The sequence below is a fragment of the Neltuma alba genome, unplaced genomic scaffold (assembly GCF_004799145.2).
Source record: "Neltuma alba isolate B1F8T4 unplaced genomic scaffold, ASM479914v2 tig00012836_pilon, whole genome shotgun sequence".
In the NCBI taxonomy this organism is placed as follows: Eukaryota; Viridiplantae; Streptophyta; class Magnoliopsida; order Fabales; family Fabaceae; genus Neltuma; species Neltuma alba.
The window spans coordinates 539,913-602,732 of NW_021637225.1; the positions used below are offsets into that span (position 1 = coordinate 539,913).

General features: G+C 37.3%; 3 protein-coding genes, 1 long non-coding RNA gene and 1 pseudogene across 10 annotated transcripts; 2 read left to right on the forward strand and 3 right to left on the reverse strand.

The window, feature by feature from the left end:
• Window positions 1-1,266: 1,266 nt before the first annotated feature.
• Window positions 1,267-5,705, reverse strand: LOC114731484 (NAC domain-containing protein 37). Of its 3 annotated transcripts, none has more exons than XM_028918665.1 (4): window positions 5,599-5,705; window positions 3,443-3,623; window positions 2,990-3,261; window positions 1,267-2,045 (listed from the first exon to the last, which is right to left on the reverse strand). In XM_028918665.1, the coding sequence occupies exons 2-4, from the start codon at window positions 3,606-3,608 to the stop codon at window positions 1,455-1,457; spliced, it is 1,029 nt and encodes a 342-aa protein (XP_028774498.1). In that variant the 5' UTR covers window positions 3,609-3,623; window positions 5,599-5,705; the 3' UTR covers window positions 1,267-1,454. The 3 variants fall into 3 exon arrangements, with proteins under 3 accessions (XP_028774498.1, XP_028774496.1, XP_028774497.1); XM_028918663.1 differs by having other exon boundaries at window positions 3,443-3,629; XM_028918664.1 differs by lacking the exon at window positions 5,599-5,705 and adding an exon at window positions 4,775-5,168 and having other exon boundaries at window positions 3,443-3,629.
• Window positions 5,706-12,277: 6,572 nt separating this feature from the next.
• Window positions 12,278-14,756, forward strand: LOC114731562 (uncharacterized). Its single transcript, XR_003738926.1, has 3 exons — window positions 12,278-12,625; window positions 12,759-12,859; window positions 12,970-14,756. It is a non-coding gene; the product is annotated as an uncharacterized LOC114731562 (long non-coding RNA).
• Window positions 14,757-18,104: 3,348 nt separating this feature from the next.
• On the reverse strand, window positions 18,105-22,449 carry LOC114731472 (probable LRR receptor-like serine/threonine-protein kinase At4g36180). The gene is given in 4 exon segments (XM_028918648.1): window positions 18,105-21,116; window positions 21,119-21,240; window positions 21,242-21,629; window positions 21,632-22,449. Coding segments are annotated over 4 exon segments (3,336 nt in total). The 5' UTR covers window positions 22,269-22,449; the 3' UTR covers window positions 18,105-18,927.
• Window positions 22,450-29,655: 7,206 nt separating this feature from the next.
• Window positions 29,656-36,953, reverse strand: LOC114731546 (kinesin-like protein KIN-7J). Of its 5 annotated transcripts, none has more exons than XM_028918750.1 (14): window positions 36,679-36,953; window positions 35,252-35,654; window positions 34,916-35,005; window positions 34,735-34,835; window positions 34,541-34,654; window positions 34,377-34,458; window positions 34,155-34,222; window positions 33,998-34,063; window positions 33,772-33,896; window positions 32,770-33,106; window positions 31,970-32,074; window positions 30,807-31,886; window positions 30,282-30,589; window positions 29,656-30,189 (listed from the first exon to the last, which is right to left on the reverse strand). In XM_028918750.1, the coding sequence occupies exons 2-14, from the start codon at window positions 35,442-35,444 to the stop codon at window positions 29,865-29,867; spliced, it is 2,994 nt and encodes a 997-aa protein (XP_028774583.1). In that variant the 5' UTR covers window positions 35,445-35,654; window positions 36,679-36,953; the 3' UTR covers window positions 29,656-29,864. The 5 variants fall into 5 exon arrangements, with proteins under 5 accessions (XP_028774583.1, XP_028774582.1, XP_028774586.1 ...); XM_028918749.1 differs by having other exon boundaries at window positions 36,619-36,953; XM_028918753.1 differs by having other exon boundaries at window positions 29,656-30,186; window positions 36,619-36,951.
• Window positions 36,954-54,055: 17,102 nt separating this feature from the next.
• On the forward strand, window positions 54,056-56,795 carry LOC114731483 (B-box zinc finger protein 18-like; annotated as a pseudogene).
• The last annotated feature ends 6,025 nt before the right edge of the window (window positions 56,796-62,820 follow it).

The window sequence follows — 62,820 nt, forward strand, 5'->3', positions numbered from 1 at the left end:
TGGCTTGAGTGCTCATAATGTTCATCTTATAATGAGTAGTTATCCATTTTTAACGTTTGAAAAGATTAACTGAATACTCACTATTAGTTCTTTATGGGGACAAAAGGCCACAAAACTTCTCACACAATCATTTATCTTAAAGTCATTCTAAAGATCAGTATGACTGCGAGATAGTTTCAATTGTGCTCTAAATATCAATATGCCGGTGAATTAATCAACTAGCAACAAGATGTTTAAAAATTTTAAAGTAATCTGTTGACACTTGTCCTATATTAACTGGGGCTGTCCATCCCTCCCAAATACGGGATAATGCTGCCGGGATAAATAATTAAATAAATTATTGCATGCGTTGTTGGGAGCAGCATATATATATTATATGCTTATTGACCATGGCATGCAATGGAATTTCTTCTCAAAGAAAATTCAAAATACGTTATGCGCGTGTATCAGTGGCTACTTATTCTGACCACCTGTCGTTCATCCTCAGTTGCATGTACTGGGGAGGATTTGACTAAGGTAGTCTCGTTGTAGATCGAAGAGGGTGAAATTACTTTATATAATTACTTGCACTTATTAGAGGCTACTAATTACAAATTAGATATGATATATGTTTTGGCCTATCAAACTAGTTACAGCGCCAATTACATAATTTGATGTCTCAAGCTCTCAATTAAACACTAAAATTACGTAAATAAATTAGATAGAAACATCTTTTTCCAAGAGATTTTTTATACCTTGTTTTGGCCACAAAAATGGTATTGATCCTCTCTTGTAAGAATCATACTCCATCTTGGCTATCAATATATAGAAGGGAGTTCGTTATCTGCTTCCGTTACGCGTACGTTCACCCATCTATTTAACTCCATGAATGACATTCCGAATATTCACCTTAATATGGTATATATAGTAACCTCCAACAAAATTATTGCATATCATACTTATGTTTAGTACTGTACTTCACACGCATGAATGCATATATGTGCATGACACAGAAACTTAGGGCATTTATATAAATTGTAAACCCTATAAAAAACCGTTCATCATGTTAGGAATATGATAAAGGAGACAACAACTTAGTAGAGTTTCACGACATCAAGAAAAGAGCACATGCTACTTCTTGTGCCCAGAAACAGTACAGATGATATGGCATAACTCGAAGAGCACGATGGATTATTCTCTCTACTGCCATATTATCGCATCTCAACTCGTAGGCATGAGAGAGTCCTATATGCTATATTCTGCCAGAGTGCTCCTTTTGCGATACAATTTAAATATGAGAAACTATATCTAGATTCTAGAGTCGCCTTGGGGGCATGCACCTCATCAATTCAAAGGAGAATATTTCCACAAAAATATATGTCTCACGCACTCACATCAAATTAATTAACATTTTTATATAGTTACTACGTGCGTCCCAATAAGAACCTCTCCTTCTCTTCCCCTTCTTTAATTGTTCATTTCTCAAACACGCATATCCCAATGTCACAGTCTGAGCTTCCATTTAAAAATGGGCTGAACTTGTTGCCTTCATCGCTACTACTCTGCAATAAGAGCAATGCCTCGTGGGTTTCAAAGCCTGACATTCCATGATTATCACTACTCTCGTGCCTCTCTTGATCTTGACTCAATTGAGAAGCCACAAATTTGTCAAGAGCCCTCCAATCAGTCACCCTTTGGGTCGTGTTTTCGTTGTTGTTGACCAGCCTGTTCTGGTCGTCTTCTTCGTTCTTGTTATGATTGTTGTCACTATTGTGTGATATGAAAGACACCAGTGCTGAGCTTGGCCTCTTCATTAGTGGCAGAGATGGACTTTCTAGCTGAGGAAGCTGTACGAACTGATCTGAGTGCATGAAGTTCAAGTTATTATCTGCTTCTGTCTCCTTCTTACACAGGAAACTTGGAGCTAAGAAACTCTGGGCCTGCCTTGATGCGTAGTCGACTCCACTTGTCTCCTCATAAAAGTAACCTGAATCCCATCCTTCTATTGTCTTCGTTTGCCCATTGTTTTTCTTTTTGAATGCTCTGCATACCACCCATCCTTCTTCCTGCACATACTCAGCCACAATAATTAGAACCAAGTTAAGAAAAAAAAATTCATTTTTTGTTTGTTTTGATGCTTGGGCATATTCTTATCTCTCGAGGATTTTCATCATGTTTGACCAGGAGAAGTAATAGTAGGATGTAGTCAAAAGCAGCACCCAAAAAATTAATCCACTAATAAGAGTTTAAAAAAGAAAGATAACATCGTTTTAAGTTTATATAATTTTTTTTTAATTAAGAACACTTTAATAAGGACTAAAGTTCTAAATGTTTCAAATCGACGTGGAGAGAGATACAGCACTTGACAAAGGTCAAAGATCCGTTAATAACTGTCGAAAAAGGGAAGCCAACATGACGATTAATTTACTTGTATAGATGTTTACGTATGGGAAGAAAGTCTACAAAAGAGAAATTATGGAAAGGAGCTAAAGCAAACCAATTATTCTGATGTTGAAAGTTGAAAGTAAACGACTTTTGACTTAATGTTGGTGAAAGTTATGCTGTGAGAAAACATGGTGTACGTACCCTTGGTGAATATTCAGACCTTGGTGGCCTATGAAGAATAAAGAAAAAAGTTGTTGTCATAAGCTCTAAAGTAAACTTTGAAGAGTTGGCCCAAAAAAAAAAGTAAGTTTTGAAGAGACCTATCAAACTGCATTTGCATCGAGTGGAACAGTAAGGTCCTGCCAATAATTTTCTAGCACTCGAGACTAGTTGGACGTGTTAACACAAAACTATACAAGATAATTCATCGCCTCCAAAAATAGTTATTATTGTACGTACTTCACCAAAAACTAGAGCTGTATATATGCCAAGAGTCTGAGATTTAATTTTTATAACGTTATCAGCATTTCACAACCCACTCATGTACAGGAACTTAAACCAAAAAAGAAAAAGAATAAATCAAAGCGAAATATTAATAGAAAGAGCTTATGTACGTAGCACTTGCCTGAGGGGGTGCATTTTCATCAGATTCGAGCCTATACTCATGCATGATCCAGTCAGTTTTCTGTCCGTTAGGGGCTCTTCCTTTGTAGAAAACAAGGGTCTTCCTCATTCCGATGAGCTTGGTCTTGTCGTACACTGCCTTATCTCTTCCAGTCGCCTTCCAGAACCCCGCCACGGTTGCTCTGTTCGTCCTCGTCCCCGTCGGATACTTCTTATCTTTGTGGCTGAAGAAATACCATTCGTTCTGTTCCTCATACCCGATCCTGCATCTGTCTGTCACACCACAATTGAACTCCATGTATTAGGGGAAGAAAGAATCAGCGTACTAACTACAAGGGATCTGGATAATATGTATAAAAGCAAACCCTAATGAGTAAATAAGATGAATTAACTCGACCAATCTTTCACCATCTAGTTTGAAGTATATTCAAATGATGAAGTGAGGTGTGTGTACCTTGCAGATCCCATGGCTCAATGCGATATAGATCGATCTCTCTGATAACGTCAAGATCTATCTTCTGGGAGGCGACTTTCTTCCTCAGATAATAACCAACAAGCTCTTCATCTGTTGGGTGGAACCGAAAGCCCGGTGGGACACATGACTCCATCGGTTCCATCATACCCAAAGTACCAAACTGCTACTGCATCAAATTCACCACCTCCATTAATATAACCTCCACCTACACTTTACTTGACTACTTTCATCATCATGTTTAAATTCTAAACAGCCAAAACCCTTATGTGGGCATCACACAGGTGAACCCACGTTAACAGTGAAGTGAATTCCATAAAGCGAAAAAGGCAAAAACTATTATATATTCTTACTGTATCAAATTTTTTTGGAAAAGACGTGACTAAAAATTTTCATAAGACTTATCCCCTCGTATATTTATTAATTTGAGATCCGATAGTAAAGAACATGTGCTAAAGTTTTCTTAAAAAGGCATAGAAACCCTCATCACAATCAAGTTGCAAAATAGAAAAGGAAATTAGAGAAAAATGAAGAAAAAAAATAGGGGCTTTTGGCGAAAAGGTGACGAGTGTTATCAGAGATAATGATAAACTCATTTGGTGGTGAGCAACACTCACCAAATTGAATTCCTCAAATGAAATAAAAATGAGCGCGTGTTATAAAACAAAACCCATAATTTCAGAAACAATGATTTTTGCCGGGGTTAAAAGTTAGAGAGAGATGGAAAGGGAGAGAGAACCAAATCATGAGAGTTTGGTTTTGTTCAAAAAACCAGGAGAGAGAGAAGGATCGGGTCAGAGTTTAGTTTAAGCCTAAGTGTGTCGTGGAGGAAAACTGTAGGAAATTATAAACGGAAACTAGAGGCTTGTGCTATAATGATGCTGTCTTGTGTTCATGAATGGTGGGAATGATTCATCAAGAACGGGGTTCTCACTCCCCATTCCAATTCTATAAACAATTAATATTCCCCAAATTATTATTAGTTACACATGTTAAGTGAATAATGAAACCACAAAAGAAGTAGGACAGAGACAAAAGACGATAAACAAAACAAGAACAGTTTTTTGTAGACCATAACAATTGTTGCGAGTAGGAAAAGAAAGTAAAGAATGGAATGTTAATATCAGAAGGGAATGAAAGAAATAAAACTGGAGTTATAGGAAGAAGAGATGAGGAAAGAGAAGGAGTGGTGACGTTATCACAGAATGGCACGCGTTGGTTGAAAGACAAAAGAAAAAGTGGGGGATCAATTGCAGGAAGGCCTGCCATGGAAAAAGGATAATAAAAAGGAGAAAAAGGAGAAGGGACACGCACAAGTGCTGAGATGAGAGTGAGGCATTGGGCAGCCTGTGTGTCTTGGGGGGCTCTCTGACTCTTTTGTCTCTTTGTCGAGAATTTCAATGGCAGTTTTCTGACCTCTTTCCCTGATGGACTATGAGATCAAGCTCATACCCAAAATTCACGACTTTTATGGGAGTGCTCCATATATTCCCAGTTTCAGTTTCTCTCCATTTTTGTCTTCCACACACCCATATAATTAGGTGAATTGAATTCGATAAGGAAAAGAAAATGGAGGTTCTGGGGACAAGCATAAACAAGGAGACGAAGGAAAAGACATGTAGAATTTCCATACACAAGTGAGTCTGAGACCTGCGCAGTTCAAATTATTGGAAAAAGAAGATAATATGATCTGGTGAATAAAGCTAACACGATTCATATGCAAGACTTGTCCGTCCAGCTGCTACTAATTAATTCCAGTCAATTAGACGTATAATTCTATGCATTCTGATGTTGATGTCTTTAATGGACTTTGGGGGATGACTTAATAGACGTGTATGTGCATTTATTCTCCGGAAGGAAATGTGCAAACTAAAACACCGCAATGAATTTCTAAATTTTGAAGAAAAACCCTTCTTAAATGGGATTCGACAGAAATCAAGCTCATATCATTATGTGTTGGGGATGGGGAAAGGAGAACGATGCTGTGCAGGCCAAGTGTGGCAAAGGAGAGAGGAAGAGAGCAAAGACATGTAAAAGAATACGTAAATTAATCAGTAAGCAGAAGAGAAGAGTGCCAAGCTAGCAGTTGGCGATGCTAGGAGTGTGGCATGCAAATTAAGAAGAAGAAATGGGCTCACCTGCGTAAGAAGACTAGGACAAGTGCAATGAAGAAGAAGAAGACAAAAATGAGAGGAATAAGTCAAGTTAAAAAGAAGAAGCTGAGAGGATGAAGGCAGAAGGAAAGAGAAGAGAGGGATATGGAAAAGAAACATTCCGTTACAAGTGAGAATTGGGAAGAATATATATATATATATATATAAAATTAAAAGGGGAAGGGAGGAAGGACCGCGGAATTGCGCATGGCTTGAAGGTTGTCCCCTAGCATCTGACGTCATTGCCTACCTTCCCACCCCATCCTCCGTATTTTTTTAAGATGTGGGTCCCATGTAGGTCCCGTCTGTCCTCTTTATCACTTACGAATAATTTTTTTCAAAAATTTGGTAAGATGAGATATTTCTTCTTGGATTTTAGTGGCGAACATTTTTAATTAACTTTTTTTTTGGCCAAAACATTTTTAATTAACCAGAAGACTCGTTTTAATCTGGAGAATTCAATTTTTAAAAAAACCGTACTACCTCCTAGATAAAAGGTTAGTTCTGATTCTAATCAAATATAATATATCAATTGATTTCGTCTCATAATATAAATTTATGCTTGACAATGTGTGTGATTAGAAATTATATTTTAGCTATGAAACTAATATATATTTATTACAAATAAATAATTTAATTAATTGTTTTAATATCTGTAAATTAATTATGCAGCTCTTATATTAAAAAACTGGATAAATAATAAATAAGACAGCAACATATTTGTTTTTAACTAGCATGAGTAAATGGTGTGTTAACTTGCTTAATTCACCGGATGATATCTTTATATTACTGACTAAATTAAAAAAAGCATGGTCTTAACCGACAGGCGTTGGTTTATAAGTTGAAAGAGTTTTTATCGTTTAAAAACAAAATTTTAAAACAAGCCCGCATCCGTCACAGAATAATAACAAGTAGTCAACTTAAACAATTTTTAAATGTCTAAAAAATCAATTAATCAAGTCTTATATTTAGGATTAAATAAAGTATGTGTTTGTGTGTTACATATAGACACATCATATGGTGAATTAATTTTTGAGTAAAGGATAATAATTGTTCTTAAATTTTATTACAATTATACAAATGTTTTCCATTTTTTAAGATCTATTGAACACGATTAAATTTAATTGTTGAGTGCAATTCCCCAGTTAATCATTGTCTCATATTTTCTTGCAGCCGGAGGGAATTATCCGGTAAGAAGCGCTGATCAATTTTTTTTTAGAAGAAAATTTGGTTGACAGCAATGGTTTAAAAATTTTACTACTCAGAGGAATCTAATGCAACTCATCTTCGAGGAGTACAACTCTTCTGTAACTATATGCAATCTATTTTTAAGCAGGTACAAAAGTGAGGAACATTAAATTTATGTAATTTGATAAGAAAAGGTGCTTTTGTTGGCCAAAAACAAAAAAAGTGTTATTTTTTCCATCTTTGCAGGGCATATATAGCTCGGGAAAGAAGAGAGACATATAATAAAATTGAACTGTTTGGGATGCACGTGGGGAAATAGAGTTGATATATAGCTTATTTCCGGACAGACAAATAAATATGGGCGACGGGTTATGAGCAATGTGCCTTCCTGTAAGTGATGTGCTCATTTCATTTACTCTGGTGACACCAATATAATGATGTGCTCAATTTGTTGGTGATCAGTTGTGAGCATTTTGTCGTTTCAATCTGCCTGGTGTTGGCCTCCTAATATTCGCAGGATGAATGGAGAAACACCTGAAAATAGATATATAAATAAATGCAAGTGATTTATTTAAACTCATAGGATTAGTTGGAGATTTATGAATGGCTGATTAAAGTGCGAGCAGTGTATTTGGTGAAATGATGATGAAGGGGTCAAGTACAAAAGAAGAGAAGAGAAAACGTAAAGTGAGAAGAAGCACAGCAACGTGCTACTGAGGGGTTGGTGAACATGTTGCCCTACTTTACTTCCAAGACAAACAATATAATATATATCCTCTAATTTATTCATTCTCAAAAATTAATTGTAATAATAACTGGGGAAAAAAAAAAAAACATATCCACTGCTGCAATATCTCCCTCACGCCCCCCTTCCCTCCACGTTGTATTCAATCTCGTACTTGGCTCTGATTAAAAGCCAAGCGCCCCCTCCCCCCACCACCCAAAAGAACAAACCAACTCCATTAATTTGGGATTCAAATCCAAACGGCTGATCTCTTCTATCACTCCAGAATTAGAAAAAAATTTAGATAAATGATGCAGGCTGAGGTGATTTGTGAAGGGATAGGGCCATTTGGGCCAATATGTGTGGAAGTGCAGCAAAAGAATATCTGTGATATTCATGTCCGCCTCCAGCCTTTAGTAAGTAACGCCTCTGATCTCCGGGGTTGAGGGGGTACGGTGTGGGGCGGGAATTGATAGCTTGCAAGGTAATTAAATTGTAATAATTACCCCCCTTTTTCATTCTATATTATTATTACCGTGATATTAGCCTTCTAGAGACCTGCGAGGCTTAATTAATTAATATATAGAAAGCGACGAATTCCAAACAGCTAGTATTGCAATGGCTATTAATTATATACGTCGTCTTCCATCTGGTCCACCAACGCCATCTTCAACAACATCCCACATCTCTTGGGCTATTATCATGTTCCGCCAAGCCAAACCCCCCTTTGTTTTGTCTTTTATTTCTCCCCGCCCTGTTTTATAACTAATCACCCACTTTATTTTCGTTAATTCCTCCTTCTCTCTTCATTGTTGGTGCGTGCTCTGGGCTTCTCATTTTGGTGAAACCATATCCCTATTGTTCATTGATCGATCGTCAATAAATCTCCCTTCTTCTTTCTTGACATCACGTACAAAAAATGCACGTAATGTAAATCTTAATTATTGGAAAATTTAAGCCAGCACATATTTGATCAGTTGCAATATATATATTTAGACGCAAAAAGCGAAGAGTTGCTCATCTGAATTGTGTGTGTGTGTATCTTTCAATCCAAATGTTAAAAATAATTCCATGTCACATATCCTAGGCGATCACTTTTTCAATTACAAGCGCATAGTTATTTCTTAATTATATAGAGAGGATCACTTAATGAGGGAAACAGAGGAAATGGGAGGGGAAGGGAAATTTTAATGAGCTCAATTAACAAAATTAGAGAAGTGAGATTAAAAACTTTAAGTTAATTTAATTTGCACTTTTATCTTGTATTTTTTATCAAAATTTTATAACCTCATTTTCCTAATTTTTTAAATGGAATTCATTAAAAAAATTTCTACCGTCCTTGCCCTTCCAATTTTCTCACATCAAACATATGGGTAATTATTCGAATAGTGTGTGCGTAAAGGGGTGAGGATTAAATTAGGGAATACGTAGGTGGCTTAGTTATATTGGTGACGACGCATATAGGCAATGCAGGCGTCGTCAGGGAGAGGCAAGGCGCGCGCACATACAAGGCCTTTGTGTTTGTGGCTCTATGTGTACTACTTAATTAGATACTTAATTAATTAATTACAGCCACTTTTACCCAAAATCATTACTCATTATTACTAATTTTGGAATCATAATTCGTGCTGCACGTGTCTTTCTTCCTCCCATTTGCTTTACGCATTATTTTGCCTTTTATCCATCTTACTCTCTTTTTTGTTTTGCCTATCTTCTGCAAATGCCAACCCCACCATTAATTACCCGCTCTCCTTTACCCCTCACTTAGCTTCCTCCGCACTCTCCAGTGTTTTATGTTATGAAGCTTCCACGTTTTACATGAAAATAGTTGTAGATAAAATGTGCTTTGTGTGCTTATTTAAAGTTTGAGATAAATTAGTGCAAACCATACAACTCTGTGTGACGCTCATATATATATATATATATATATATATATATTATATTATTTATTTTCGTAAATTTAGATGATGATTGTTAATTCATTTGTACTTTTTTACCCAAGCCGTCAGGTCTTGTTGTAAGAAGTTTAAGAAATAGATAGATATATTTTGAACTGATATTCCTTCCTTTGGGAAGGGAAAAAAGGTTCTACAGATAGTAAATAAATCTGCAAATGAAATTGATGAAAACGGCATAGTAGACGTCGTCTTTCGTATTTGGCGTAGTTATCCATTCTGAATCTGGAGAACCAGTTTTTTTATATATATATATATATATAGAACATAAATCGTTGATTAATGGAGAAGGATAAAGCATTAAGCGCGACAATGATGTGGACAGGCGTAGTCCACGTAGGACGGCGGTGGTGGTCGGCAATCATGCGGCGGACCGCATCATTGAGCTCACGCGACCCCGTCGTAGACCCCACCAAACACTTCCGGGTGGTCTGGCGGTGGTGACTGACAAAGAACTCAGCCTCTAACTAGTCTCGTTGGCTTTCTCCCACTCCTTGTTCATATTTTTAATATTTTAACGTTGTGTAATTGTTGCTGACACTTTGCAAGCGTGGTATAGCTAGAGAGTACTTTAGACAATTGTGAGTACTTCAGAGTTTCTTACCCGCGGTTTTCCCACGCTGTAGAAATAATAATATAATTGAAAATCAATGGGCAACTAAGTATTGAGAGGAAAAACTTTAAATGGGAATTGATATTAATCAGTAGCGATCCGAGTCTCGCACTGTCAGCGAAATAGGAAATACGCTAACGGGCCAAATACAGAGATAGAAAAAATAAAGAACATGCGGAGGGTCAGAGCTGATCAAGAAAATTAGAACTTGGGGGACAGCTTGACAAAATAGCAGGGATTGGTCTAGCGTAGAGTTCTATGTTGACCGTTGAATAATGCTTGATACATGATGATGGATAGTTAGTTAGGAAGGCTTCTGTGTGTGTGAATATATATATATATATATATATATATAAACGAGCTAAGGTTATTTTATGGTCTTGGGTTTGGTTTAGTAAGAAGCACTAATAATAAGAGGTAAAGATTAGGATTGAAATTAAGAAAAACCATTAAAAAATATTTAATAGGACTAATTTCTTATTATATTAGATTAGATAAATACATGTAGATGGGATTGAGGAATACCACCTCCTCTCATAGTATTTTCAAATCCTACTTAGCTATATGGGTTTGTCCAATCCCAACCAACAAGTAATTCTTCATACTAGATACTCTTTTAATAAGTTTTTTTAATTTTAATTTCAATTTTTAACCATCATTTTCAATGTTTTGTATCAAACGAGATTTTCCATTGATTTCATGAGACATATTTCCCGCTTGGACCATTTTTTTCATCCCACATTATGAGTCTCACAAGTGAAGCATGTGGGTAGCGGCTCCAATTCATGGTATGTAGATTAGCTTATTTCAAATGATTTTGTGCTACTCAGATTAATTTGTTAAAGGAGCTTTATTTTATAAAGTGTACAATAGTCATTTGTTTTTTATTTGATTCTACCGTTCAAAGGTTCTAAAACGTTATTATTATTAATTATTTTACAGCCCCTTGATTGGTATATTAGCTTTGGGCCTCAAAAATTACATTTTCAGTGCAAATAATAATAATAATATTTAAGTTATAGAATAAGTTTTAAAAAAGGAAAAAATAAATAAAGAAACACAGGCTGGGTGTGATCTGCTATTAGAAATAATCCTTGCTGGGTCCTTGAAGGATATTAGTTAACCGGCTTTGGCACTGACACTGCTCCGAACCTGACCTCATTCCCTCCTACTATTTTGTTTCTCTAAGGCTGCTTGTGGAATTTAATTTAGAGTTGACGGTGGTTGGTAAGGAGAAATCACAATGAAATCTCTGCTTCATAATGAAAAGGAATATGAAAGGGCAAAAAAAGAATGTTACGGGGTTTGCCAGAAGAGTCTTCAACTTCACTCCCTGTTTGTGCTTTTCTACTTAGGTGTGAACGGCAAGCTTCTTTGAAGGGGGACATCAACCATGATTGCACCACTTATAGGTGCTAATTCAGTTCCAAACATTTCCCTGAAACACCAATTTAATATGCATGCTTGCTTGCTTTCTAGAGCCCAGCCCTAACACCTCACTCAGTCCTATATGATTAACACCCCAGTTCTTAGACCCTGATCGAATTCCTCTCCCTCTTTTTCTAGAACTTTGGGAGTGAAATTATAAGTTTTAATCAACCAGCAATTTCTCATTCTATGAGGCCATGATTGTTCATTATGTTCTCTTCAAGAGTGGATATTCCTGTGTCTAATTTCCTATTCCCAGCAGGTTCCAAAAATGCTTTTATCAAATTGAGACCCCTATTGCCCTTAGTAATTAGGGTTCCTCTGCCCGTCTACTGTGGTTGTATAACGAGAAATGACACAGAAAATAGTGATGTGCTGCGATAGACCGACCCTTCGCCAGGCAAAAGGAATACTCAATCACCCCGGGCACGCACATCACATGTTCGACCAAATGTCACTCTTTGTTTGGTTTGTTCTCGGCAACATTAGTTAGGTATAACACAACAGAGAACTACACAAAAATTGGTTCCTCTTTTCTTTTCGGAATCTCATTTCCATCATTAGATTAAATAATAGATTGTTCAAATTTAATATTTTAAAAAATAGATATCCATCTTTTTTTTCTAATTTATGTAATATTATAATAATAGTTTTATAAAGTATAAAATCTGAACATTCATTATTTGATCAAACGATAAAAAATTCTAAAAAAAAAAAGAACCAGGAATCTGAGAGTATCTACTTCCTAAAAATTGATAGTGATAGGTAAGTAATTCACTTGAACACGAACTCCGGAGGCATGGAGTTGAAGATGGGCCAGTGATTAAGAAAGAATGAATGGGGAATAGCGTGATGGCCACAGGCGAGCCGACGGGTCCTGCTTCGGAAATGATGGTGGAATTTGATTGATTAGGCTTTGCCTCTGCCCCGTGTTTGACAAGAGTTTCCCAAGGTTTCAGTGGAGGGTCCATCTCAAATTGATCACAACGCGCTAGGAATTGACTAGTTAGATCTCTGGTTGCACTGATGTGTATGACTGTGGGTTCTAGATGCGATCTTTTGCAATTAATAAGGGAATTTTCTTTGGGTTGTTCTGTCAAAAAGGTATGATTCTCGCCGTATTACCTTTTCCTTTCTTTCTTTATGAACATTTTATGCGTTTATTGAGCTTTGTTACGGATCTCTGAAAAAGACTGATCGGTTATAATTAAAGAAAACACATGGACAACTTCCTTAGGTAAATACCGCAAGGGCAAAAGAGGATGCTTTCTTCAGACGACATGATGCTCCAGAATGAATGCAGAGTGCCGACGAAAGCTGAATAAGAGCGTGAGAATAGTACGTACTCACTTTTCTCACCTATCAATGCTTGCTTCTCCGGTTGCTATTTGCTTGTACAGCCATGCTTTTGTTGTTGCTGTTTTGCCATAAAGGACTCATTTTAACAGGCCAGGCCACGTGGACAACTCACAGAGAAGTAATGTCAAAGTCTGGAGAATAATTACACTTCCATATCAAAGTGGCAGTGCATCGGCTTATCATTACGTCGGTGATGTTTAACAGGACTTCTTTCACACATCCTTCGGGCCCATGCCCCCTATCACATCTGAGACGAACATGTGGACATTATTCTTCTTTTTTTTTTCCCGGCCTTTAATTTGTTGCGAAATTTGCACCCAGAACAACATTTAAAAAAAAGTTAAGAACCCACAATCAACCAGACTGTGAGAAGAATGAGTGGGTTCAGCAGCTATGAACTACTTTATTTACGGCTTCCTCTAAGCTGCCCTTGCTCTAGTTTTCCCCTGTTTGTAAGTTCTTAATCGTTTGGTTGCTCTGAAAAACCATTGGAAATGATATTTTTTTGCTCAGTTCAAGTTAATTACAAAGGAATATAATGGAGGAATACTTTGGTAAAAGACATCATGTAATTGTGGGGGATATCATTCTTGCTTGTGGATCAATTTACGCAGGAATTTATAACCTTTTCGAATTACTGAACTTTTTCAACGCTTCATCGCCTAACTTGTAAACTTTTATCTAGTCAAACTACCAGCCTTTTTACATTTCAACACGTTTGTTTTCTTTTTCCACGAAAACTTGCTAACTTGTCATCAATTGATATTAATATGTGAACAAACAAATACGTAGGATATGATTGCAGTTGGTTAATTTATGCTTCTTGAGTTTGATTTTGTAGCTCATTTGTCATGATCCAACAGGGAATGAAGGAAATAGAATACCTTTTTCGGCGGCAAAAGAAAATTAAATACTCTTTTGCTTAGACTTGGCCTCTCCTTTCCAAAACTTGTAGATTCCTCTCTCTGTTTTTTCCCCAAAGGGTTCGGACACATATTCTCCCTTTTGATCTAGAGCCTTCTTAAATTGTTCGGCCAATTTAGGTGTGGGTGCAGAGATATCATGAGGCCAGAACCAGTGATTAAATCGGCTTTACTTGTGGTCTTGCCGGGATTTCTGCTCAGGCGTGGCCATTGATGCTATTGTAGGAGATGCTGATGTTAGGTATCTCTCTCTCTACACTTATGATTTTCTTCTTATACGCATTGTTATAGTTACAAAGTTGTGTCTATCCAGTTGATTGAAGTTGATGCAAATTTAGATTCTAGGCAGACTGACATCAGTGCAATTTTAAGTATGAATATAATAAAAACGAATTTAATCTGAATGCAACTTTCCACGATGCTACATGTTTCTCCGAGTACGATGTAAATGAGAATGAAGTCATTCAAAGGAGTGGGAGAGCTATAGTGGTTGGTCAGGTTTGGCTTTCTAATGCCACGAGAAAGCGGTTCCTGACTTTTCTTACGTAGATTAACTGTTTATGCCAAATTTCCTATTGTATTTAGTGTAATCAGCAGTTGCCTTTGCCAATTGGTCATGCGATCGTATTGTGGTAACCTACGAGTACTTGCACGAATTTGCTAGTGTATACGGACTTAACCAAGTTGGATATTTGTCTGCGGCTTCAATACGCTTGAAGTTTCGAGGTGATTTCTTACGCAGATTTACTATTGTATTTAGTTGTTTTGATTGGTTGAGTTGAAACTTGAAAGTTCTTGAGTGTTAGCTTGGGCAATACTTTTGGGCAGAGGAAGCTGATGATCAATAGTATAACAGGGCTGAAGGAATGTGTGCGTCTATATATACTTCCTTAGCATACATCATGAGAATTTTATTCGATTAAGTTTCCAAAAAAACGACGGGTCGTAGAGCCTGTGGATTGTGGATAGTTAGAACTTAGAACATTGATCACTCTTTTGTTTTAGTCCACCTGCAGAAGGATTATTGGACTGCTCTGGGCGCTGACTATGCCCCTCCCCCTACTGGCTATATAATGCAATCGCAAGCAATGTTTTATAAGAATTTTTTCTCACAAAAAAAAAAGGAAAGAAAGAGGGCCCCCTTGATTATGGCCTTATCATGAAGGAGATATAGAAGAGCATTAAAAAACGAGTGGTATCGATATCTTTAATTTGGAGATTTGATACGGATATTTCAAAAGTTAGTATCAAAAGAAGTTGGCAGAGCACTATTATAATTTATTGAAATCCTAAATTGGGCTTTGGGCGTCATAAATTTGACCTTGTGTGAGCAAAATTAAAGTTTAACAGCGAAAGCAATTTATGTTGAAATGATTCTCATTATCTTTGTTGGCCAATCAAGAGCTGATTACCATAAAAATGTACCGCAGTTTTGTGAAGCACATGTACTGATCTTATTAGCCGAAGCTAAATCTAGTTGGGGGCGAGCTAGTCATGGAATTAAAGCCTGTGAAACTGTAGTTCTGCCTCTTGCCGTATTGAAATTGTCAATTTGGAGTCCAAACAAGATTAGAGCTCTATCATTCTAATAAGACAAAAGTGGCTAATCTGATATGGCGTTATCCCCTTTCACAGCCTTCACATTAGATGGGAGATGCGATCTCCCTTCAGCTCCCCTGCTCCCCACAAGAGCCTTGCTGCTGCTCCGTAGTCTCTTTCAATAAAGTTTCTTTTCTTTTTTTTTTTTTAAAGGTTTCACGTGCTCATAGTTTAATTAATCCTGATAATTCCTGCCGTTACTCGAAAACGGAAGACTCACAATTGCTTCCTTAGCAGGTTCTTGGATGTTGTTGTCAGAATTCCCCAAGATTTACTTTAACGCACTGTTTGGCTGGAGGTTTTTGAACGAGCGGGAAGAAAAGGGAAGAGGAGAAGATGGTTAAACATGTTTAATTCAAAAATGAAGAAGAGAGGGGAAAGAAAAAATTTTGTTTTTCAGTACTCATCTTCTCTCCTCTTGCTCCCTCTAAATTTGAAATCTTTTTAAAGGGAAAAGAAATTTATATATTATTTTGACTAAATTATCTTTACTAATTATTTCATATTATCAGTTTGCTCTTTCTCACTGAATTTTTTTTTTTTTTACCTCCTCCTCTTTCTTTCTCAGAGCCCCGCTACGCTACTTCTTCTGACATCGTAGCCACACCTCTAGCTATAATATTTTTTCATAATATGATGTAACAAGTATGTATTTTTTATGATATGTGTATATCTTACCTTTATACACGCATATATTACGTTATAATTATAAAATTAATGAGACGTAATGTTGAAATTTCTATCTTATTTTATTTTTTAGTTTTATCATATTTTTTTGAAGCATAAGATTTTAAAAAGCCTATTGAAATTAATCAAATGATATGTTATAATTAACAAAATCATTATTTAAAATGGATATAATTTTTTCCTTGTACGTACGTGCAATGACTGGTTTTTTGAGATTGATGAATTAGAAAACAATAATTCTGAAATAAATATTATAATAAACAATAAAAAATTTAAATAAAAAGATAAGGATATGTTTATTACTTTATAATTAGCTCTCTTTTCCCTTCTTTTCTAAACCAAATAAGAAACATTCCTTCTTATCCCTTTCCTTTCAACCAAACAAAATCATAGCCCTCCTTCCCTCCCCCCTCCCCTCCCCTCTTCTTTTTAATTAACCTTTCTTCCCTTTCCTTCTACTGAACCAAACAAGGCCTAAGTTTATCTTCAACTGGGCTCCTCGTCTAAAGGCTATAGACTAAATCTCTATATCTTCGAAGATTTAGCAATTCATGCAGGAAATAAACAATAGAAACAGTTTTGAAATCCCAAAATATGTTTTTCGAAGTGCAAAAGAAAAGATAAACTCATTCCCTGTCGATCTCTTCTTCTTTGTTTTTTTTTTTTTTTGGGTACAACCTTGCCGATCTCATCTTGATCTGTCTTCTTTCTTAGCTCTCTCTTATACATTTCATGTCAGAAAAGCTCCAAGAATGGCTCCGTTGTGCTCCCTTCTAGTCCAAAGTCAAATTCCACCCCGCCCCCCGCCCCCAAAAAATACCAAAAAAAGATGTTATCCTGTGGTCAAGTTTCAAAATTCCTTTTCTTTTTCTTCTGTAAGTAAATATGAGAGAAAATATCTAATATATATAATATTTATAAATTATAACCTCAGAATTATACATATTTAGGTATGTAAAACATACTTATCAACAATAAGTATATTTTTTACAAGCCCTAAATCCATTTGTAAAATAATTTTGTTTGAAAAGTGCCAGTAAATAGACCAAGATTTTATTTTTTATTAGATAATTTTCTTATAATTGCTGCTTATTGTCTTCTTCTTCCTTTTTCCCCTTATTCTGATATAGCCATTATGGGCCGTTGAGAATACGAGTCGCTGAGCCCAATCTAATGAGATGGAGGTTCTTATCCTATGAACCTCTTTGAATATATTCGCCACTTTTTAACATCAGATCTCACTTTTGATGAACATCAGATCTTTTCTTTAACAAGGTTTCTTAGCTTTCTTCTCTGGTTCTTAGTCAATGAAAATGTCAATACGTTTGACAGCTTAGTTGTTCCAGTTCCCAGTTAAAAACATGGCAATCCAAACGATTGCTCCCGTCTCTCCGAAAAATGACAAAAGAAGAATCGCACCCCTGATAAATAGAAACACAGATCTTCAAATTTTAAAACTAAAGAGCGCCAACTTTTCCGAGCTTGTCGCAAATAATTAAATGTCAGGAAGTTGGACTTGTGAGGCATCGTATGTCTTAGCTGTTTTTTTCCTCACATATTTCGTTTGACCACCAAGCATAAGATCCAAAATGGAGTCTCTCTTTCTCATCTTAAACGACAAAAATGATGGGAACCCCGTTGGACTGACTTCTGGCGAATTAAAAAACACCAGTATACGAATTTGCACATGCCTCAAACGATTATAAAATCGGGAAGGATGCTTAACGGTCACTGCACGATTTTTATCGGGTTCTATGCTTACTCTTCACTGCCAACCATCTTGTATCTGATTCCAATAAAACCCCACTGTTCCTTTGCGATTGTTTTTATGCTGCAAGTGGGGAATCTTGTTACCGTTGCCTCCACATATGAAATGGGCAGCACGAGAGATATAAAGCAGAAATTCCCCAGAATGGAACAGGAAACTTCTTAACCCCGGGTAAAAACAGAGAGACATAAATAAAGGAAACTGGGGCGCAAAATAACAAGGTTACCCCGAGATGAAGCACGCCTCAAAAGCTAAAACTGATTGGTTTCATGACAGAACAAACAATTGATAGAATCCAATACGAATAACCATTAATGCGGATAAAGCCCCACCCAAAATAAAAGATCACAGGGCTGTTGAGGCCGTGGGCCTAATCAATCATCTACCCTGCTCTCTACTGAAAGCCTGACGCTTTCCCACTCCTTGCTGCAGATATAGTGGGGCCTGAATTTTTGTGAACTTTTGTCTTCTTGTTTATTCTCTCTCTCCCTGCTCTTCACTTTCCCGTTGCCTCCGATCAAAAAACTAAGGCAGCAGAGAAAGCCACGTGGCTCCTGAAGGGACTGTGGAAGGCGAGGCACCCGATGCCCTGCCCTGGGAAACAGGGTGTACGTCGAGCTCCAGCCCCACAACGTTAACGGCCATATATGTGTATTTGGCATTTTGGCCTGAACCTGCGTTAAAACCACATGATGATGTCAGGATATCAGTCGATCACAGTTCCTTCGGGTACCTCTACTTTTGGCGGGAAATGCCAGATGGGCCCATGCGCGCCCTTCCATCTTGTAAACCGGATTGTCAAAATAGTTGACTGTGGGAGTGAAGATGGATGAGAGCATCACTTTATTTTACTTTTTGTGGTCCCACCTTGCCAACTTCGAGTCCGGCATCAGTTCCAAACAGCAAATTGAGCAAAAGTGCTTTTTAAAAAATGACAGAAAAATTGTTTGAAATCTTGGACAGAAATAGTTCCAGCTAAGCAAATCGGAGCTACAACAATTTTTATAATTAAAAAAGGATTAAAACCCAAAAAGATGTCAAACTTGACCGGGAAAAACGTCCCCTTTTGGTCACGCCGGCGAAGGTTGAGAGGTGGGATCGGCGGAGGATGGGATGTCGGGTCCGACGCGGCAGCCTTCAAGCATGAACACGATGTCAGACATGGTTGGCCGATCGAGAGGGTCGGGTGCTGTGCAGAGCAAGCCTACTTTCACACCGAGCAAGAACTCTTCCCACTCGGACGATTCTGGATCAAGCTCAAGCAATCCTGGCTCCAACAACTCCGTGATTTGACCCCTTTGCAGCTGTTTCTTTACCCATTTCACTATATCTTCATCCTGCGTGAACATCACCGGTCGCTTTCCTGTAAGAAGCTCGAGCAACACTATGCCAAAGCTGTACACATCAGACTCTTTTGTGGCTTCCCCTGTTACTGCAGCTTCAGGTGATACGTAACCCAATGTGCCAACTGAGGTCGAGGTGGAGGGTTCGCCAGGGGTGGCTACTGTAAGACGGTCGAGCCCAAAATCTGACAAATGGGCTTCAAAATCAGCATCGAACAGGACACTCTGTGGTTTCACGTCCCCATGAACCAGTGAGGACTGGTGTAGGAAAGCTAAGCCACGAGCAATCCCAAGCGCAATGAGGTGGCGCATTGGCCAATTCAGAACATGACCATCCTGATGAGAAGCTTCTTGAAGGAGGGTTGCAAGGTTTCCATTGGGCATGTAGTCATAGACCAGTAGCCTCATGTCTGGTGGCCCGGCATAGTAACCTCTAAGAACGGTTAAATTTCGGTGCCTCACTTTCCCTAGTGATTCTGCTTCTTTCCTGAACATATTTTCGTCCAGCGATCCATCTTGGAGTCTGCGAATTGAAAGCACCATTCCGTCGTTGTAGCAGGCCTTGAATACCAATCCATACCTTGTTCTGCTCAGCACATTTTCTTCGTCAAACTGCCTGGTTGCTTCAATGGTTTCAGCAAGTGTAATTTTAGTATTAAACATGACCAGCTTTGGTCCCCCATTATCAGTGCTGCCTCGACCTCCACTCGCTCCAGAACTCGCCCTAGCAGGACTCCTTTTTTTCTCCCCAGACGCCCGTTCCTTAAGCCTTTTACGCCACCGCAAAAGGCTGTATATGTAGAAGCAGCAACACAGCAATAGTAAGCAAGCTCCAGCAACAATTACGACAATCAACACAATCAACCTCTTCCTGTCCCTACTAACTACATTTTCACACTTCCTATTCAGCGGCTTCCCACATAAGTTCTGATTATCCGCAAATGCAGAGGCATTGTTGAACCGAGCGCCCAAGGTTGGCGGTATCTCACCTTCCAGGTTATTTCCCGAGACATTGAAGGACACTAAATTAGGCATCATGGAAATATTACTCGATATTTCCCCACTCAAGTTGTTAGCAGAGAGATCCAGCATTGCCAGGTTTGATAACTCGGACAGTGACTCCGGTATAGTGCCTGAAAGACGGTTGTGATCCGCCAGCAGAGCATTTAAGGATGAACATTTGGAGATATCGCCGGGTATATCTCCACTTAAATTGTTTCTACTCAAATCAAGCTCTCTCAAATGCGCGAGTCGAGTGAGATCAGTTGGAATATGACCTGTCAAAGAATTTGAACCAAGCTCAAGAATCTCCATATCGGAGCAGTTTCCTATCTCCGGAGGAATTATTCCTGTAATGTGATTGTCAGACAAAGAAAGAGCAACCAGTGATCGAAGAAAGCCATAATTTTGAGGAATATGCCCCGAAAACGAATTAGAGCTCAGGTTCACATATCGCAGACTCATCAAACTGCTAAACCCTTCAGGAACGTCCCCAGATAATCTGTTCTCCTGCAAAGCAATAACTTGCAGATTTGGCAATCCTGAAAGCTCAAATGGTAACTCTCCAGAAAGATTTTGTTTACTCAAGTCAAGCGTAGTTAGCCTGAAAAGATTCCCCAAACTAGCAGGGATTTTTCCAGAAAAGCCGTTGCCACTCAGATTGAGAACCATTAATCGACTCAGGTTCCCAATACTTGGAGATATTTGACCCGTAAACTTATTTCCGCTAAGATTAAGACTTGAAATATTGCTCAATCCCATGACTTGCTCAGGTACGGTTCCATTCAAGTTATTACCTCCCATACTCAGGGTTTCCAGCGCCGAAAGGTTACCAAAACTCTCCGGAACTGAACCAGAGAAAAGATTCCCTCCAAGGGACAGCACCTTCAGACCTGACATATAACCAAAAAACGAAGCAGAAAAGCACATTTCTTGATCTCTTCTGGAATCATCCCAGTAAATGAATTGTTGGCCATCCTTAACTCCTCCACTTTGGCGAGGCTTCCAATTTCTGACGGAATCTGGCCAGAAAATGCATCTCGAAACATCAAGCATCGTTAACGTGGACATATTCGTTATCCACAAGGGAAACGTGCCATGTATGCTATTGTGCTGTATATCCAAGACCTGAAGAACACTGAAACACGTTGATGCCTGCGGCTCGACAATATCCGTGAAACCATTAAATGCTAACTGAACGATTCGAAGAGACGGCGTGTAGACCGAAATGTTGCAGAACATGGAAGCCGGGATCGATCCGGTAAGATTATTATGAGAGAGAGATATCACCTGAAGCCTCGGAAGAGCTGCAATGGCCGCCGGAATCACTCCTCCAAGTATATTTCCTTCTACGCTCAGATGCACGAGGGAAGAGCAGTTAGCGAGTGCCGAAGGCAAAGTTCCTCCCAAAAGATTGTGATCAAGCCAAGGTATTCGAGCTGCTGAAGCTGGCCAAAGCTCGCCGGAATCGCTCCCGAGAACTGGTTGTAGGACAGGTTGATTAGCTGGAGCTGAGAAAGGTTGGCAACAGCACTTGGAATCTCGCCAGAAAAGGAGTTCGACGAGAGGTCGACGTACTTCAGGCTCAACGGGAGGTCGCCGGGGACTCTGCCGGAGAGGTGGTTTTGCGCGACATTAAGAATCTGAAGGCCGGTCAGGTTTCGGATCTCCGGCGGGAGAGTGCCAGAGAATGAGTTGTACTGTAGAAACACGGCGCGCAGGAAGGCACATTTACCAAGCGACGAGGGAATGGTCCCGTTGAAGGAGTTAGAGCGAAGGCTCAGCTTCCGCAACATACGCAAGTCGGAAAGACGGTCAGTAAGCCGGCCGCTGAGTTGAAGCCGAGGCAGACGCAACTCCGTGACCCTGTTGCTGTAACAAGCGACTCCGCGCCAATCGCAAGGAGCTGCCGGCGTGGAAGGATCCCAACCGTTGAGAGCGCCGAGAGGATCCTGAAGGTTGAGCTTGAAGGACGTCAGGGCCGCGATCTCAGCAATGGCGACGCTGCTTCGAGCGGCGCAGGTTAGGAACGGTGCGCAGAGCACCAGTAGAAAGAGAAGAGGAGGCATGACCACGAAGGATAGCGATAGTTTGAAGCAGAAGAGGGAAAATGTTATATAACGCAGCGAGCGTTTTTTTAAACAGCGACCACCCTTGGTCGTACAACACTGTTATTAGTCTCTCCCTCTCTCTCTGAAGTGGCATGCATTTATGCATAGAACTCACTGGGGCAAAAAATAATACGTTTCCGTTGAACAATAATAAATGCACACGAATTTCAGAACGTGGAGGGGCAGCGCAGATTAGCAGAATGTGCGTATTTTGCCAGATTCAGCAAACAAGGATCCATATTCTCTGTCGCCGCAAGCTCGCTTTGATGAGTAAAATTTGGGTTGGACGGGACTGTGTTTGTATGTGACTTGTTTACTGTTATTATTATTGTGTTTTGGCGATCAGGTTTTGCCCTGTTTTCGAAACAAACGGCACTGTTGGATGCCATGGGGATGGTGGGACCCTTCTGGGGCCTACTCACTTTTAAGCCTCATATGATGCTATATGCCTCGAATCATTGAGCCCTGTGGCTGCAAGCATGTCCTCCTTGCATGGTTCATTTTCAATTCATCTAACATTATAATATGAGTGATAGTGATTAGGGAACAGTGATTGCGTCTGCCAAAACCCCATCCACCTGGGGGATGTATACCCAATGCACATCTCTGTGAACGAGTGCCTTGCCCTCTTGTGAATGTTTCCTTATCTTTGTTTGTTCTCTGGCTTTCTCGATGGCGTCTTGGATTGAAATTGTCAATTGTGGCGTGGTCTCGGTCTACTTTTTTTTGCCGGGGCTATTCAAGATTTGGACAAGATGGCTAATGATTGAAATTGAAAGGGATAGGTAGGCTTTTTTATGCTGGGACGGCTTGAGTCTACATTTTGTAGTTGGGCTCTTTATACTTTAACCTTGATCCATTTTTGACGGGGTGTTCCATGTGCTTTGCTTTCAAAGCATGGTTCATTCCCCTTCACACCTCAATGGTCAATCCTATCATATGAGGCTGAAAGCATAAAGATCCAAGTTTTCACTGTTGCGTTCTTCTGGCTTTTTGAATAAATACACTTATAGGCATGGAGTTATGTGTAGGCAAGTACATGGGGGGAAAAAGGGTTAAGTCAGCAAGAAGGGAGCAAATTGGATTAAGGTCAATCATGAAGGAGGGTATGGACCACAAATCAGATACTCAGCCTCTTTCCTTTGTGGGAATTTTTGACAAATGCAAAAGGGAAGGCAACCCATATGCCCCGAAATCCATCCCATGTTTTACGGGCATGCTTTTTGGTTTTGGATTTTGCATTACAACCAATTTACCCTCTCCCAATCAAATTATGAGAAACCCTTTCCATCTCTGTCCTCTTTATACTCAAATTTTCTTCGTATAATGTCATTTGCCTTTCACATTATTTACCAAGCGTTTTTTCTACCAATTTATAATGTTGCTATCGTCAAAATATTTTTAGTTTCACAACTTTCTTTTCAATTAATCCTAATTACCTTGTGCTTATTAACATGCCATGATATTTCAACGAGAAAATATTTATAATGCTGTTCTTTATATCTCTCCATTTTTGTTTATAAAATAATATGATTGACAGAGTATTGAATTGGAAACATGAATTCATATTTATCGCACTTCAACTAAGAAATTCAATGGCTATAAATTCAAAATCTTAATTGTCATTGAAATTGATTCTTTATATCTCTCTATCTTTCCGCTTTCGTTGATAAAATAATACGATTGGCGGAGTGTTGAATTGGAAACATTAATTCATATTTATCACACCTCAACCAAGAAACTCAATGGCCATAAATTCAAAATCTTAATTGCCATTGAAATTGACCAATTTAACGATAACTTCATGGGCTGTCATTTTATGGAGAGTAAGTATACGGTAACTACGAATAAATTAACTACAACTGAGGGAAAATTTGATGCTGGACAAAGGAAAATGAAAGAAAGAAATCATATGAATAGTGAGACGCGTTATTCAAATTTCGTTACGCAATAAACTCGAGAGGAATATGTCAAGAACAATAAAATGGGGGACAACTAAAAAGTGGGGCTGGCCCTTGGGTTGAGAGCATAAGTGACCAGTGGAGATGATGATGTGAGAGACGCCATAGCTGAAGCAGAAAAACTTTCTTGTTCCAAATCAAGAATGCTAATTATACTGTAATAGCATTACCAATACGAGAATGTTGTTGGTAATGAATCTATACGTAGAGTAGTGCAATTAAGACATGAGTTTGACACTAATCTGAACAAGTTTACAAAGCACAACTCACTGGTTTGCGTCTCTTTCATTGTAATAAATAGAGTGTGGAGGAGGTGGGGTCTTCATTTTCAGCTTTTTAAGGTCCGCTTTTGATTAAAACACAGACCCTTTTTTCTGCAGTCCGATGAATAAATGATAAAAGCAGCCTCTCCCACACAAAAATCCCATATTGAAAATCCTTTGCTTCACCTTCCTGCATATTACTGCGTGACATTCGACCAGGAACATTTTAGGACTTACTTAAAATAGTGGTAGAAACTTTCAAAGACAAATTTTGAAGTGTAATTTATCAAATATAAAGTAAATATGTGACACAAATTTTGTCTCAATTTAGGTAAAAGTTTTTCGCTTAGAAAAAACAGATCCAAACAAGCCCCTAATCCATGCATCTGTGTTTCCCTCACAGGATCATCTTGCCTATTTCCATTATCATTGACCAAGTTCCTGTTCAACAATATCAATGCTCTCATTTAATTTACACAGTTTTGCTTTGCCTCTTTGGCCCAAAATGCTAATGCCAGTAATTTACGTAGATTCATTGAATATGAAGTATTGAAACATCCGTTATTTTACCTCTTTATGTACACATTTGAAAACATTATGATTTAGACAAATCATGAATTAAGTCCGTGTATTAAAATCTTGTATTTTGACTCTCAAGTTACTATTTATTTAATAATTATATATTTTCAGTCTAATTTTAAAAATTCATAACTAAATGTTCAACTCTTCATTTAAAAATCTTTTAATCTTCTATAGAAAAAAAAATACTTACATCATGCTTCTTAGTTTTAGAAATATTTCATTTTATAGTTTAGTCCTTAAAAAAAGCATCTATCATTCTAAAAAAATTTTAAGATTTCTGTCCAAAAGAAAAAAGATTTACTCATTTAGACCATTTCTTATGCTTCTGGCCCAAAACTCTGGAAGTTATAAGCATTGTATTTTTTTTTTGGCCGAACATTGAATATATTATATTAAGTGCTTGCGATTTGTTTGACTGGAGGATTTCCTTGAAGACAATGAACATCAGCGGTCCAGCTTGTCCTTAATTTATTGCTGATTCGGCGCATGAAATGGATTCAAATAGATGCGATGCGCGCGATCACAAAATTAGTTGGTAAGTATAACAGATTTAATGGTAATAGTAATCCTAGATCTCCGCTCTCGTAAAAATTAAAGGGAAAATCTACAAAGTAGACACAATGTAGTTAAAAGAGATAGTGAAATTTTTGTCTTTGTATCAGCTATTTAGTTCCTCAAGTTTACGTTTGATAAATTAAGTTTCTAAATTTTTATGCATAATCATTGGATCAACAATTTTTTTTTCTTTTTCCTTTTTCTTTGCAATACAAGAAGAGGTTGGCTTTTTTTGGTCAAAGTGGTTGACTAGTGTTACATATGAGTAGGGTTGGGTAGGACAAGCCCCATACTCGAAAGATAAACAGGCCACGTTTTGCAGCTCGCTATCCAACCATGTCCGATAAAAATTCTAACCATTGTGGGCTAGGTAAAGACGAGCTAACAGGGAGAGCTTTTCCTACCTAATTTAGTAACACCTTGCCAATATTATATGTGAAAAAATTCAATTATAATTAATAAACTCATAAAAATTATAACTATTTCGAAAGATCAAATATAAAAATATAAATTTAAAAACAGCAAGTTGTCCTTAATTGATCTTTTTCTATTTCCCCTAACCTCATTTATTTAAAAAAAAAAAAAAGCTACGACGTTCTTTTCTTTACTTCTATGTAACCATAAACATCAAATATACGTTAAGAGGATCGGAAGTAAATGCTAATATTGTGGGAGGGATAACACGAAAAAATAAATGCATAAATTCAACACATGGGTAATCATCATTAGTTTCAACTATACGACTTTATTACCATGCTCCGAGACAAGAATTTATCATGAATGACTCAGTCACTCATATATATAAGGTTTATGTAGTCTTGTCCTTTAGCTTTCAAAATCTCATGGGAGGTAAAAAAAAAATATTTAATATTAAAATATTTAATAACTAAACTAATTCTATAATTCAATTCTTTAATTTATTTATATAGTTAGCGTGTTTTTATAATCATGTGAAAGTAGTGGTTGACATCCTTAAGTTAGTATTTTTTTGGCTAGCACCTTAAGTTAATGTTTTTAATGTTTTTAAACTATATGTGAGTTTAGGATTATATATTTTCAAATCGCAAGGACTAATTACGTATGGTTATGAAATTTTATGATCTTAATTAATAAAAATTAAATTTCAGTGATCAAACGATAATTGAGGTAAACTCAGGAGACTAGGAGTTTCATCATCCCTGATAAAAATGAGAAAATATGCGTAGAAGAATTGACAGAAGAACAAAAAGGAAATAGCAAAAAAACTTCCTCTAGGCCCCCTTTTCTTTTTCTTATTCCCGTAATTATGCACCGCATCCCTTCAATTCCCTACTTTTTCCCCTGCTAAGCATAGAGTGCCACGTGTCTCATTTGATGAACCCGCTCTAATGGCTGAGGTGTCATTAGACTCATCACATAGCCTTCTCTTTGAAATTTACCTTCTTGTCCTCGAGGGTCAAAAGTATGAAGACTGGCCCGAGACAACCTCACTAAATCTTCGCAATGTCGAATGTTGAACATCATCAAATTTGGCCGAGCTCACTGCAAAAGCCTTCATCGCCGTACACACGTGAGGTGAGGATTTGCACATGTTCTTATGTTCCTCAATTCCAAAGGCAAAAACTGATATCACTGTATACTAACAGTACTTAAATATGCTGATATCACTCAAACTAATACTTCATATAAGAGAGTTAATTAATTTAAATAAATTAAAAAACTTATTAAGCTAGTCATTTGAAATAAATATGCATTGTCTTTTTTAAAACACTCTCGCTAATAATATCTATTAGTTAGAACTACTATTTTATAGAATTTTAACATATGCACTGACTTCAAGCATTACTTTAAAAAAAATAGATAAAAGAGAGAAAAAATAAATTAAGATTTTATATTTAGAATCAAACTGAATGTCAAGCTAACTCTTATATTAAATACCGGAGATACTGAGTAATTCCACCACAAGTCATGAAGAAATTTCAGTATATCCAGGATTAAGCGTTGCGCTCTTTGATTCACCTTCTAAAGATTTAGGCTAATACACCAGTAACAATTTGACAAACCAGAGAAAGCTAAGCTGTCAACAACGTGATTTGAGCAGTCGACCAACGCATCATATGGGTGGAAATAGAAGGATCAAGACCAAGTTCTGAAGCAGGTTCTTCAATGAAAATAGCTGTGTTTTAATCTGCCTCAAAAAAATCATATGCACTGCCACAGTGTTGTTCGAATTCAAGAGTGTCAAGATGTTAAATATTTAATTCAGGTGCACAAATCACCTCAACTTAGCAAGACAATAAAATCATATAATTGCGAGACTTAGAACTCTATTGTTGAGCTCGAAAGGGGAGTCCTGCGCCAAATTCAACCTTCATTGACAGATCATAGTTTGGATATGAGACCTGGGACACACTTGTAAATTGCAACTGGATCACGCCCGTATGACACATATCAATCATTTAATTCTACAATTTCATCCGAGTCTTCTGGTCAGATACATACCCAGAAAGGTACTTATTCCGAGAAAGATTAAAAAAAGGGAAGAAAAAGGATGTAAGAACAAGAAAAGGAGGTGGCCTTGCAAAGAATTACGAAGCCCGAGAGGGTAAATCACGGGATGAAACAACTTTATTAACGAGACAACACATGCTTTTGTGAGGAGTTGCTGAAAAGAACACAGTGCAACAGAAAGAGAGCGGGAGACGAGAAGCGTAATGTATTTATACAAGTCCTCTTGAGGAAATACTGTGTGCAACAGCTAATCACATTTCTGAATAGCATAGATTGGTTCATCAACAAAACACAATATGAAACAAGAGGCCTCACTGCTTCTCATCATCATGCCAAGCTCGAGATGGAACAAAACGTGGATGGATAGCTTTCAGATGTGCAACCAGAGTTCATTTTCTACAAACGTTTTGGAAGTATTACAAGGGTCATGGACTTTCAAATTGCTAATGTTTTAAAGCTGAAAAAAGAATGGAATTCAAAGGATATGACTGAAGTTCAGAAGAAGATTTGGATGATGGGAACAGTTCTTTTGCCAAATCCTCCAATGTTTGGGTTAGAAAAAGAAAGAAAGAAAGAAAAGCCTAAATCAGGCCGACAACATTGCAACATTTAGTCGGTGGCAGGAAAAAATATGCTATATTTTTTATCCTTACAAGAAAAGGAAAGTTTATTGAAAAAATCGGAACAAATCCCTATCAGAACTATCAGGACTATTGCGAACTTAATACCCGCTCAAAAGCTCGTCCCAAATATTTCAATGACAGGTGAAAGAGTTTTCACAGGGGGGATCCATTTTTCTTTTTCTACAAAGAGACAAAAGTCTAATATATCATGTAAATTGGACTTTTTGTCGCCTAAAACTCCAGTCTCATTAATTTGAGAAGATAATTATCAATATAAAATACAAAATGTATAGGAAGCCGACCTTGCAAATGCACAGGCTATTATATTACTAATAAATAACAGTTCTCTATCTATCATGCATGCTTATAACAAAAACAATGTTTATCATGAGTTATGGCGAGACTGTTAGAAGATAGACTGCGCCTCGATTAGAATAAGCCTAGCTACAAATAATATACTACCTCATGTCCTAATTATAAGACTTTATTTATAATCTACATACAAGATCTTATAAATAAGACCGGAGGTAATATTAAGATGCTATTGTCAGGATAACCATCGGAGATGGACAGTTAATAGGAAAACCGCCATAGTTTTTTCTCTGCAGTTCACATGTGGTAAATCATAAAGCTAGACATGAGCTCATATTCAACTTCACTTTTTCACACTTTGAATTCATTACTCTAGACGTTCAGGGGGCACTAAGATTGCCCAAGATCTGAGGCATAATTTTTGTGTTCTTGATCATCACCACCTTTATTGTGAAGGTGGTAAATGATGAAAGATCACTCATTAGCTTCGTAAAGTTTATCGTAACTTTGTTTCTTCATTTTTGAATGAAGTATTCAGTTCCCATTAAAAAGAAAAGACGTTCAGGGGAAAAGATAATCATGACGTGAATATGCACATTAGTAGTAACAAGCAGAATCTGACAGTCACCAGCAATCAGATTCACAAACAGAAAATACATATTAGGAGGCTTACACAAGTGAGGGAAAAAGAAATGAATTATCTATGTTAAATGAAGCCGTAGAAATCAATACTCCTGTATTGAGGTCGTTTCTATATGAGGATCATATTCACAAGATATGCTTAATGCTGAATGTCCATCCAAACGATCTTCGAGTAGGACGACGAGGAGCAAAGTTGAGTCCGAACATTTCCTTGAAAGCTTGTTTGGGTTCCACAGAACCAAGCAGCTTAGCAACAACGGCGGCACTGTCTGCAATGTGGTCCATGTCTTTTGTGTCAGTCCACAAACGGTGAGCCAATTGCAAGGCCCTGTTTTTTGAACTCAAACGGATACCCCACTTTAGATATAGGTTCTCTCTTTCAGATTTAGATAGCCGCCTTTGCATTTGCCTGCTCAACATCTGCCGTTCCCTCCGAAGATTTCTCACGCTGCTTGCGAAGCAAATGCATCGTAAGATTAGTTCATTTGGCAAGATATTAAAACTTGTTTAACAAAACATACTAACAACTTGATGAAAAGCTACCTTGAAGAGAGTATTTGTCCATCTTTCACGGTCAGATCACCTTGGGTTTGCTTGAGATAGGAAAGCCTCCTCAGTTCCACCTCCATGTAGATAGAATCTGAGGAATCACCTTTGAATAGAAGGAAAAAGTAAGTTCTGTGAACCAATGAAACATTACAAGCGTCCCAGAGCTCAATGATCTCTCTTTGGAACCTCTTAAATTCTGTAGGCCAGTTTGAAGGACTTTCTCCATCAGATTGCATTGGGTCCAAGCCGACATCCTTGAAACTCTTGGCAGATATGGGGGTCTCTAATCCCGTCTCTGGAACCTGTTACGCAAAGTAGCCCATAATATCAAATCGCTGGTTAAATTTCTAAAACGGATCGAGCTTTGCAACTCAACTAATATGGGAAACGGAAAATCTGATTTGGTGTATATATCCTAGTTAAACAGATTTAGAGCATGGCAAAAAGTTATCAGTTAGTTTCAATAAGTCACATTTAGCCAAATATAATCAAAATGAAGGAAAATGAAAAGAAGCGTACCTTGTGATCGATGGAATGATTTACGTTTACGAGATCTTCCTTCTTATGTTCGATTGGTTGATTTGTGGTTTTAAGATCTTCATTTTCCTCGTGATCGATCGGTTGGTTTACGCTTACAAGATCTTCCTTTTCCTTATGATCGATCGATTGATTTACGCTTACAAGATCTTCCTCTTCCTTTCTCTCAGGAAAGGAAGCTTTATTTGCTTCACTTTCCATGTCAATGGAGGTTTCGATATTCGGTACTTCATCAACAGAACCATTCTCATCAGAATTCCTGGAATCATTCCCTGACTGCGTCTCAGCAGTGGCATAATAGTCAAGAGCACAAACCTTCTGCTGAAAGCCGCCTGGACTTGCTGTGAATTCATTTTCAATCCCAATCGAGGTCTTGCTCTCAATTATTTCTTCCTTGTCAAACCAATATGAAGATGAATTCATCATGAGGCTCGCTTTACAGCTTCTACTTCTATGCAGCTTCAAGCCTCTAGAGCTATATGTTTCTGACTGGCAAGGAGATGTTTGCCCCATAGGGCGGACGACAAAATCTTGGTGGAAGATGTTCGATTCTTTGTCTTCCTTTATCCTAGAGGAAACTAAATCCATCTTTCCTCCATTGTCAACTATTGTCAATCCTGAGTTACTCGTATTGGCACCTGGAGAGGACGCATTAGAGTGAATGTATGGATTTGGGCTTGAATCTGCTATGGTTGAGGGTGTAACTTTGTTAGTAGTTATGTCTTCTGACTCAATGCATCTAACTTCCTTCCAGTGTCCCTCTAAATTTTCATCATTTTCTTGTTCAATATGACTCGGACTTAATTCAATATCTACAGCATCCAAATCTGTAAAGGACGGTCGTGGGGAATGATTTGCGCCGGGAAGGTTCTTTTCGAAGTCAGGAAGTTGGAACAAGTTCTCATCAGAACTAACACTGTGCCCATCCGAATATTGAGATGCATTGAAAGATCTGACGCTCTCCATACAGTTAAGACTTGATAAATTAGGTTTCCCTCTATGATTTTCCAAGTCCCATGAACCTCGTACCCGTAATTTGGGATATTGAGGGTCTGGACTTTCCTGGAAAATAAGTAGTATGATTTAGATTAAAAGGGTATATAAGTTAGCTTTAAAAACTTTCAATGCTTTAGGTAAGGAATTACCAATTCTATCGAGGACAGGTCGTCCTCTGCCGCTTGAAGCATATCTTTAATCTGAGACTGAGCAAGATCCCGTTGTATAGTTAGCTCTGCCACCTCTTTCTTTAACTGCATGTGCGGAGGAAACATGAAACAAAGTTCATAGGTACAGCCGGGAAAATAAGAGCTGTGCCCATCACACATAAATAGTAAAAACAATACAATGTCATCGCTCCTCACGAATTGCACATAACTCATGCTTGGATTACACGTTACTGAGTTTTTAATATCATAGAAAGCAAAGAAAGGTAATCTTTCATTTTCACTCATGATCCCGCTAGGTTCCTGATCAGCTCAAAAATTGTCAAAGATGGTACACATGTAAACATGAGGGGACACGGATAATTTAAAATTACTCCACTCTATGTTATCTCTCAGTCTCTCTTATCTTACTGGACAGCATTTCCACTCTTATTCTCGAGTAGTATCAAAAAAGATGCATTTTTATTCCTTTTTTTGTGTTTCTTCACAGCTCACCCTGTTTCTGTACTCGTCGTAAGACTATTCTCAAATGTTGACACCAATAAATACCTCGAATGTATGATTAAACCACCCAGTGCTCTTCGCCATTCTATGTACTACTGTAAGCAATACAATATAACTTGTTGAGGAATAACATAACACGTGTCATGCAATATTTATATTTCTTCGGTTTATTAGAAACTTCAGCATTTAGCCTGGAATGTCAAAGACAGAGAACAGAACAGGTTCTAATACTGGAGCATAAAGAAATGAATTCTGTGTCTAAAATTTTTAATAATAACCTTTTCGATTTGAAGATCTTTTTCTCTCAACAATGCAGTAGATTCATATGCGCGGCCGGCTGATCCTGAATTTCTCAACTCACTCTCTAGTCTAGCCAATTCTCTTTGCAGTTGCTTAACCAACGCTTTATCAGACACCACCACGTTGACCTGTGCGTTAGTCGACACTTCTTTGGCACAACTTGCAAATAAAAGGGTATTTCTCGTTTGTTCAACATGGCTCCGAGCAGGGCTCATGGTGCAGATGATTGCAGTCCTAGCATTGCCCCCTAAGGAGGACTGCAGAATGCGGGTTAGCTTTGAATCTCTGAAAGGAACATGTCCATTTCTCCCCTTGCTGCAAATAAGTTCATTATTTTTAGATAAAGTTCAAAGATTCATAATATTTCACATATTAATAATGATATTTAAGTTTTGCGGCCCAAAAAGAATCCAATAAATTCTGGAAATACACTAGTCCCAGGCAGTCACCTGCTTCATGTCCCAAAATACTGTAGTATTTAGCCCCGCTTTGTTATGACTAAAGTTGAATGCATCAAAATGTGATAGAATGAAACATGGAGTCCCGAGCTCTGCAGTTTGGGGCTTGAAAGAAAATAAAAAAAAGGACAACTTCATGCTTCTGGTGAATTTACAGTTCCTTTATTTGCTATTGTTTGAATTCCTGGCAATTTGTGCCTAAGGGCTTAAAAAAAAAAAAATCTTAAAATTGACCATTTAACCCGATGCATCCTGTTGCACTTGTATTTCCGTGAACTGTCACTGGAAAAGTCAATGGATAGAGCTGGAGGGAAATGAACTTTATCCATCTCCTATTTATTTAGCAGAGACAGGTGGCGAGGGCTGCTCTTAGAATGGTCAGTAAAACTGAAATTATTATGTCAGGGAGTGATTATTGAAAGATGCACCACAAGTCATTATGGGTAGAACATCTATTTCATGTGGGCTAGAGAGCCAAGGGCTAAGAGATTAATAACATTGAAACAATTTGCAGAAGCCAACCTGAGTTTGCGGATAACAGTTCCAAGGGTGAGCAAACTACGATTTATGTGGCAACCCTCCTTCAACCTTGCTCCAGCAGATAATGTCTGGGATGCACGCTCGCTCCCTGCTAGATCGATAAAATTCTGCAACAAGAAAATAATGATAATCTAAATTTCTCATTCGTGCAGTTCTATATATTAACGCACTTATTATTTTTCCTTTGATCAGAGTATATTAGTCATACCACAGAAGCCGCAAGAGAGCTTGATTTGTCATTTCCTAAAAACTCACGTGCAGAACTTTCAATGGTCTGAAAAACCACATTATTTAGGAAAATGTTTAGGTGTTAAACAACATATCTAAAAGCTCATAACTTGCAACAAAAATTGGAAAAAGTATACCAGTCTGAGAATTTGATGTGATCTGGAACTTGCTTGATTCAAGGACGTCTCCCCTATTTGCCTTTGAGCTGCAAAATTCAGTCAACTGTAGAGTCATTACGTTGTCAAACTCTAAGCCTCTAGCACGATAAGTTTTTCTTTCAAGAGACAAAAAGAAGAAAATCACAAATAAAGAAAATCCAAATAACACATTGAAGCATAAATCAGTCAGGCATTCCTCACTTTCACAGAAAGAAATAAGTTCACTAAAATGGTTCCAGTCCCTCAAGGTTTCCTCTGTGAGTCTCTCAACAACAGTCCCTCTCTGTTAAATGGAGGCACTGTTAGTTAAAATTACATCATGTATTAGTCCATTTGAAACAAGGGGGGAAAGGAAGGGATATTACCTCTGGATCATCAAGTAATCTGAGTGGAGTACTATCCAAACTAAGGAGGTCCCTTACAGATTCATTATAGATCTCGATTGCAGAGAACTTTAAGACAAATTCTCGTTCCTCATGCTGTAAAATTATAAATACTCTAATCAACACGACTCTGAGAAAGGCAAGTTAATGTTACGATGTTTAGAGATGTCATTTACCTTTTCTATGTAATTATAAATATCTGCTACAGTATACTCGGTTATGCCGCTCATGGTGTATGTCTTTCCGCTGCTTGTTTGTCCATATGCAAAAATGCTTGCTGACATAGGAAGAAAGTTTTAATATGCTAGTCCAGGAAAGTTCTGAAGAGGAAACGCCAGATAAAAGATAGATACTCACAGTTGATGCCACTGACAACTGAAAGAGCAACTTCTTTAGCTGCTTCTTCGTACACCTGCCTTGTGGAGCAGTCGGTTCCAAATACTCTATCTACAGCCAAATGAAAGCAAGGCAGAACAGATGAGAGAAGCAAATTTTCATCTCAGTCATTCGTCTGGTAAATAGAAGTGAGGAATGTTTATACTCAGATTTGGTCAAATGTTAACAATCATCTGAGCAATTACGCGCGCGCGCGCGCGCTGTCCTTCTGTCCACACGCACGGGCGCGCGCGAGAGATGTCCTTGACCCACTTTCACAAAACAAAACTACCATATTAAAATGCAAGAGTTTCCTACCGAATGTATACGCCGTTGGGTACAGAGACCGGTCGGAAGCTGAAATGTTGTTCCTGTGTATGACCGTCGTGTTACTGATGCATTCCCAATCTGACACATCATTTTTGGCGCGCTCCTTGTCATTCAGAGGCCGAATACGAACTGAAACAAAGATTGTCTCCTCTCCACCGGTCACTGCCTCCTCCCCACCCATCGAACCCAGTTCCGAGCTTTTCTCAGCTTATTAACTCCAGTTTCAGCAATGAAATTGAGATCGCTTATCACAGGTCCCGAATCCAGCGTATCATTTGTCTTCTACTTTTTCTCTTCACCTGCCACAACGCTTCGTTCGACATTTCTACTTGTCTCATAAAGCAAGTATGGAACACGGAGGCCACTCAAACCTTCAGCTGCCAATCATTGTCTGTAGCAACAAATCCATCAAAGGTTAGAGCTTAATTCGACCATAAACACGCGGAAACAAATAATATTATATGCCATTTTAGATTCACAAATGCCAGAGGAAAATGTAATTACTTGAACAATATCACAATATTTTACTAATTTTGACACCTAACTGCGGTGCTTTCTGTACTCTAGCCGAAATTTTGGAATTTTGTACTTTTGATGGATGGTCCCCAGCCCAAGAAACAGACTGTCAAATTCTTCTTCACATGGAATCTGGAAACTTATAGCTGATGAAATAAATTCACCTATGGCTTCAGCGAAAAAACAAATACGGGGACAATGACTTGGGACCGGGGAGACAAATTTTCGAGCGAACATTCTCGTCTAACTTTATGTGCAAAGATATGCAGGGGAGAGTCTGAATTCTGAAAACGGTTTGTCAGAAAATTGAATGGATGTGATTATATTATCGAAAATCCGTTCATTTTTTGCTGTTTAATTAAGCCTGATAACGATATCCACACACAACTTAACAGTTAACGCGATATTCCATAAATAGGATACGTACCAGAAAGAGAAGGAAATAAAAATAAAAACTTAACAGAAATACACTTGAAATATATGCAAAGCGTTCCAAAAACCAAGTCAAAATAGTAAAAGATAATATTCAAAACAGATTCTCATAACAGGATGAACATTCTTACAAAAAATCTTACGTTCTAAAATGAGGTTCAAATTTAAAATTTGAGACTCTAAATAATGACCGAAATTCACAATGACAACAAGAACCTCATTCCAAATCTTCACTCTTACAGAATCAAACACGCTGGACGAGTAAAACAACAGCCAAAAAACAACAGCGATTGTTGGCAAGAATTTGGCGCATTGCCGAGGAGAAACAACAGAGACGATCGAGGTCAACATCCACAATGAGAAACGGTAAGGAACAAAACGCGCCGAAAATTGAAACATTCATTCACCTCGTGGTGAAAATGCAATCTCAAATCCAAAACCAGATCGTCATGAGAAGTGAATCTGACCTCCAGATCGATAAGAACAAATCGAGAATCGTGGAGCTTCTGCCAAGGGCGAAGAGCAGAAGAAGAAGAGGAGGAAGAAGAAAAACAAGGCAAAAAATACAAGAGAAAAGCGGGAATGCTGCTTCGCTGTGTTTGTTGGTCGCCTTTCCGTGTGAGCGGGCGCGCGTTGTCAACGGGTTGAGGCTTGAGGCTTGAGGCGAGTTTTGAGCTGTGGCTTTTGAAATGTGCTGGATGTGAGCAGACGAGAGGAGAGGTTATGGCGTCTCCTTCTTTGTTAGTTGCATTTCTTCCACTGCTGCGTACATATTTTTAGGCTCGAAAACAAAACTTACCGCGCAAAAGCAGACTCTTATAAAGTTACTAACCCGATCCCGAAATGACCGATCTGCCCACCCCTTATGCCTAATTTGCATGGGCACCCCATTTCTTTGAATATCTTCCCTGCCCCTGACGTGTAAACATTAACTCCAACCTCCACCTTACCGGATAGTGTGGTGGTAAAATATCAATAGTTAGTTGGCGCTATTATAATTTTAGGTAGTAAATGTTTGAAAGCAAACCAAATTCCTTGAATGTTGATAAATTGAATTGAGACTATTGCAGATAAAATTAAAAATAAGCGTTAGTTTGGCTTTGAATTATTGAGGCAGTTTTTACATTATCCTGGATCAAAATTTCCCCAAATGATAATCTCAATTTATTACCGTATTATTAACCTGGAGTGAACGAAAAGAAATGAGTTAGAAATATCAAAGTCAAGCTGGATCTATTCATTAAGTTTGCCGTCAACATTCGAAATGAAACATAATTAATATTCGGGAGTGCGATATGAAAACCATTTGAATATTGCCGAAAAAGGTAAAATTAAACTAAATAAATTTATGAAGATGTCAATTTGAGATAAATTCAAAAATTAAGGCGCTGCTTGAAAAAACCTGCATGTGGGTGACTGCCATAATTCATAAAGTGGCCGCTGCGAGTTGATAAGGGTCGTCTGAAATACTTTACAGTGGAAGTTGGAAAAATAATTGAAAAATTCGTCAAAAGTCCTTCTATAAAAAAATTAATTATGCAAAAATAGCTAACGAGGCAAATCACTGAGCAAGTACGACTTGTCCTAAACGAATAACGTAATTTTTTTTTCAATTGTGTGCTGTATACTTTCAACTATGTGTATATGTTTTTTTATCTCAAATATAATTGAAAATAGGTTGCCAGGAAAATTTGGAGTATCTTTGCACAGTTAATTTTCTTTTATCACGGAAATTTGACTCAGTGTCCATAAGAAAACTCATTCATATTTCTATATGTATCTTTTGTTGTTTTTCAGGTTTATCGTTCTAAGGCACGAGACAAGGTTTCTGGACCACCATTGAAAAACAGTGAGGAATAGGTGTGGCAAAGGAAAAGTATGAGGGGAGGGGGGCCTTTTGACCAAAAGAAGCAAAGGAAAAGGGCATGTGCATGTGAGCTGGTATATTGAAGCTCAACCACATTCGTCCTTTGCCTGGCCATACATGTGTCCATGAAATCCATCTTCACATATATAATACTACCTTCTGTCCTAATTATAAGACTTTGTTTGTATACTACAAATTACAAACGAGGTTTTATAATTAGGACCAGAGATAGTATCAAGCCTCTTACATAAAACTTGCATGCCTTCTTTTGGACCTTTCCGTGGCTCCCTAATAAATCCATGCACACCTCCATGTGCATGTGCAACTTCTCTCTTGACACTCCTTTTCTTTCTCTTTATTTTTTGGGATTATTCAATTGAATACATATATATATATATATATATATGCTTACAGCCGACAGCGAATTTTATGAAAATAGGAATATATATTGTGGCGTGTTTAACAACCAACACATGTACACATGTCCTTAACAAGTGAGTGTTGAGTTGAAAACGATAAACAATTAATACATAGCCATTAGATTTTAATTATTTTAATAATGAAGGTACATGTATCTTAACGTAAGATATAGATATGCAATCTCATGATGTGCCGCGAGAAGCCAGTATGTTTCGAAACAAGTCACAAGAGTGTCAACACACGACAAAGGCTGTGAACGAGAGATGTCACCTATGCTTCATCATTGAAATCCAACTAGCTATCTACATATTATTCTCACTATCAACATTGCCAATCATTGCGTCAATAAATAAAAACTGATTCACTTAATAAGAAATCGGCTCATAGTTCACAAAGTTATATAAATTTCACTTTGATATGAGATGATCTTGTTGGTAGTTCGTAGGTAATCTATAAATAATACTGTTCTGGTCCTTAATATAAGGCCTATTTAACTGATTTGATTTGATTAAAGAAGTTAGGTAAGCTAGTTAATTATAAGAAATATGACATGTTTTTCCTAAAACACTATAATCATCTTTTTTAATATCCACCTCCTCACTTACTTGATTATAGTTGAAAAATTATTCATATGGATAATTTAAAAAAATTAATAAATATGAGAAATAAGTATTATATTTAGGACCAAAATTAACTTAACAATTATATCCTATATTAATGACCGGAGGAGTACAACTTAATTTAATTGCATCGCATAGCTAATACTTCTTAAAGGATATAAAATGCGGGTGGGAGAGATTTAAACACCACGATATTCACATGGAAGTTAGGTTTGACATACACTTTAAATGCATTTGATATGTTAGAGATGACGTAAAATAATAAAAGTAACAGGCTGTGTTAGTGGTGCGAATGAATGGAAGCATTCCGTATATATATTTATTCTTCTAGGAATATATAAATATGTTACACTACTGCATTATACAGCAAGAGAAATATTTAACGTTAATATTATGTGGGTTTAAATGAGGGGAAACAGTGGGATGGATATCATTGGGCATGTGGAGGAAAATAATGTATCAGCTAAACTAAAGATTAAGATTGAACATCATTTTCAGATATGGGAATTCACTACAAAAAAATATGTTAATTCTAGCGGTTACGGTGTTACATTTCTAGCGGTTCTAACCGCAACAAATAACATTTGTAACGGTTAACGAAACCGCTAGAAAAACAGGTGTTAGAAAAAATTTCTAGCGGTTATCTCAACCGCTACACATCATGGTCAAAACGATAGAACATTTCTAGCGGTTAGGAACCGCTAGAAATTATCTGAAGGAGACACATTCCTAGCGGTTACAAAACCGCTAGAAACCTGTTAAACGGGAATTAAATAATTTCAGTAGCGCGCGAAAATTACTAGCGGTTATAGAACCGCTAGAAATGTTTGGGAAATTAAATTTTCACACCAATTGAATTTTTAGAATGGCGGGAAAATTTTCTAGCGGTTCTTAACCGCTAGAAAGTTTGGCGCGAAATTTAAATTTGACGAAATATTTCTAGCGGTTCTGAACCGCTAGAAATGTTTACCGTGCCAGAAAAAAAAATTTATGGTTTTTCATATTATAATTTTAAAAACCATTAAATAAATTATTTTGAAGAATTTTTGTTAATTTGTATAATTAGTTATATGTTACATTTTATATATTCAAATTTTGTAATAAAAAATATGTAATTAAATTATGAATGTGTTAAAAGAAGTGAATTTAATCTAACGAGATAATTTAATTGAATATTTAATAAGATAGTTGAATTGAAGATGATATATTTTGGAATATTGAACCTATAGTATTAAGTTGATGAGTATTTGAATCAGTTGAGGAGGGCATGACAAATGTGGAGAAGAAAAATCTGAAAGGAAAGGAAAAATAAATATGTTAGTAAATTTTAAATAAAAACAAATAAAAGATACAATGAATTATAAAATAAAATTCACTTACCATAGAGTAAAGAGAAAAAAACCACAATATGAGATAGTAAGAAAAAAAGAGAGAATTATGAAGAAGAATAGGAGAGGAAGAAAAGAGATGGAGTAAATGAATGTAGAGAAGATATGGTATTTATAGAGATCAGCGACACATTTGTAGCGGTGTTTTTGTAGCGTTTTATAACATTTGTAGCTGTTATTCATTTTCTAGCGTATATAAAAGCGCTAGTAATTAGTAGCGGTTACATATGTAGCGGTTATTAACCGCTAGAAATTTAGTATTTTTTATTTTTAAAATCTGAACGAATTTTAATTTACAGGTATGTATTTTGTAGCGGTTCATAACCGCTACAAATTTTTTCACGATATTGTAATTTGTAGCGGTTATTAACCGCTACAAATTACAATTTCGTGTAATTTGTAGCGGTTAATAACCGCTACAAATTACAATATCGTGAAAAAATTTGTAGCGGTTATGAACCGCTACAAATGAAAATTTTTTTATTTTTAAAAAAATTTTACGAATTTTAATTTATACATATGTATTTATGGACGAAAAATTTGTTAAATAATTTATTTTGGATGCTGCTACTCTCCATCATCATCCGGCCTGAAAGGACATATTTTAAAAAAATTTGTTAAATTTATGTTGTATTTGGAAAAAATTAGTAATTAGTAGTTAATTATTTAAATAATTTAAGAAAAGACGTGTACCTGATAAGTGGCAAATTATCATCTCCTTGAGGAAAGAAGTCTTCAAAATTCGAGGGTTGGAAGGGTTCACTGTCGTAAATAATGTCACCATCACCCATATCGTAAAGATCCCGTGGCTTGAGGTGAACGACCATATTCCAGTCTTTATGTTTCTCGTCCTCGACATAGTAAATTTGGTGTGCCTCAGAAGCAAGGATATATGGCTCATCATCTTCAGATGCCCCCGTATGAATAAGTCTTGAGAAATTGACTGAGGTGATGCCCAAATGGTCAGTAGCGAGTCCCCGTGAAGTTGTCGTATTTGCCCAGGAGCATTTGAACAGTGTCACGGTGAAAAGCTGGTAAGTCAACTCAATAATGTCAATTAGCTTTCCATAGTAAGTGACGCCTCCAAAGCGCATATCGCCATCACTACTGCTAGCATAACATCTCGTTCCGAATGTCCCGCAAACTCCAGAGTTTTGTGTGAGCAATCCCTGATCACGTGCAACCGTACAGAACTTGAAGCCGTTGACATTGTACGCGGTAAACCTCCGTGCATGGTCTAACGGACCGAGAGAAAGAGCTCTGAATTCATCTGTGTATGGGCTGTTGTCATTACGTATTCGACGTGTAAACCAACTGGGAAACTCTTTGTGGACTCTTTTATCAATGTCAGCAGAACGCGCACGGCCCCGTAGCTGACGCCTGAGATAACTCCTAAACTCACTATAGTAAAGTGTAATTTGTTAGAAGAGTCAATAAGAAACAAATATAAAGTGTAAAAGCTAGTGAGCTTATATGATATATATACTTACTGCATGAAGGGTTCAACTTGGCTGCAATTTATCAAAACGTGTCTGTGTGCCTGGAGTTTCTCTGTAGGAGTGAGTCTGAAGAATTCATATCCTCCAACTGGTTTCCAACAGGAGAAAATAAAGTTGACGTGGAAGGACCGGGAGGAGAATCATCTACGCGACGCGGGCGGTTAAAAGATGTCTCCATGTCATCAAAGTACCTCGAACAGAAAGTTAGGACCTCATCTCCGGAATAACCTTCTGCTATTGACCCCTCAGGCCATGCCTTATTCCTAACATATGATTTTAATTTTCCCAAGTACCTGTAAGTTAAAATTGCATTAATAATTACGAGTAAATGAAAGAACAATGTGAAATTTAAAGAGGCGGGAATAAAAGATAATCTAGTACCTCTCTATAGGGTACATCCATCGATAGTGAACTGGGCCAGCAACCTTTGCTTCTCGAACAAGGTGGACAGTCAAGTGAACCATAACAGTAAAGAATGATGGAGGAAATATCATCTCCAAGTGACAAAGTGTAAGAATAATTTTATTTTGCAGCTGATCAAGCTCTTCCGCTACCAAGACCTTCGCACACAACTTCTTGAAAAATGAACATAATTCTACCAAAACCACCGATACATCAGAAGGAAGTGTGTTTTTCAAGGCCAATGGAAGTAACTGTTGCATAAGAACATGAGAGTCATGACTTTTCAACCCAGTAACCTTTCGAGCCTGCAGATCGATACACCTTGAGATGTTGCTAGAATATCCATCTGGTACTTTTATGTTCTTCAACGTCGAGAGGAAGATATCCTTGTTCTGCTTTGTCAAGGTGAATTTAGCTGGCTGAAACTTGTCGTTTTCATCAGGCCAAGCCTCTTCACGAATTCCCCAGGCCCGTAAATCTTTTCTAGCTGCGAGATGGTCTTTGGACTTTCCAGCTTCATTGAGCAACGTATATAGCACATTATCGCACACATTTTTTTCAATGTGCATAACATCCAAACTGTGTCGTAGCAAATTAGATTCCCAATAAGGAAGAGTGAAAAATATGCTTCTCTTCCGCCATTGCATAGGTTGCGTATCAGATGTCCCACGAGATCGTCGTCCCAATCGTTCGGGATCCACACTCTTACCAAACTCGATATGAACATCTTCTAACTGCCGCAAAATATCCATACCAGACAAAGTAACAGGAGGCTCTCTCTTCTCCTGTTTCCCATCGAAGCGAATCCGTTGCAATCTAAGTCTGTGCTTGGAATCAAGGAACCGTCGATGTCCTATGAAGCACCACTTGCGACTGTGTGGAAGGCGACATGGCACAGAATCAAAATTGCACTCAGGACAGGCCAACCCAGTATGCACATTCCAGCCAGACAAAGTTCCCAAACCGGGAAAATCACTTATTGTCCACATCAAGGCTGCACGGAGATTGAATAGTTGCTTGTCATGTGAGTCATATGCCTCAACACCATTCGTCCATAGGTCGAGCAATTCGTGTATCAACGGTTGCAGGTATACGTCAATATCATTTCCTGGTGCTTTCTTGCCAGGAATGATCATGGAAAGCAAAAAGGAGCTCTGCTTCATGCACATCCAAGGTGGTAGATTGTATGGAATTAACACCACCGGCCAGATACTGTAACTTGTGCTCATGTTTCCGAAGGGATTAAAACCATCGGTTGCCAATGCAAGACGTACATTTCTAGGATCATTGGCAAAGTCTGGAAATTTCGCATCAAACGCTTTCCACGCCTCCGAGTCTCGTGGGTGCCTTAACCTACCATCTAGGTTTTCCTCAGTCGCGTGCCACCTCATGTGCTGAGCCATTTTTGATGACATATACATTCTTTGCAACCGTGGTTTCAAAGGAAAGTATCTAAGAAAATAATATATTAAAAATTTAAAATACCGAATATTTTTAGAGACGGAACAAGTAACACGCTGTAATAATTTGTACCTGAGAATTTTGGCCGGTTTCTTCTTTTGCTTCTTGCCCTTTCGTACCGACTTATAGCGTGACGTCTTGCATCTCGTACAAATCTCTTTGTTGGCATCATCTCCCCAGTATAGCATACAGTCGTTTGGGCATGCATCTATCTTCTTATAGTTCAAGCCAAGCTTGTTAATAATCTTTTTTGCTTCGTAAAAAGACGGAGGGAATTCAGCTTGGGGGAAAGCATCTCCCAGTAACTCCAGCAACATAGACATCGCCTTGTCAGTCATACCGCACAAGCATTTGATGTGATACAGCCTCACCAAGAATGACAACTTCGAATACTTTGTACACCCAGAATAAAGAGGCTTGTCAGCTTCGGTCATGAGGTCAAAAAATTCCCGAGCAGTTTCGTTTCTTAGAAACTCCGGTTGAGGTCCCTCTACTTCATCTTCGTTGGGATTCGAGCTTTCGTGAACACCAAAAGCATCACGCACAGCATCATTCACGGCATCGGCCTCATCCACTCGAACTCCCATCCGTGAAACTACTGGCACTGACTCAGCACCCATATCTAGCCGTTCCCCATGTAGTTGCCAAAATACGTACTCTCGCGGAAAAGGCTTAAAGATTAAATGTTCCCTAACAATATCTTTGGGATGCCACTTTTTGAAATTACATTTAGGACAGGGACACTGAATCTTACCATTTACGGCAGCATTGGCGAAAGCAAAATCCAAGAAATAGTTTAGACCAGCCAAGTATTGCGGAGTCGACCGGTGCAAGTTGATCCACGACCTATCCATGACTAATAATGCTCAAATTTCGTGAAAATATGCCACAGAGCTCAAAGAGAAGTTAAAATGAAATTCAGTTGAAGTGCTTCAGCTTATAAAGGAGGGTGGAGGAACGGTCATTTTTTTGTAGCGGTTACAAAACCGCTACAAATTTGTAGCGGTTTTAACGGAAAATTTCAATTTCCAGCGGTTATTAACCGCTAGAAATTCTAAATATCGGTTACAAACCGATAGAAATTTCTAGCGGTTTAACGGGAATTTTCTCTCCATCTGTTTTGAATTTTCTAGCGGTTTTATAACCGCTAGAAAATTCGGTCAAATTCTACAATTTTCTAGCGGTTCACCAGAACCGCTAGAAAATTCTACAGTTTTAAAAATATTTATTAAATTAATAAATGATTATAGAATTATTTCGAGTAATTAATATGTTTAACGTGTTTAATAAATTGTAATGTTGATGTTGTAATAAATAAATAAATATTTCAATATTAATTAGTACTTGACATAAATAAAATTATAGAAATAAATCAATAAAGGAAACAAATAAATATAAAATTTAGATAAATATCTAAATAATATATAAAACCGTAAAATTAAGATTCTAATAAAATCCGATACAATGAAAGCAAATCATGGGTGGGGGGCAGAAGCAGCATCATCGGGATCATCCTCTGCTGAATCCTCCGGCTGACGGTGGGCAGGCCGCTCAACCTGCTGGGACTGGACTGGCGGATGGCGGGGTAGGGGCGGGACTGGTGGCATGTGTAGGTCGGGGATGTCAGGAACCGAGATGTTTGGAGCTATACTGACCACCACATGACGCAGAGCCGTAGCAGCTGCCAAGAGCTGGTCAAGCTGCGTCTGGAGCTGACGATCACGCTCCTGGAACTGACGATCACGCTCCACGATCCTGGCCTCGAACTCTTGTCTGAGCTCCTCTCGCAATTCCTCTGAAGATGAGGAACCCGGCCGCTTCGCACTCGCATGAGAGCTCCCAGCAGTATATGAAGGGCCAGCGCCACTTGAGCGGGGCAGCCTAGTCGGTGTAGGTCCAAGTCCAAGCCCGCTAACTCGACCAGGGTGCTGCGGCCGGCCAAGACCCGCTAAAAGTGAGGCGGTGGGATCCAAGGCAGACCCCTGAGACTCACGCAACTCGGAATCGACCTGAGTCATCCGTGCCTACCAAAATTAATATAAAGAAGTTAATTATAATATAATGATATCTACACTGTGATATTATATTAATATTTAATTTATTACTTACCGCTATCTCCTCAACCTCATCCGACGCACGCCCGTCTCGGGGTCTATACACCATCGGCCACATCTCGCCATAAGTGGGCGTGTATCCCCGCTCCTGCTGCGTCTTTTCTATCTGTAAATGAAATCAAAGAAATAATTAGTTACAAATTAAATACATCTACATATTTAATAAATTTATTTCAAGTACTCACAATCTCGTCATAAGTGATCGCAAAGCTCCTGGATCCAGCCCTATGACGTATCGTCTGATGCCTGACGCTCCTAGCATTTCTCCTAGAAAGAGCCTGAAGCAAAATGTAAAAAAATTAAATTAAATGAGTCAAGTCGGATAAAAAATAAAGAAATTATAATTAATACAATATTATCATACCATCTGGTCAGCCGTCATCCTAAAATAGACGTAAGTGGACCAGTCTTGGTCCGGGACTCCACCAGGTACATCTGCCAGTATCTCCTGGAGGGGCCTCGTCCCGTCACCTTTCTTCTCCCTCCACAGGTCGGCCCTCCTGTTCTTCCATGCCATCCCCAGCCTCTTGATCGTGTCAGCCCTCAACTCCTCCCCCAGAATAAATTTACTCTATGATTAAAATAATAAATTAACTAAATAACAAATTATAAACAAATAATTAAGCAATTTCAATAATTAAAAACAAATAATTAGTTTTTAACTAATTTAACAATATTATAAATAAAATATAAATTAATCAAAGTTTAATAATAATTAAACAATTAAGTAATTTAAATAAAAAAATATTTTTACTCAACTAAATTTAAAATTATTATAAGTAATAAATTAATGAAATCAATAACAAATTATTTTCATTTAACTACTTTTAAATAATTTAAATTAAAAATATATATTCATTTAACTACTTTTAAAAATATTATAAATAACAAACAAATTAAATAAATAAAAAATTATAATCAAACAATTAAATTATTTGAAAACAAAATATATAATCATTTATTTAAATTAAAAAAAATTATAAATAACAATTTTATATTACCTTCATTATTTCCCAGCCTTGCTGCTTCTTGTCTGAGGTGATCTTCTTCCAGTCCTGCACGTAGATGGGGAACAGCGTCCACTGCTGACCAAGGAGGCGCACGTACTTGTTGTACAACTGGCCACCTTTCTTCGTCGGTTGGCCCAACTCATTGAGCGGCACAACCACTCGTCCGCCCGTCATCATAGACAGCTCTCTGGCTGTCAGCCTCCGATAGGACCTGTTCCCCTCAGTGTCTACAAAATTTAATTAAGAAATAAATTATATATCAATAAATTAATATAATTTCTATATAAATTAAATACTGATCAAAACTTTAAAAAGTTAAAATAAATACTTACCGACAAATTCCACCTCATAACCAGCCTGACGTCTCGGAGCAGGACGCTGTGCAGCCTGGGGATACTCATTCCCCTGATCCTGCTCCTCCTCCTCCTCCTCCTCCTCGTCAGCAGCATCAGCATGGGGTTGCTCATCCCCAGTAAAATGAGCCTCCTCAGTCCGCTCAATACCATCCTGCTCCATAAAACTGAGGATATCCTCCTCGCTCAGATCGTAGTCATGAATGCTGGGAAATGGCTCATCAGCATCATGATGAACCTCACTGGGTCCAGCTCTCTCAGGATCAACTGGGTCTTTCCCATGTCGACGAGGCATCCTAATAACAACAAATAGTAATTATTTATAAATGAAATAAAAAAATTAATTTATATGCTATAACATAATAAAATTAATAAAATAAAACATAAAATAAAAATTATTTATCAATAAATTACTATTTTTACCTGAAAATAAGGATCTGCAACTGAATCAGAACTCAAATATGTTTGTGAAGAAAATTCAGCAGAGCTTCGCTTCCAGAACGATTGAAGAAGTGAGAGTGTGGGGGGGTATATATAGACCGAGACTTTCTAGCGGTTAGGCACAAAACCGCTAGAAATTTCTAGCGGTTTTGTGCCTAACCGCTAGAAATTCCCAACGGTCATATGACCGTTGGGAATTTCTAGCGGTTCACGGCCGAACCGCTAGAAATCTCTAGCGGTTCGGCCGTGAACCGCTAGAAATTTCTAAACTCCTCGGGGAATGAAAAAATTTCTAGCGCTTCATGCATCAACCGCTAGAATTTTTCAGTGTCTAGCGGTTTATTAGCCTGAACCGCTAGAAAGTAAACGCTACAAATTTGGCGCCAAGTTCCCGCCAAAGCCCGGGGAGTTTTCTAGCTCTAATTTTCTAGCGGTTAGGGGGTAACCGCTAGAAATGTGCGTTTAATGGTCAAACCGTCTGTATTTTGCAGCGGTTTTTGTAGGAACCGCTAGAAATATCTGAAATTTCTAGCGGTTTTGTTTAACCGCTAGAAAGGTTCCGCTGCTACTTCTACAATTTCTTGTAGTGATTTTCCCAGTTATAATATGCTTCAACTGCCAATTCAGTGACTTCCAATGCTACGACCAAAAGATCTCTCACGCTGATTAGTTGTCTGCTGCATGATTGTTTTATTTATTTGTTAAAGTCAATAATTAGAACTGGTTTAGCTGTTCTTTCAAAGTACTCAAAGTAAAATTGCCTTTTGTTAATTCCCAAAATGCAGCTATATCTTTGGCATGAACTAGATTAATTAATTATTCAGCGGCAATGGCAATGTTTTCTAAATTTAATTTAGATTTAAACCAACTGTCCAGTGTTCACCGGAGCGATGATTAATTAATTAGGATTAATGGGCTAACGATTCCATATTAATTAAACATGGAAATAACGCGGGAAGAAAAATAAAAAAACGAGAGGGAGGGAGGGAGGGAGGGAAGGAAGGAATGGTGAGTGAGGAAGAGGAAGGAGGAGGAGGAGTGGTTGAGGTGGATTAGTTGGGCGGGGAGGAGGGGATGGTCAATAAATTAAAAAGGACTGGAGTAGGTGATAGCGCACCGACAAATTAAACAAATGTGAATGATTGTGTAATTGTTAAACGCTGAGGAATACCGATCATTAACAGCGATTTACCGCCTAATTGCTTATCATTAACCCCCCAAACAAAAACAAAACTGCTAAACGACACTGGCAGTGAAGCAATGGCTAATCACCCTAAAATAATAGGAATATGTCTCTATATCTGTATCTGTATCTATATCAATATCTATCAATGCATACAGAACATTCATTTCACAGGGAGCGGTGTTCGTTGTTCACAAATTGGCAGCGTGTCTTAATTTAAAATCACATATTGACAATTAAAAGACTCTCGGGAAAAGTTAAAAACGGTGGAAATTATATGTTCAGCGTATATTTTGGAAGGTGGAATATAAAAAACCTCATGAATGATTTTTTATAGATTTAAAATGAGAAAATAATCAAAAATGGTTTTTTGAATAACAATAAATATTAGGGAAAATCTCAAAAAATATACTGGTTGGATTTCAAAATCTCAAATAAAAAATTTTCATAAAAATTCATTGCCATTTATCTTTTAAGTCATGCTTAATTGCTGTTAACATACAGAAAATAAGACTGATTTAAGATTTCGAAATTTAAATGGTATGTTTTTGGGATGTGTTTTTTTCAAAATATTATTTTAATTTAATGTCCGCAAAGAAGGCCATAGTCCATAGAATGGACTGGCGCTTCCATTGTTGGAGTTAAAGGGCTCCGGCTAAAAAAGCCCAACAAGGAAAAGGGCAAAAGCAGAAAAGCAGCTGTGCAATAAATGCGTGTGGTCATATTTGGGTTGAAAACGGCAAACCAAAATTTTCAAAACGGGAAAGGCAGGAAAAGGCAAGTGCCACATCTCACAGACAAGGCGTGATAGTGATGGCGCAATATGTGTTGGAACGTGGGTATGCATCTGACAATGAAGCAAGCTAATTCATGGAGGAAACCAAACAAACAGAGATGGGTTAGACACTAGACGAAATTACATGACACGCCCCGATTTTTCCTTCGTCTCCTCTTTTATGGTGCCTGGAAGCGCGGAGTATAAGAATGGACAGAGGGATGACAGAGAAGAAAATGAAGTCGGGTTGAAGCACAGATGTTTGGCCGTGGATCGTCGGGTGGGCACTACTAGAAGCGGATCGAGTGCCGCCCGATTCAGACAAATGGACAGCAGGCGGAGAACAAACACAGGCGAGTGAGCGGAATGAGAGGCACCAACGTAGGCAATGCGTGGACACACAATAAGAAGAGCACAGGCAATCAGGCAATCATGATTCCATCAATCAACAAAAAAAAAAAAAAAGTCAGTGTAATGAGTCTCTCTCGTCAAATAGCCTCTATAACGCTGGGAGACAATTTCACCCAACCGCCGCTCCAATATTATCATATGTAGAAATCCGCAATCACACACGTAGGACCTGTTTGGGTGACCCTCAAAATCATAGTTTGGGAGACAAAACCATGGTTTTGGTGAGATGTCACCCAAACAACATCAATTTTCGACCACTAATATGAAACCATGGTTTGGACCAAAACTATGGTATGGTTTCAGGATAAGTGAATTCATTCTGTTTCTGGCTCAAATTGAAGAGATGATTGTGCCTGTCAGAGTAGATCTCAACAATAATATGACTTTAACATTTCTCAATTATTTTTTTACAAACATATTTAACCTTATATCTTATAAACATATATACACTTATTAATTATTTATTAATTACATTATCTTATGTATTATTAATTATGTTGATAAAAAATATATTATTAACAATTTTATTCCTTTAAATTAAAATATATCATAAAATTTATCTTTTATATAATTATCATATTAACTTTTTTTTAAATAATTTGTATCTATAAAAAGTACTTTTGATAACTATTATTCAAACACTCTCACTTCTCAGAATCATTTTTTTACAAAATCTATTCTTCACAGAATCTATTCTCCAAAAACTATTCTCCAAACTATAGTTTGGTTTCATCCAAACACACCCGTAGTCACGCAACTCAGCTCCTATGAGGAGGTCGTGACTTTTTCCAATCCAACTGCTCAGCCAGTGATATTTATTGGGAGAACTCGCTGCTCATGAGGCGAAGAGCCTCCATATAGTTGTCGTATGCCACGTCCTGTTCTTAATATAATAATTTATTTGATTTTTATTTTGATCTGAATATAAAATTTTAATTCATTTTGTCTCTAATATTTATCTATTTTTTAAGGTAATTATTGTAATAATGGTAGTTTTGACTAATACACTTAATTATCAAAAATATTTTAGGAAAAATAATATCTATTTATTATAAATAACTAACTTAATTAGTTTTGTTAATCTATTTAAATTAGTCAACTCGTTTTTATACTAAGAATCAGAGATAGTACTACAATTTTATTATGAGGGTGTTTGGATGAAAACCAAAACCCACTACATGTCCATGACTCTACACGGGACTCAATCGTTAAGGATTTCTATAATCTCAATAATGATATTAGCAGTGTGCCCAGGTTTTTTTTTTTTTTTAATGAAACCTGACTTCCAAATTTCTCTGTTATCACCCAACGAATTGTCACTGAAACAGCTTTGTCACTTTGTTGACTAAGTGTTTGTGTGAAATGGTGCTTAGAACCTTCAAAAGACAGCTCGTGATTTATGATATACTCCTCCGATCCTTAATATAAAACCCATTTAACTAATTTGATTAGATTAAAGAAGTTAGGTAAGTTAGTTAATTATAAAAAATGTGACATGTTTTTCCTAAAATGCCATAATTATCTTTCTTAATACCCCATCTTCCTCTTCTAATTGATTATGGTTGAGGGAGTATCCATAGCGGTAATTTAGAAAAAATTGATAAATATGAGAAATGAATTTTATATTTAGAACAAAAACCAACTCAACAATTAGGTCCTATATTAAAGACTGGAGGAGTATTACCTCCGGTCCTTAATATAAAATCATATTTGATTTTTATTCTGCTCTTAAATATAAGACCCCAATCTATTTTGTTTTTCATATTTATGTATTTTTCTTAAGATAATCCTTCTAACAATAATAATGCTAGCTCATACACTTGATTAGTAAAGATATTTTAGAAAAAATAATACCTATTTATTATAAATAACTAACTTAATTCCTTTCCTTAATCTCCTCAAAGTAGTCAATTAGCTCTTATAAATAGGACCGGAGATAGTACAAATGTAAGTATGTGAAAATACTCATAATAATGAGCTCCAATCCCAAATTCTTATTTATTTTACTCATTTTAAATATTGTGGATCAAAATAGGATTTAAAATTTGTTATTTGTTTTCAGTTTGAAATATAAAATATTTATTTCAGGATTATATCGATCTAAACGTTATAGTTAAATTTTTTTAGAAAAATTAACTCTCTGTGTTGTTTTTTCGTTGCAGAATTTCTTTCTTCCCCTCCACAGTCCGCATTTTGAACGGCAATTAGAACCCCTCGACCATGGAAAGAATAAATGCGAACGTTGCTACGACCTTAGCAAGGGGAAATAATGGATAGGATCCAAAGAAAGTTGAATCCACCTCAACCATTGGGATGTGTGGTTGCGCTTAAAAGAGAAAGGTTAAAAATAATAATTCAAAAACTTTTAATATTTTAACTGAGAAAAGTTTATATCACCGTGTAAAAGAATGCTACAAAATTTAATTTACACTCATAAAAGTGGTTAAGTGGTTGAATAAAAATTTATCCATGCTCGCTCAAAATACATCACCCCTTAAAGTTGTTGGGGGGAAAAAAATCAATAAAAAGAAGTAGACCGTAGGGCCTATGTCTTGAACATCAATGAATCATGCAACTTATAATACTTAATCTAATAACTAATTAATTAGTTTAAATAAATTAAAAATATTAGTTAAATTAGTTAATATAATATTTTTTAAAATATTATAAATATCTTTTTATTTTTCTTTCATTCCTCTCATACTTAATTATTATTGAGAGAATATCAATAAAATTAATTTGAAAAAACTGATAAATATGTAAAATAGATATTACATATAAGATCAATATAAACTGTCTAAAAGTTCTATATTATTTCACCAAAAAAAAAAGTTCTATATTAAGAAGTGGAAGAATATAAATTTTATACGGATGCATTTAAAATATATATCTCGGTAAATGAAATATTGATTGATGGGGGCTTGTTTGGAAAATATCTAAAACCATAGTTTTGGGACCCAAATCATGATTTGGGTCAAAAATTTGCTAAACAGAAGAAAAAATCAATAAACTACGGTTTGGGCCAAAATCATGATTTAGAAACAGTGAATCCATTCTACTTTTGGGTCAAATTGGAGAATATGATTGTACTTGTCAAAGTAGATTCCAACAATAATATGACTTTAGCACCCCTTAACTATTTTTCTATAAACATATTTAATCTTATATTTATAAATATATATATACACATATTAATTATTTATTAATTACACTATCTTATATATTATTAATTATGTTGGTAAAAATATATTATTAACAATTTTATTCCTTCAAATTAAAATATATTATAAAATATATATTTTATGTAATTATCATATTAACTTTATTCCTTTTTAGTAATTTGTACATATGAAAAGTGATTTTGATAACAACTATCCAAATACTCTCATTTTATGAGAATCACTTTTTCACAAAATCTATTCTCCTAAGAATTTATTTTTCAAATTATAGTCTGATTTTATCCAAACACCTTTTAATAAAGACGGAAAGGTCACGATTAAGGAATCAAAAGTACAGATTTCCCGACCAAGGGAGGAAAAACCGTGTCCGGATGTGGCCTATTATCCACCATGGAGCAACCACATGATGTTCTTCGTCCCCACATTTGCTGATCCCAAACGGGGCTCCCAGTTCATGTGTGTCCAGGATTAATGCAGAGAACTAGAAGAGAAGAATTAGTTGAGCGAAGAGGATCCCTGTGGATGGCTGGCCACAAAAGATAAGGCAATTTAGGGTTAGGAGGATGAAACAGGGGAATGGGGCCGGGTCCCAAGTTGCGATATCTGAACTGGTGGGTGAGAATAAAGCAAATGGTTTTGTCAGCCCCACAGTGGCTTGAATTCGTGGCTACGAAGTAAGGTTTAGGCAAACGTAGTTGACAAACACTCATTTATTGTGTCTTTTGCTCCTATATATATTAAAAACCCACACATCAATTACCTTCTGGAATCACCCCCCTCCCACCTTCCTCCTCAAAAATCCTCTCTTTATCCGATCTCCCCATCTAATCACTAATTGATTATCAATTATCAATAATCGAGGCCCGTCTTCTTTCCCATCATCATCATTATCAGGCTCATGGCCAAGCAACTCCTCCACCTCCACTAGCAACAGCCGGCAATACAACACTCAACTCTGAGAAAAAACAAAAAACACTCGTACCCACATGGAGGTGAGCTCTGTCTTGTTCTGTGCCCGTTTTTTATTTTTTACCCTATTTTTTTATTGATTGAGGAAATTCAGGTGTTTCTTCTGCCATCTGACTTCCGCTTTCTTTTGTATTTCTTTGGCTGAAGCAATGAAAGTTGGAGGAGCCTTCAACTATGCGAACGCTTTGCGACGCTTGTGAGAGCGCTGCCGCCATCGTATTCTGCGCCGCCGACGAGGCCGCGCTCTGCCGTGCCTGCGATGAAAAGGTACTTTTCTTTTCTTCTTTGTTTAGTTTTTCCTTAATACCTGCATCATATAACGAAACCAGAAAGCTAACTCTACCTGTGTTTTCCCCTGTTCGAGATCGCGTGTGATTAGGGGATATAGCACAACAATCTTGCCTAACTTCTTTAAAGCATTGATCATACTGTATTCTACGCACAAAGGAATAATGTTTTATTGAACTCATTAGCCAGAACTTGGAGAAATCCATCAATAGAGAAAACAGGTAGCCATGGGCTTGGGTATGCTGCTCCGTATGAGCACACTTGATTGGATCGATCTTTCCCTAAGCCTGTCTAAATTTGAAGCCCAAGTTCTTCTCTTATCTTGATAGTCCTGCTTAACATTTTTCGAAGCAATGGTTCAACTTTCTAACTGTTGGAGTGACAGGTTCACATGTGCAATAAGCTAGCTAGCCGGCATATCCGGGTTGGCCTTGCTAGTCCAAGTGATGTGCCACGCTGTGACATTTGTGAGAATGAACCTGGTAGGAAATCTTCAATTTCTCCATGCTTTCCCCGTATCTCATATGCCTTATCCTTACGTTTTTCTTTTGTATCTGGGTGTAGCTTTCTTTATTGCGAGACAGATGGAACTTCTCTGTGTTTGCAATGTGACATGATAGTTCATGTCGGAGGTAAAAGAACACACGGGAGATACCTTCTTTTCAGGCAGCGGGTTGAAGTATGCCTCCCCTTGCTTTCTTGAAGTTGTCATGATTTGTCTTTTTAGGTGCCTTTAGTTGCCTTCAAAATTGTCTAATATCTTGTTGCTCAGTTTCCAGGAGATAAACCTGGTCACGCAGAAACCTCGGCTTCACAGTCTCTGGACGCGGTTGAGACCAAACGAGGCCAAAATTCATTGCTCAAAATAAAAATGGGAGAGAAACAACAAAATCACAGGATGCCAACCCAGAACATGATGCTGATGGGTATGCCAAGATGGATGCTAAAATGATTGATCTGAACATGAAGCCTCAAAGAATACACGAACACGGGTCAAATAATCAGGTCAGGGTGGATGAGAAGTAAACTTTATCTGATTAATTAGGAAACTCTATTCTGCCCCTGTTATATTTCTGATCACTGGCGGCGTCCAAAGTCTTGCGCATATTTGTATTATCATCTCTGCTGATCAAGTCCATGAAAATGTAAACCCTACTCTAACAATGTCACTTCACAAATACTTGATCGTATCTCCTTAAGTGGCACGGCTTTCATCTCTAAAGCATCAACTAGTAAATTGCGTTAATTATGATTGAATTCAAATTGGAACGCTGTATGGTTGTTAAAGCATTTGAGAGAGAGGATCTTTGAAACACGTCATGATTTCATCAACCCAAAGAATTGAGTTTGTTGTCCAGTGAGCGAGCATTCATCCGCCTTGCTCGATGCTTGGTTCCAATGTCCACTATAGTGTATATTTAAATACGTCTTGTCAGATCATATATCCTGATTACCTTGAAGTGAAAAAAATCTCGGGTCCTCTGCATTTAAGGCCTCATTGAAAGTTTAAAAAGTCATCCTCATAATACTGCAGCAACTTATGTATATATATGTAGTGGGATTGAAAATCTATTAACATTTAAGAAACTTATGAAGAGAATGACGGATCTCTGCAAAACATGAATCGAATCTGCCGAAAGTAATGAAATGATACTAGTCTTTGTTTTGTATCTACCTCTAGTCGTGAAGCCTTATAGTTTGTCTGTTAAGTTTCACCTGCACTTGGCTCCAGAGTTTGATAGAACAATGATGATTATTAATATGTTGATTTCAATAACTTCAGTTTGCATATGCCTTATAGATTCTTGTATTGTTTTGTCTATGTGTCTACACATAACAACATGTCTTAGATAAGTTTTTTTTTCTTGGCAGCCATAAAGAATGCGACCGGCATACTGCAGTTGACAGGATCTTAACCTTTATATCCATGGAGACCAAAAAGCATCAGATACTTCTCAGGCATGCTAGCTACGGTGTTGGCATAATGTTTTCACATCCTGACTCAGTAAATGAGGTGTGGGGCGTCAAGCCGAGCGGTCTGTAAGAATTCAATTCGATAGCTCAACACCATCATATCTGTATTCAAAGCCCCATTAACTGTAATCCCCTGCAGGGAAATTGTATGGTAACTTTTGTTTCTGATCTGTAACTTGTGCATTTCACTACATAACATGCTGCCCTCCTAATCCGTTTGGTCCCGGGAATTGAATATTTCAAACACTTGAAAACTTATAAGATATTTAGATATAATAATTATGAAGATCTTAAAAGGTGTGTGTTGCAGTGTCCTAAATCATATGGGAATGATGGTTATTTTTATAGTCAAGATTAAATGCCTGTAAATAGGACTCGAAGGACTAAAATGCTTAGAAATAAATGAAATTTGAATTTTAACTTGGTTAGCCAAAAGAAGCTTCTTTTATTTTATGATTTCCTATCATCAATATCAAATATAAAATGGAAAAACACTAAAGTTCTAAGGGGAAATGTAAAGACAAAAACTTTTTACAATGAATAAGGATTATGTAATGACAAGTTTTAGTGTTGAAAGAAGTAACAACTTAGCTGCTAGTTGTTGAGATTTTTTGGTGATTTTTTTTTCATCTGGGAATTATAATGATTTTCTCACTACAGCTGGTCATTTTTCTAACCCTACGCCAATCCATAGGAAAATATGCTTAATTAAGATTACAAAAAAAGTGGGATTGTTTTCCAGCGATGGTTTGAAAGAAACTGTTGGTTGCTATATTGAAAAGGACCTTCACGGCTGCAAATACTCTCTGAACCAATATGGGAAACCGAATCATTCTCAAATGTCTACGTAGCTATTTCTCCCTTTATTCTTCCTTGTAGGTTCACGCCACAAAAAGTTCGGGACCCATCTCCTTGAGTCTTTCTTCTTTGCATTTACGGGTCTATCCCTAATCCCTTTGATTGTGTGAGAAATGGACAAACCTACTTATTTGAAAATTATAGGAAATTTTGTTTTTTATGGCGTAAAAAAAGAAAGGGAACAATCCAACAACGATCGTAAAAAATATTTGAATGATGGCAGATTGGGAGTGTCTTTTGACATCGAAATCCCTGGGGCCCCTCCCGGCACTACGATGATGCTTGAAGAGAGCTGTCGACTTCTCATTGGACTGTGGCTTGGAGTACACCAGCCTCTACGTTGGGCTGTCCCTTCTGAATTTTAGACAGGTGTGATGTTATTGAAAGGTTGTCAAGCTTCCCCGAAAAAAAGGGTTCCATGCAGGAATGAGGAAGCATTTTTTACTTTGTAGCAGAAAAATCAAGAATTATTAGCAATTATAGGAAATAAAATTTTCTTCCATTATTGGCATGTATTGTTTTTGGTGAAAAAACGGGGCGAAGCGCCCTAAAGCCCTTTATTTATCAACAAAAAAAAAACCTAGATAAAAAATATCCACCAAGTCTTTCAGATAAATATTCACCACACCACTAGGAGATTGATAAAGTAATATTTCTTGAGTTTTAAATATAAGGCAGAATACGAGTGTAAGTAGCGTTTCTTTTCAAAAATTAAGGGAAAAAATCGAGTACAGTGGATGGATAAAAAAGAACTTTATTTTGGGCCAAGGATACAAGGGCCCTTTGGTTTCAAACAGATAATATGCAATCAGGTCTGCCAAACAGCAAATCTATTATCCAATGGATGGACAATCAAATTCATATCTATGTCCCTTTGTGTTCTGAAAAAATGTCCATATACTTTTGTGGTATGCTGGTATTGAGATGGGATGCTTCTTTGCAATCTCGGCCCAGTGATGTTGGGGTATAAAAAGAAAAACCAAGGATTCTACGTGAAAGCTGAAATGGATGACTAATTGATGCCACAATAGATAAGATAGATTGATGATTCAGCTTAAAACAAAAAAACGATTGGTTATTGTTTAGGTTGTTTGACTGTTTTCTCTTTTTAGGCTTCTGCTATGGGGATGTAGTTTTTTTTTTTGCAGTGATTAATAATGACTGTGTTTTTTGGCCCAAAAAAACAGTTTTAACAGCTCATTCTATCCAATTTAGGGTTGTCAAATCGTCGTGTTAAAGAAGTTTTTTTTTTTGGGGGGCGGGGGGTTACTGAACTCCATTTTATTTTATATTAAGGGAAAATCACATAAAAAAAAGTTGAAATTATAATATTCCAATTTATGCACCTAAGAAGTTAAAATCCCAATGAAGAAAGTGATTTCTGATATGGTATTTTGTAAATCTAGTAAATGACAAAAACATCCTTGTATCAGAAAACATCCTTGTATCAGAAAGTTTATTACAAGTTGTGAATTAGTAATGACAAGTGTTAAATAACAAGTGACAGTAAATATGCTGACAATGACAAACTATTTATTAATAAATTGTGAATTGGTAATAACAAATATTAAATAACTAATGACAAGAAGTTTAATACAAATCCGATACAATGACATTTTAATCATTTGATTACATTTGCAAAATACACTACTTTTTTCCGTGGGATTTTTTATCTCTTAGGTGCTTAAATTGAAATATTATAATTTTTAATTTTTTTTATATCATTTTCCCTTATATTAATCACGAGACATCCCTTTCTATTTTAAAAGCTTATATAAACAGCCTATGAAATCAAATTTCATCGCACTCAAATTTAATATATATATTTTTATATTTTCATCCGTCCAAACCGAGAATTAATATTAAAGTTTGATTTTTTGGTTAAAAAAAGTAGTAAAGTTTGATGACAAAACATTTTTACATCAAAATGCCTCACTCGGGCGTGACTAAATTTTAAGGATCATGCAAACCTGAATATTTTAACACACATATTGGAATTTTTTTTCACTTAGGGCCTGTTTGGGTGTCTCTCCAAACCATAGTTTGGGGAAAGAGAGAGCCAAACAGGTTGAAAAAATCTCAAACCATGGTTTTGGTTTCAGGAAAAGCATTCTGGTTTGGCTTTGGCTCTTTTGGCTCAAATTTTATAGTTGTTGGTATGAGGCCCAAGGGTATATGACAAATCAGCCCTCAATTATTCATTCCGCCTTCGGTCCTTCGCTCTTCAAGTAACGCTGTCGGAAGCAACGATGAAGGCGAGAAGGTTGTTGTTGCCGCCGGTGAGGTCGGGGATCAGTGCCATGATTAAGACTTTGCCCTGCGAGTAGCCGGGGTCTTCCTTCTGGGCCACGACTTTCACTGGCATGGGACTCGGTATTTTTCTGGCAAAGGTTTGGTCGCTCTCCACAACCCTCCACCAGGAGTTGACGTTGGGCTGGGGCGCGCTTTTTGCGTTGATGGACTTGAGGAAGGCCAGGATCTTGTTCTTCTGCACCTTAGTGACGTTGCCATACCACAAAATGGCGATGCGATGTTGCTGGTGAGGATATCGCCGTCGTTGTAAGCGAGGGGAGGGACGTGCCTTTCAACGGCAATGGAGGTGGCTTTGGCGGTGGGGAGGAGGAGGGCGAGAGCGAGAAGGATGGTGAGGGAAGCAGGCGGCATTTTTGGTCATAAAAATTTATGCCAACGTTTTTGTCAATGCAGGGTAATGCAATTTGGGGGCATCACGAACGCCTCATCAGGTTCAGGCGTGGGGGCTCAATATTGAAAAACATGCGATCTTTTTACGGTGAACTATTCCTGGACTTTTGGTGTTTTGACATTGGGAAGACTACTATAATTACAAAGCGAATAATAATTAGTCAAAATCTTCTTATATATTATTAATTATGTTAGTAAAAAATATTTTATTAACAACTTTATTTCTTCAAATCAAAATATTATAAAATCTATCCCTTATATAATTATCATATTAACTTATACTCTTTTTAGTAATTTGTACATGTAAAAAGTGCTTCTAATAATAACTATCCAACACTCTCACTTCTCAGAATCACTTTTTCACAAAATCTATTTCCAGAAGCTATTTTCCAAAGCATAATTTGATTTTATCCAAATATCCCCTTAAACTATGTAAAGTTACGTGGGAACAACCGTGGTATGAACCCCTGTTTATTCAGAGTTTTTAATTGCCTTTTAGGTTTTTAATAATACTTTCTCACATCGATTATGTCAATTTTTTTGATTATATATGATTATATATCTTATTTTTAAAATATTAATAAATATTAAATAAATTTTGTTATAAATTTACACAAAATAAAAAAAATATATGATTAGGTGTGATTGAAGAATTTAAAATAATAAATATAAAAAATTTGATATATTTTTTTGTTATAGAAAAAGTGGTGAGATACCTCCAGGTCCTTCTGTCATGGCGGCTTCTTATTTATTTATTTTAAGACGCAGCTGCTTTATATAGACATGTCAGACGGAAAATATGACGTGTTGTGTTACGGAACAAAAGCCCTAGCCACCCGGCACACGCTGTGGAGTCAGGGACCATGGTGACTTGTATAGATAATTACTAATGTAATTGAATTTCAAAGTTCATCCCCTGTTTCGGCTTGCTTTGGCTTTGTCCCTGGGATTAAATTGCTAAATATGGCTTGTATTAGGATTAATATAAATGGTGAAAAAAATATTAAGATTAATATAATCTTAATCAATCAGATTTGATTCTTTAAGTTTCAAATTATAAATTTTGATACCTCAAAAGATAAAATGGTCCAAGTTCTTATTATATTATAGGAACTTATATTTTAAATGGAAAAACCTATAATTTAAAATTTGAGAGAATAAAAATCAAAATTAGGATAAATTTAAAAGACTAAAAAATTGTATTAACTTTTATATTAATATGATTTTTAACTCTTTACTGGCTACTAATTCTTTTAATAAATCGATAAGGTATTGTTATTAAAATAAAATAGATGTATCTGTCTATTTTTTATGCAAAATTATGAGCCCGGGATCACGTGGCAATGAAATAACAATCTAAATCCGCTCCATAGATCAAACGGATGATCAGTGTCTGGGAGCGATCTCTGTCTGCCTGGTAGAGAGGGATCTGACTGCGGACATATAAATAGGTTCTAACCGGCAAATTCGCGCGTTCCAGACTCTAGTTCTAGCGCGAAACACGGGAAGCATCAGCGCGCGTACTGCACAAGCGTGTTGAATGGGGACGACGATGAGACACGAATGGGCCCTCATCGTCGCGTCATCTTTGTTGCTCTTCATGTCATTCCCGACGGTCTCTTTTGGAATTACGCCGCCTCGTTCGCTGCTTCACCGCTTCTCCGGCTCCGGCGGGTATCTGACCACTGAGGAGCTATGGTTCAATCAGACTCTCGACCACTTCTCACCCTATGTAATTTTCCTTTTCCCTCATCTCTTCTCATGGAAAATTTGATTATTTTCTGCGGGATTATCTGCCGACAGTTGTTCACATTTCCTGTGCACGTTCACTTAAGTGAATGAATGCCTACCCAGATTCGATTGTCAGATTAATGTCAAATGCTTCATTAAATGAATATTTAAATCCCTGAGGGTCGTTGATGCTATTTATTGTGGCTGATGAGGATTGATTTTAGAAAGTTAAGGCTTTTCAATGAAGACGAAGGGTTAGGTTATAGTTAGTGAATTTATTATAATATTTCATTGCGCAAGGCGACAGTTAGATTTTAGATGTTAATCATATGCAAGCTTTACTGTGTACCGAACGTTGATTGTTCTTCTGATTGGGTTCGACGGAGGGTTGAGACATTGTGAATGTCACGCCCTTTTGTTTTGTAGTTAATCGTTGTTGTTTGAAGCATCAAAACTTCCCGATGCCATACACCATTTGTTTGCGGCTACCAAAAGATTTAACATTTTGCACTAATTTGGGGGAAGAAAAGGCAAAGGTTTTAGACTTTGATTGCCTCTCTCTCGCGCCTTTAAACAATAACAAAGAAAAGATCCTATTTTGACTTATTTATCACGTTTACTCATCAAATATGGATACAGTTTTTATGCTTATTTGCATATGGCGTGCAGGACCACCGTCAATTTCAGCAACGTACTATGAGTTCCTTGACCACTTCGAATTCCCGATGGACCCATTTTTATGGTCATCTGTGTGTAAACGTGCAACGGGATAGCAAATGATTATATAAGTGTAAGCTGCATTTCTGGTCCAAATTTGTATTGGCACCCTTTAGTGGTTTTTGTTGGTTAATATATCAGCATTCTAAGTAATATGTAGTTGATGTGAGATCATAATTGTAGTTTGGTATGAATATCACATACTTTAGCTGCAATGAGACATACTTGTCCCTGGAAAAAAAAGAT

What these genes read in the sequence shown, in the direction of transcription:
- LOC114731484 (XM_028918665.1), bottom strand. Translation starts at nt 3,608, where the DNA reads ATGATGGAACCGATGGAGTCATGTGTCCCACCGGGCTTTCGGTTCCAC. An exon ending in TGAGCCATGGGATCTGCAAG is followed by an intron (nt 3,262 to 3,442) that starts GTACACACACCT and finishes GTGGTGTGACAG; the next exon opens with ACAGATGCAGGATCGGGTAT. An exon ending in ATGAAAATGCACCCCCTCAG is followed by an intron (nt 2,046 to 2,989) that starts GCAAGTGCTACG and finishes GAGTATGTGCAG; the next exon opens with GAAGAAGGATGGGTGGTATG.
- LOC114731546 (XM_028918750.1), bottom strand. Translation starts at nt 35,444, where the DNA reads ATGGGTGGGGAGGAGGCAGTGACCGGTGGAGAGGAGACAATCTTTGTT. An exon ending in AGTTGTCAGTGGCATCAACT is followed by an intron (nt 34,836 to 34,915) that starts GTGAGTATCTAT and finishes TTCCTATGTCAG; the next exon opens with CAAGCATTTTTGCATATGGA. An exon ending in GCTCTCTTGCGGCTTCTGTG is followed by an intron (nt 33,897 to 33,997) that starts GTATGACTAATA and finishes TTCTTGTTGCAG; the next exon opens with AATTTTATCGATCTAGCAGG.